Source organism: Cornus florida, unplaced genomic scaffold, assembly GCF_030987335.1.
Source record: "Cornus florida cultivar Cherokee Brave unplaced genomic scaffold, ASM3098733v1 CherokeeBrave_3.0.0_Hap2_Chr01, whole genome shotgun sequence".
NCBI lineage: Eukaryota > Viridiplantae > Streptophyta > Magnoliopsida > Cornales > Cornaceae > Cornus > Cornus florida.
Window position 1 is genome coordinate 68614781 of NW_026775571.1, and position 72089 is coordinate 68686869.

At 38.4% G+C, this 72089-nt stretch overlaps 1 protein-coding gene and 1 pseudogene across 1 annotated transcript; one reads left to right on the forward strand and one right to left on the reverse strand.

Moving 5' to 3' along the window:
• Positions 1–16865: 16865 nt before the first annotated feature.
• Positions 16866–16964, forward strand: LOC132282911 (small nucleolar RNA R71; annotated as a pseudogene).
• A 35442-nt stretch (positions 16965–52406) lies between these two features.
• On the reverse strand, positions 52407–58231 carry LOC132299437 (subtilisin-like protease SBT5.4). The gene is made up of 11 exons (XM_059796047.1): positions 58010–58231; positions 57762–57871; positions 57297–57394; positions 57014–57181; positions 56783–56891; positions 54413–54953; positions 54225–54322; positions 53843–54094; positions 53647–53758; positions 53350–53563; positions 52407–53241 (listed from the first exon to the last, which is right to left on the reverse strand). Exons 1-11 carry the CDS (start codon positions 58106–58108, stop codon positions 52580–52582), a joined length of 2463 nt encoding a protein of 820 aa, XP_059652030.1. The 5' UTR covers positions 58109–58231; the 3' UTR covers positions 52407–52579.
• Between the last annotated feature and the right edge of the window lie 13858 nt (positions 58232–72089).

The window sequence follows — 72089 nt, forward strand, 5'->3', positions numbered from 1 at the left end:
TGGACCCTCAAGTCAAGTAATTTTTAAATTTTAAGCAATATAGTCCTCAAAAGATTAAAATCATAGCTAGGTATGGACCAATCATAGAAATATCCCTCAAATACATGAGTCATGCTAAAAGTTTGAATTTAAAACTATCACTGTAGAGCACCATTTCCCCCAAACTTAAATTGCACAATGTCCTCAATGTGCAAAGAGAACAAAGGAAAGAGTATACCAGTGCAACTGAGCAAGAATGATCGGGACTGAAGTATCCGAAGTGGGTGGTGTGGCCCCCCTAAACTTGGGATGAACTGTGGTCCTGAAAATTGGTACTTGGATAAACTTATCAGATAACAAAATGGGATAATCAGTGCACAGTGAACATGCAAGTGTAAATGGGATAAACAGATAACGAAATGAGAGAGGTATATGGGTGGTCCTAGAAATTGGGTAGCACTCTCTCACTGAAGTCACTGTGATGCACCTGATGGAGTCAAACATATAGATATGATAATACAATCATATGACATCCATAGCAAAAATAGATATATAAAATAGAGAAAGTGCAGGTATAACAAAAATATCAAAGTAGACAGACCGGCTGTAAAAATAATACAGTGACAATAATAAAGTATCAAAAGGAGAGAGGGATCATAAGATAGAAAAGACTAGGAGCTCAGGAAGATGAGGTAGGACGGGCAGGTCTAGCTCTGCAGATGTCTCAGGATAGATCTCTGAACATAGCTGTGACATCCGTGTGGAAGGTAGCGAACTCCGCTCTATAGGCCGTGAGGTCAGCTCTGATGGCAACAACAGCGTCCTTGAGCATCTGCAGACGTACTCCAAAGCCGGGGGTCAAGTCTGGTATGGATGAATTAGAAGACAGCTCCGGGGTCTACTCCTGCTCGTGGATAGGTGACCCGGCTGGAGAATGCTGAGCTGCGTCATCCGCTGAATGCTTCAAGTCAATGTCTATAGCAATATCATCATGCTCGGCAGCTGGATCGACTGGTGCATCGTCCGCTGCAGGAGCTGCTGCTGTTGGCTCTGCTGGTGCCGGGGCTGCCTGTGCTGCCGCCTCCTCCTTGAACTCCAGCTCTACAGCCGCCAGTACGGCATGGATCTGTAGGCGAGTGATAATAGCTCTGTAGCTCTTGTCCCAGTTCTTTTTGAGGAAGTGGCAGGAACCTCTCTCGGGGTCCTCCTACGAGTGGATGGGATAACGCTGGTCAATAAGAATCTGGGTGATGAGGTGGCTGAATGGAAGAGACTTGGCTTGCTGACGTACTCATCATAGCGCTTCCTCATCACGCTCCAGATAAGCACAGGAATAGACACCCAGTGGCCGGTATAGAAGGCATACAGGGCTGCTAGATAGTCGCCCCGCCTCTGAATCTTGTGTCCTGCCATATATATGTTTCGGTAGAGCACCGAATCTGTAAACCACAGTTCATCCAGTAAGAATGTCCGGGTAGCGAAGGTCTCACCACTAGCATGGTGACCTGTGAGAAAAACTGCCATATCGGCGTAAGAAAGCCTGTGGAACCTGGGATATGTCTCATGTAGCTCGAGCGGGCACTGATGTGGACAGTGAGTCGAACGGGCCAGAGTATCCACTGTAATAGTGATCTCATAGCCATCGATAGAGGTGATGAGCTCGGCTGTAGTGCGCGGCGACGGTCAGAGGTTCTGGTAGAACAATCGTACCAGTCATGGGTAGATCGGCTCTGTGACAAAGGCAAGAATAACTGAGAGGCCCCGCTGAATGATGTCCTGATAGGCAGATCGAGTTAGCACCGATCTGGAGAAGAATGCAGTGTCGAATGCTGGCTCGTACTTGATAGTCATGTGTGCATATCTAGGCGCGAGCCTATCACGCTGTAGATGAGCTAGCTAAACAGGTAGAGCCGGCTGAGTTGGCTACTCAGCGCCTCTATACGGTGGAGATGGTGATGGAGTGAATGCTGGACGAGCCGGTGACTAGGGTGGAGTAAGGTGTAATAGCTCCTCTGTATGAGAGGGCTGCGCAGTCTCCCCAGTCCACTGTCGAACTCTCCTCTGTGTGTGGTCGGGAGTAGGGTCACGGACATGAGATAGACCAGCCCCATCGTCAAGTCTGCGGCCGGAGTCGTGACGGTGTCTAAGTGCTACCGTCTGGACGCGAGCCATAGTCTGCAAATAGAAATTCAAAAGTTAGTGCCAGCATATATGGAATATAAGGCACAGTATAGAAACATGTATGTCAAATAATATAGACAAAATAAAATATCACATGATTCTATGCAAGTGGCAGAATATGAAACATGCTAAACAATGTGAGTATGAAATGCATCCAATGTGGAATATCACAGGCAATGGTCATATATAAGGTAGCATGAACATAAGATAAGATGAATGAAGTGTGTATATGAGATCTGTGAAATTCGATCGATCAGAAAAAGAAATAAGATCGATCACAAAAGTTGGATCGATCGAAAGTTGAGTTGGATCACTCGTAAATATTCGATCAATCATAAATTTGTTCGATCGATCAAACAATGCGATGATGAAACCTAACAGTCATAGATCTGTGACTTTTGAAGCATGGGGCCCACACAAATGAGTTCGTGGGCTCTCCAACAACACGAATCAAGCCTAAATGCACTCCAAACGTTGCCCAAACACCCAAATCTAACAAAATCTTCAAAATCTATGCACACATATGAATATATATATATATATATATATATACATGGATGCTCAAGCTTTGAGAATATAAGATTCAACATGAAAGCAACTTGATTACAACATTTGAAACAAGTATTGATGCATGAGAGTTCAAATCTAGGGAAGGATGTCTCGGATCTTACCTCAAGAGAGCGAGAGAATAGAGAATAGACTGAGAAGATTTGAGATGAAGAAGATAGAGATGAACTGAGATTCGAGATGCTTGGATCTCGCCGGAGGAGTTGCCGGAGCATGGAGAGATGATTCACAGTGAAGAGGGACGAGAGGCTAGGGTTTGGTGAGTGAGATCGATCTGAATGATCGATCCTAAAACCCTTGGATCTATTTTTAAAAACATTTTCCGATTAGTTCGATCGATCAAAGATAAGTTATGATCGATCAAACTTTGATGAACTCCTTTCAAAGTATTTTTGGATTTTTTTTTTTTTTGAATAAATTAAAATATTTTTGAATTTTTGAAAACTTGTTGAAAATTAAAACAAAATAAAATGTGAGAGAAAATAGAATAAAATAAAAATGAAAATATTTTTGGATTTTTGAAAAGTTGAAAAGTCAAACTAAAGTTTAAACAATGAAATGAAGATTTGTGATCGTTCAAAACAAGAGTTCGATCGATCAGACAGAGAGCAAAAATATGCAGGCTTTTGGTTCAAAAATTTAGCTAAATGTTGGAACATGAGATCGATCGAACTGGAAAGTTGGATCGATCAAAGAACTTTCAGATTGATCTTGGAATATTTCGAACAATCAAACAGAGAGCTAAAAATATGCAGGTGGATGCAGGCTCAAAATTTTTCTAAGTGTTAAATCATGAGATCGATTGAACTTGGAAGTTGGATCGATCAAAGGTCTCTTGATTGATCTTGGAGTTAGTTTGAACGATGGGACAGAGAAGTAATTCGAATGCAGGTTTCTGCAAGTCGAAAAATTTTCTAAGTGTTGGATGCAGAGAAGAGTTCGATCGATTGAACTCAAGTTTAAGATCGATCGAACTTTGCCGAATGCTCAATAATGAAATGAAAGCTTATGCAATCCTCACCAAAGTTCCTTGAAATGCATATGAACCAAAAACAAGTATCTAGACTTCGCAAGAAATGAAAGATAGAATTGGGGGAGGAATAGGGTTTTGACACCCTACGAATGCTTTTGCTAGTCTTTAACATCTCTTGCAAGACATTGGGCTCTTTTAGCCCGGGTCAAAGATCTTGTGATGCATCCTCTCCTTGTTGAGGTGATAAATGCTTTGAACTCTACCCAACAAATGGTCCTTTGAAGAACTTGTTGGATCAAGCTCAAAAGAAGCTTTTGATCATTTGTCTATACAATTAAAACCTTTGGGATTCCATGCCCTTTCAAAGCAAGAATTTGAAACAACACTTTGAGAATGCAAGGTTGAAGATGATCCTTTGGAAGTTTTGATTTTACACAAAAGCTCATTTCCTTGGCAGTGAAGATCATGACATTTTTCTACAACCTTGACCTCTCCTTCATACTTGTCAAGTGAATTGGGTGTGGGATTAAAGATATTCAACTTTACCTTCATGTGGCCAAATGAAATCTTCATCACCCCTGTTCTACAATTGATGTTGGCATTGGCGGTTGCCAAGAAAGGACGGCCAAGGATAACGGGAATTTGGCTCTTAAGATTGGAAACCGGTTCCGTGTCAATGACAACGAAATCAACCGGGAAGAAGAATTTATCAATCTTGATCAAAACATCCTCAATGACACCCTTAGGTTTCTTAATGGATCGTTTGGCAAGTTGCAAAACTACCGACGTCGGTTTTAATTCACCTAGGCCCAATTTAACATAAACCGAATATGGAAGAAGGTTAACACTTGTTCCTAAGTTAAGAAATGCCCGATTAATGATATGATCACCAATGATGCATGATGTAGTGGGTGAACCGGGGTCCTTAAACTTTGGAAGAGTGTTATGTTGCAAAATTGAGCTTACTTGCTCGGTCAAAACCACTTTTCTTGGTGCTTGGCTCTTGTTCTTCTGCTTTTGGGTGCACAAGTCTTTCAAGAATTTGGCATAAGCCGGAATTTGCTTGGTTGCATCTAATAGTGGAAGGTTAACTTTCACTTGCCTAAACATTTCCATGATTTCATTGGTTTTTGCCTTTTGCTTGTCTTTTAAAATGGATCATTTTAAGGCATCCGGAAATGGAACCTTTGGTTCAAACACTTTTTCAGAATTTTCTTTTGAACTCTCTTTAACAAAAGAAGTTTTCAAATCATTTTTCAATAAAGCCTTTTCAACATCATTTTTCAAAACTTCTTTTTCAAACACGTTTTTCAAAACTTTCTCATTTGCAAGATCATGTGTATGTAATGAAGGAGGAATGGGATGTGAAACGGGATGGGTGACAACTTGAGGTTGCACCGGTTCACTCTCTTCATTGGATATTTCAACTTGATTGTCCACAACTCTACCACTCCACAAGGTAGTCACCGCATTAACGTGTTCAATGGTATGCCCCTCCGATGAGGAATGGGTTTCCACAACACATTGTTGCTTAGGTGGGGCATTTATAGGCATCTTTCCCTTCTCTCTTGCATTAAGAGTGCTTGCTATTTGTCCTACTTGGGTTTCTAGCTTAGCAATGGATTGAGAGTGAGAATGAAGTAATTGTGTGTTAGCCTCTAAAGTGCCCAAAGCATTTAAAACTTTTTCTTCAAAGGCGGGACTTCTAGTGTTTCCTTGGGAATAAGATTGGTTGGAAAAATGAGAATTAGCAAATTGATTCCCTTATGATTGATAAGGTCTATAACCTTGGGATCCTTGGTTTTGAAGTGGAGGTGGAATGTATTTCCCTTGGAAACCGCCTTGGGAAGGGTTTAAGCCTTCTCCTTGGTTTTTCCAAAAGAAATTCAGATGATTCCTCCAACTTGGATTATAATGAGTACTATAAGGATTGTTCCCTTGGTTTACAAAAGCCGCATTGCCTTATTCATTTGGTTCATTATGCACTTGTCCATGAGGACAATGAGAAGTAGAATGAAGAACACTAGAACAAGTCATACATTTTTCATTTGATGAACGATGAGAATGGTTAGGAAAGGAAGATACTTGGTTCATCGAGTTTTGGTTAATCAAAAATTGATCAAACCTTTGAGACAAAGACTTCATTTCGGCGGCTATTTCATTTGAATGTTCGACTTAATGTAAGCCAACACTCTTCCTACCTTGTGAATTTCTACCATTCTTGGATGATAGTATTCTATGCAAAGAATTTTCACTCATGCTTTCATAAAGACGTCACACGTCATCCTCATGCCTATCAATGTAAGAGCCACCCATAGAAGCATCAACCATACCCTGATTGATAAACGCCGAATATTGTATATTCAAGCGCCCTAAATTGCATTAGTAAAGTCCGTTGTATGTTAATTTTTGTAGATTATCTTCATTTCTATGTTTTTATGCATTTTCAGGTTCCTTGGCCCAAAAGGAGCAAAAATAAGGTGTTGTGGATTTTTGATCAACAATGTGCTCAAAAGCTGAATTTCAGGCAGCAGTGGAACTCGATTTTGATTGCCACTTTTGACTCAGAAACCTCGAGATCTGGACTTCCATTATAAAATGACATACTTAGAGCTATGAATTAGCTTTTTAAATCTTCAAACAGTTTGTCATTCGGAGCTTGGAGTAGAGAGTTATGGCCTTCTTACCAGAGGTGCGCAGAACTGCCTGGCAGCAATGAAATTCTGCCTTGATCTTCATTTTCGACCAATCATTCTTGAGAATTGGATCTCCACCAAAACATGAAGTATTTAAATCTCTGAATTAGCCTTCCAAATATTGAAACGGTTCATCATTCAGAATTCGGAGGGCAAAGTTATGGCCATTTCACCAAAGTAGGTCTGGGCGGAGCAAGTGAAACATGGAGCTTTTACACTAAATTCGAGTGCTCGAGGCCTTGCTTCGAGTGCTCGAATTTTGGGCAGATTGTTGTTCGGGAATAGCCCATTTCAGCCACTTGCACTCTACATTTACCAACTTTGGATTTCCCTATTGATGAGGTGGTTGAGGATGTCTTTTGGGGGAGAGAGAGAGGCCTTATCTATAAAAGAGAAGAGAAGGGAGGCCACAAAAAATTCATTATCTACATTTTTGCTAGATTCGTAGAGAGAGAACGAGGAGCAAGAGAAGGAGAGTTCTTGGAGTTCTTGAAGGCAACAATGGAGTCTTCTTCTTCTTCTTCCATTTTTGGATCCATGGATAACTAAACCTCCATCTAGGGAGGTGATGAAACTCCTTCTTGTAAGCATGTCTAGTTTTTGATTTATTTTGGGGAATGAAATGTGTATTTGACTAGTTCCATAATCTAGAGCATGTTACATAATGTAATAGATGTTTTAATGTTCTAAAGATCATGTTGCATTAAATACTCTTGTCTTAGATGATTTAATCTCATGGTTGTATGGCTTGTAGTTTTATAGTGACAATGGAGCTAAGACTATGGAATGGTTTTAATGGCATGATTTTGAGTAGCTTGTTAATTCATTGCTTAAGAATTTCTTTTGATGGATTAACCTTGTGACTTGTTATCATGTGCTCTCATCAATTGATTACTTGTTTGACAATCTCTAGCTTAGTGAGCATGTTGAGGATTGCACCATAGTTTAGGTAATTTAAGCATGTGGAGCTTTGATAGGTTGTTCTTACATTTTAATTAATTGAATTTCTTGAAGATGTTATACTAGTCATGAATTGCTATTCATCAATGTCATTTCTACATTAATTCCCCAAATCAATCATATAATTAGCTTGTGTAAAGGTTTGGAGTGGATTCACTTCCCTAGACTTCCTTCTCTAAATCTTTTCTTTTAATCTCCTTCAATTTATTGTTTTATGCATTCTGAATTTGTAGTTTAGTGACAAACAAAACAAACCCTCTATGAACACCCCTTATCACTCTAAAATGACTCTAGACACTTAGGTTGCCATAGATTAGCGCAGTCCCAGTGGTTCGACTTACCCGACCAATAGCCCTATTTTACAATGATTCGTGCTATTGTGAAGGTTGATGTTTAATTGACCAACCGATCAATTTTTGGCGCCGTTGCCGGGTACTTGCAAATGGTTTAGCAACCAAAGTTTAAGGTTAAATTTAGTTTGATTGTGCATATTGTGTTTTGTGCATATTTTTCGTGTGGATTAACCATTTTCGTGTTGTAAGATTCTAGGGACTCGAATCTCGCCGTGGGAACGCTAGCAAAGCGTAAGTCTAGTGGACCCCAGGTAAGTTTCTTGACCTTTTAGATTCACATTGTAAGATATCGTGCATGTCTTAAGCTTAGAAGTAGTTAATTTATTTGCAAGCCCTTGTTGAGGCTATATTATTGTTTTAATTCTGTGTATAAGCATCAGTCCTTGTCGTGGCCATTTATTTTCTGTCTTGATAATTGAGGAGAAAGGGAACATCGTATGTGGAGTTGTGGATAATGAATTGCTTTGTTGATTATATGTTGTGCTGTTGATGTTCGGTCGTAGGTCACTCTCTCTACCCACAATCGATTTGCCCATTGATATCAATTCTCTTGAAAGAACTCTTAGAAGAAACCTTAGGGAATCTACTCTTACAAGGGATCTTGAAACTGAATTTAATACAATGGGAGATAATATAGGAAATCCGGGGAATGAAAGGGCTGAAATTCCTAATATCGAGCCAATGACTCTTAGAGATCATTTCATCCCTACCACCTATGCTTCTCCTTCTTGCATAGTAATGCCAAACATCGATGCAGCTCAATATGAGATCAAATCAAGCACCATCCAAATGCTTCCATCATTTCATGGCTTTGATAATGAAGATCCATATAAGCATCTTAATGAGTTCCTTGAAATCTGTTCGACCATCCGGTTGAGAGGTTTTCCGGACAATGCACTCCATCTCCATCTTTTCCCATTCTCCCTAAAGGATAGGGCAAAATATTGGTTAAACTCCCTCGCTCCCAATTCCATTACTTCTTGGGCTCAATTGCAACAAGAATTCCTTAAGAAGTATTATCCGGTGAGTAAAACCAACCAAATGAGGCGTTCCATTCTAAGCTTTTCTCAAATTGATGGAGAACAACTCCATGAGACTTGGGAAAGGCTACAAGATCTTCTTCGGAAATGTCCTCATCATTTGATCCCAAAATGGCAATTAGTGCAAGCTTTCTATGCCGGCTTAACCAAAACCCATAGATTCATAGTTGATTCTTCTTGTGGTAGGATGTTCATGTCCAAGAATGCGGATGAGGCTTGGACCCTACTTGAGAATTTAAGCGAAAAATCACTTCAACATAATTCTCGTAGGGCTCCGGCCTCAACCAATGCAAAGAACACCAACCTTTCTCAACCAAAATCTATAAGGGAGGAATCATCTCAAGTGGATACCATAGCTCATAAATTCTACCAATTGATGGCACCACATCTTCCTCCTTCATTGTCTCAAAATTTGGCAAGTTCGGTATGTGCTTCATGTAATAGTCCATTTCATCTCTCGGAAGATTGCCCCACACCGGAGCAATTTCCCAATCCCAACCAAGAGCAAGCTAATGCCATGTTCTCAAGGCCCGGGCATAACCCGTATTCCAATACATATAATCCAGGTTGGAGGGACCATCCGAATTTTTTGTGGAGGCAACAAGCCCCACAAAATTCCCAACTTCAAAATCAAGGGCCTCAAAATCAGCCCTCTTCTCAATATCAAGGTAGGCCTTTCCAAGCCTCTTCAAGCTACCAACCTCCATACAATCCAAATGTCTCCACTCAACCTCCTGTGAATCCAATTGATGAGATAGTGGCTGCAAACAAGCAAATGATGGAAATATTAAATGTGCAAATGATGGAATCATTAAACAAGCAAATCATGGATTCCAACAAGCATCTCTTGACATCCTTGCAACCTACTCTCCAAATGGTTCACTCCCATACTCAATCCATAGCTAGGCTCGAAAATCAAATGGGACAAATAGCTAACCAAGTGAACTAACTTCTTAAAAAAGACAAGGGTAAGCTTCCCGCTCAACCATTTGAAAATCCTAGAGGAATGCATGTGATTGATGAAACCCCTCCTCCGAGTGGGCCAACTCATGAACAAGTTCAAGTTATCACCACCCTTCGGAGTGGTAGAGTGGTTGACAACAAGGTTGATGGAGACACAAGTGAGAAAAACCCTCCTTTGAAAAATCCAAATTCAAGCTCTTCAAGTCCAAATTCAAGCTCTTCTTGTCCAAATACCATTCACGGAAAGCCCACTCATGTCACCCCAAATGTGAAACTTCTTATGAGCCAAAAGCTCCGTTTCCTCAACGTCTCCAAGAGTCGACACATTTTGGGAATAAGAATTGCAAAATTCAAGACATATGGGAAGTTTTCAAGCAAGTAAAGATTAATCTTCCTCTCTTGGATGCTATCAAGCAAATTCCTCCCTATGCAAAATTCCTTAAGGATTTGTGCACTCAAAAGCGCACTTCCAGAAGTCATTTACCAAAGAAAGTGAGGTTAACCGAAAATGTTAGTGCGATCATTCAGCACAGCACTCCTCCGAAGTATAAGGATCCGGGTGCCCCCACAATCTCTTGTGTCATTGGTGACAACAAAATTGAGAGGGCCCTCATTGACGTAGGAGCTAGTGTGAATTTGATTCCATATTCGGTTTACCTACAACTTGGTTTGGGAGATCTTAAACCAACTCCGATAGTATTGCAACTTGCTGATAGATCTATTAAGCAACCACGGGGAATCATTGAAGATGTTATCATAAAGGTGGATAGGTTCTACTTCCCGGTAGACTTCGTGGTTCTTGATACGGAACCAGTCCACGACCCAAGAAAACACATTCCCATAATTCTCGGATGTCCTTTTCTAGCTACAGCTAATGCTTCTATTAACTGTAGAACCGGATTGATGGATATCTCTTTTAGGAATATGAATGTTAAGCTCAATATTTTCAATGCTGTGCATCTTTCTCTGGATGAGAGTGAGTGTTTTGCAATCACTATTGCTGATGAACTCATTGAAAATCCAATTCCACCTCCTTCAACGGAGGATCCCCTATAAGCTTGCTTGGTCCACTCTGATTTTGAGGATTTTAATGAGGAAAAATCCATTCGGGAAGTCAACTCCTTGCTTGATATTCTATCACCATTTTCCTCTCCTTTATGGGAAGCACCAAATCCATCTCTATCTTGGGATTGTCCATCTCCTTCCATTTCTTCACCGGAGTTACCTCAACATTTTGAAGGTGAACCACAGGACAAGGGTAAGGAGAATGTTGGCAAGTTGCTGGAAATTCTTCCAATCATTCCGGCCCAATCTAGAATCATTGTCCATGATACTCAACCTATGAACAAACCATTTGAGTACAATGAGGTATATGAATTAGAGATTGTAAATATGAAAGGTCATGATCCTCCCATTGTTAGTCAAGACAATGACATTCAACGAGCCTCCATAATCTCGAACAAGCAACACCTTTGCTTAAATCTGAAAATAAAAGAAGTAAGATTAAAAGCGATGCTCAAATCCTCTAAGGCCAGACTTGTTTCTCTTCGGAAGGATCAAATTCCCTCACCATTCATTGATCCAAGTTTGAGACCATATGAAAGAGGCAAGTTGCATACGGAGCGTTAAGGATCCATCTCTCCAATGGATCCCGATCCTGGTTCGTCTAGCTATCGACATTAAATTTAGCAAAGCAAGGGAAGAAATTCTTTCGATGTTCTAAGCTTCCCTACCTTCTCAAATTGCTCGTGCCTTGAAATTTTCTGGGAAATGGTTAAGAAAAGCCAAAAATTTAATTTTTCTGGAAATCTCTTCAGTCGTGTTCCAAAATTTTAGACTGGCTTCTTAGACCTTCTCAACTCTAATTTTCATTCCCGGAAGTTTCCATCGCTTTCTAGCAATTTCACCGCATCTTGGGAATGCTACTCATGTGCATAATGTCTCATTTTTAATGCATTTTTGAAAAAATTTCCCAAATTCCATCCATGCATTGAAATTCTTGCACCGTTTAAAATTTTTCCATGCATTTGCAATGTTTGAAAAATTTTCAATATTCTCCATGCATTAGAGAAAAATTACAAATTGTGAACAATTTTCAAAATTTTCCATGCATTGGATTAAAATGAAGTTGCAAAGTTTTTTTTTAAAAAAAAAAAATAAAAAAATAAAAAAAATAATAATAATAATTCCTTGCATTTGAGATGATGTGCAATTTCAATTTTTCCCTCCTTGCATTAGAATGGATTGAAGTTCAAAAGTTTAAGAATTTCCCATGCATTAGAAAGAAGTTGAAAAGTTTTCAAAATTTTTCTAAAAATCCATCCATGCATTGGATTGGAATAATGTGCAAAGTTTCAAATTTTCCATGCATGGCTTGAATTTAGGACTGACATGCAAATTTTCAAAAATTCTCTATGCATGAAAATTTCATTTTTGCAAATTCCATCCGGTTTGCATAAGGTTGCAATGTTTTGAAGCTTGAAAATTTCATTTTTGAGATTTCCATCCAATTTGAATAATGTTGCTATGTTGCATAATGTTCCTCACTTTACAACTTCCATCTCAATGTTGCATAAGTCCATTTCAATGCGTCAATGTAATATGTGGACTCAGTAGATTCCGACTCCAGTTCTGGAAGAAAAAGAAGACAATAGCCTGCTCACTGCCTCCAATTTGAGAGTTCTAGCACCCATTTAGAGTGCTCGAAAGTTCTAGCACCCATTCCGAGTGCTCAACATTTCATCCTACAATCCTCCTCATTTCCCCGAGCTTACTGATCCAATTTCGAGCACTCGAATTGGCATTTCGAGTGCTCGACATTCCTACCACATCTTGGCCAATCTCACTGCCCAGAGCTCGAGCACTCCAGCTCCCATTTAGAGTGCTCGAGCCTAACCAACATCTCACCAAACCAACCCTTACCTTCTCTCTCTCGGCAACTTCACTCTCACCACCCAACTTTCTTCCTCTCTCTCTCTTAACCCAAGCAACCACAATGCATGAATTACCATGCATCCAACCGAGTCACAAACCAACTTCCCTCTCCACCATGCAATCCTCATACAACCCAAGCAACCTAACCACACACCATGCATGCATACGACCATGCAGGTGCCACCACAAACCAATCTCGGCTACCACAAACTTCACTCTCTCGGCATCTTGCATGCACCATCAACTTCCACCACCTGAACCCACAAACTAACCTCTCAGCAACCCCTCATCATCCTCAACCAACCAGCCACCAACAAACCTCCACCAACTAACCAACCTCCCAACCTCACCACTCAACACTTCACATCTCAGCTTCCCAACATCCCACCACCCTTCACACTCAACCAACTCCACACCATCATCCTCACCATCCTAACCTCACCCCCTCATGCACACCATCACCTCTCGGCAACATCAACCCTCCAACCCCTCATCATCCTCAACCATGCATGCCTTCCACGGCCACCCTCCCAACACAATCCCAACCATTCACATCAACACCCTGCACACACCAACCAAACCGACCACCACCCCAACCTTCACCCCTCTCTCATTCACCAACCAACCCTCACATAAGCCTTCTCTCTCTCGACATCTACACACACCAACACCATGCAACCCCCATGCATGCCCCTCTCAGCATCCTCTATTTTCCCAACCATCCAACCAACCTCACCAAACTTCCTCATCTCACCCCACTATGCATGCCACCATCTCTCTCTCTCGACACCTTCACTCCCTAACCACCCACCACCCTTCACACTCAATCAACCCCATCCTTAATTCCTCCACAACACCCTCATGCATGCCATTCAAAAAAAAAAAAATGGCACACTTTTGGCATTCTTTTGCTATCCATTTTAAACTTGTGGCTAATGTCTGCATTTGTGTTTTGTTTGGATTTTTATCTTGCACTACAATTCAGGTTAGTGTTTTTAATTCTATTTTGATTTTTCTTAAGAGCCTATGCTTTTACATGTGTATATTAGTTGTGTTTTGCTAGGTCTTCATGTCCAAGTTTGGGGGAAGCACTTGCACATTCACATAGATGGAAACCTTTGCTTCCTCACTCCGCTTGGTATTATTGTTCTTTAACCCTCTCTGTTCTTATTTTCATTTACTTGTCTTCTCACATTGAGGACAATGTGACATTCAAGTTTGGGGGTGCATTTATGCATTTTTGGTTTTGCATTTTTGCTAAGTAATGATATTGTAATTTGAAACCTGTTGGAGATGAAGCATATGTTTAATACCTTGTGTATAGAAGCAATTGTGACATTTTTGAAAATAAAGAAAAATTTGAGTTGAAATGATCATGTAGATTCAAATTAGTCTGTATAAATGTCTCAATTAGATTCTCGCTGGATTTGACACTCTTTTAAGCTTCACAATGCACAGAAGCACATTGGAAACTTAACTGTGAGGCATGCAACTTGATTGACCTTGATCTTGGCCTAGTTAATCTGATTTGATGAACCTAATGGATGAATACTTTTGGCATGAATCTAAAAAAAAAAAAAAAAAAAAAAAAAAAAAAAAAAAAAAAAAAACCTGAGAAAGAAAGAAAATAATGACCAGTTGACGTTCGTAGCCTTTCTAACTCGAGCTATTAAGCCCTAGGAGTGTCTCTACACTTAACACCCTAAAGCCATCTGGTTTGGGAGATGTTGGCCTAACGCTTACTACAGGAGTTGGTTAGAAAGCTTAAAGGACTTAAACATTGCACGGTCATTCAAAAAAAAATTGTAATAAGCATGGTTCGTTGGAGTTCGTAGCCTTTCCAACTTAAGCTATTAAGCCCTAGGAGTGTCTCTACACTTAACACCCTAAAGCCATCTGGTTTGGGAGTTGTTGGCCTAACGCTTGCTACATAGGTTGGTTAGAAAGCTTAAGGGACTTCAGCATTGCACAACCATTCTATGTTTCGCTTCTGAGTTACAATAAATTGTCAGCTTTGTTCTGTAATAAAATCATGCCTTAGGGACCTCATTTAAAGGGGAATTCAATGATTTGAAAACTTGTGCTTGGAAATTGGAAAATAAAGTAAAAGCCGCATGTTGAGAATCCAAACCACTTTTACTGAAGTTAGAGTTGATTTCCATTTAAGAGATAACAATTGAGTTATTTATATGGACTATGATGTTGATACATGCATGCTGAAATGTGTTTAGTATCAATGCTTCATATATGCAAGGTAGTCTTCCCAATGACCCCATCTCCAGCTCTTTTTCTGTTTCAAGTTATTTTTGAGCTATGTATACATCTCATTTTACCATGGATGATATTTTTGTAGTAGCATGCCCATGGTTGTCTTTTTATTAAGTTTTTCATTGTAGTTTTGCTAAGGGACTAGCAAAATGTAAGTTTGGGGGTGTGATAAGCGCCGAATATTGTATATTCAAGCGCCCTAAATTGCATTAGTAAAGTCCGTTGTATATTAATTTATGTAGATTATCTTCATTTCTATGTTTTTATGCATTTTCAGGTTCCTTGGCCCAAAAGGAGCAAAAATAAGGTGTTGTGGATTTTTGATCAACAATGTGCTCAAAAGCTGAATTTCAGGCAGCAGTGGAACTCGATTTTGATTGCCACTTTTGACCCAGAAAGCTCGAGATCTAGACTTCCATTATAAAATGGAATATTTAGAAATCTGAATTATCTTTCTAAATCTTCAAACAGTTTGTCATTCGGAGCTTGGAGCAGAGAGTTATGGCCTTGTTACCAGAGGTGCACAGAACTGCCTGGCAGCAATGAAATTCTGCCTTGATCTTCATTTTCGACAAATCATTATTAAGAATTGGATCTCCACCAAAACATGAAGTATTTAAATCTCTGAATTAGCTTTCCAAATATTCAAACGGTTCATCATTCGGAGTTCGGAGAGCAAATTTATGGCCATTTCACCAAAGTAGGTCTGGGCGGAGCACGTGAAACATGGAGCATTTTACACTAAATTCGAGTGCTCGAGGCCTTGCTTCGAGTGCTCAAATTTTGGGCAGATTGTTGTTTGGGAATAGCCCATTTCAGCCACTTGCACTCTACATTTACCAACTTTGGATTTCCCTATTGATGAGGTGGTTGAGGATGTCTTTTGGGGGAGAGAAAGAGGCCTTATCTATAAAAGAGAAGAGAAGGGAGGCCACAAAAAATTCATTATCTACATTTTTGCTAGATTCATAGAGAGAGAAAGAGGAGCAAGAGAAGGAGAGTTCTTGGAGTTCTTGAAGGCAACAATGGAGTCTTCTTCTTCTTCTTCCATTTTTGGATCCATGGATAACTAAACCTCCATCTAGGGAGGTGATGAAACTCCTTCTTGTAAGCATGTCTAGTTTTTGATTTATTTTGGGGAATGAAATGTGTATTTGACTAGTTCCATAATCTAGAGCATGTTACATAATGTAATAGATGTTTTAATGTTCTAAAGATTATGTTGTATTAAATACTCTTGTCTTAGATGATTTAATCTCATGGTTGTATGGCTTGTAGTTTTATAGTGACAATGGAGCTAAGACTATGGAATGGTTTTAATGGCATGATTTTGAGTAGCTTGTTAATTCATTGCTTAAGAATTTCTTTTGATGGATTAACCTTGTGACTTGTTATCATGTGCTCTCATCAATTGATTACTTGTTTGACAATCTCTAGCTTAGTGAGCATGTTGAGGATTGCACCATAGTTTAGGTAATTTAAGCATGTGGAGCTTTGATAGGTTGTTCTTACATTTTAATTAATTAAATTTCTTGAAGATGTTATAGTAGTCATGAATTGCTATTCATCAATGTCATTTCTACATTAATTCCCCAAATCAATCATATAATTAGCTTGTGTAAAGGTTTGGAGTGGATTCACTTCCCTAGACTTCCTTCTCTAAATCTTTTCTTTTAATCTCCTTCAATTTATTGTTTTATGCATTCTGAATTTGTAGTTTAGTGACAAACAAAACAAACCCTCTATGAACACCCCTTATCACTCTAAAATGACTCTAGACACTTAGGTTGTCATAGATTGGCGCAGTCCCAGTGGTTCGACTTACCCGACCAATAGCCCTATTTTACAATGATTCGTGCTATTGCGAAGGTTGATGTTTAATTGACCAACCGATCACTTATAGTTGTCCGATAAGCTCTTAAAGAAATATTGAACTAATTGCCATTTGGGCATGTCATGATGTGGACATTTCCTAAGCAATTCATTGAAGCGTTCCCATGCCTCATGAAATGTTTCTCCATCCCCATGTGAAAATTCTCAAATTGAGGTCCTCATGGCATTGGTCTTAAAAACTGGATAGTACTTCTTTAAAAACTCTTGTTGCATTTCCGCCCAAGAAGTGATTGAAAAAGGCCTAAGATTGTTAAACCAATACTTTGCTTTGTCCTTTAAGGTGAATGGAAAAAGGCCAAATGCTTGTAAGGTTCTTCACTAGGAAGCATTTGAATAGTTTGTGCTTTAATTTCATAATGATGTGCTCTAAATGGTGGTAATTAAATGCATGTGGGTGCATTGTATTCATTAGGCACATAGTGATCTCTCAAAGCAAGAGGTGGATTAGTTACTTGATGTGCAACATGAACACCTTGGTTATGAATTCCTTGATTAATGATGGGAGGTTGTAGAGTATACATTGGCCTTGGCATTCCATACGGAACTTGGCCTTGTTGTTGTATTGGTTGGATGAATGGCCTTGGCATGCCTAATGGAACTTGCATGTTTTCATTGTGCACATTGGGATGAAGGATACCTTGTTGGTCTATGTGACCAATGTCCTCAATATGGTCATCATTATGGTCATCCATTGAAAGATTGGCTCTATTTGAACTTCCTCTTCCCCTAGGATTTCTAACGATAGATTCAAGATGCAAATCAAGAGGGGCAAGAGTTGGTCTCAATGAATGACGCCCATGCATGCACAATACAAAACACAACAAACACAAAGAATGAAAAATACTATGCCTTCACAACAATGCAATTAGACTTCTTCCACAAACATTAAACTCATACTCCCATACTTTAACTCAATGATACAAGACAATAAAAAAATAAGCCTCCACGCAGGCCGACGATTTAACCAAGGAATTGAGTAAAGAAAATCTCACAAAGGTCCTTTAGCACTTCAACTCCAAATTTTAAATTTTTTTTTTTAAAGTTTTTAGCATTTTTCCTTCCTTTGCTTGCTTAAATTGAATGCTCAATGACTTATTTGCTTGCTTCCTCTCTGACAATGCACCTAGTAAAGTAAGAACAACACAATAAGTAACCAAAAAGAAAAAGAAAAAATGAAATAAAAAACACGATCAAAAGAGTACTAATCCTAATCAATTTCACAAATCCGACGTTGCCAAATCTAATCAACAAATCCCCGGCAACGGTGCCAAAATTTAATGACAGCCGCTCGTGAACGCTAAAATTGATGTAGTGAATGTACGGTTCAAGAAAAGTCTTTTGGGTCAAGTTTAAATTTATAAAAAACACTATCAACACTACTACTAACGTAGTAAGGGTGAGTAGGGATCGTCCTAAGGGATTATGGGGATTGAGCAATGTCGGAGTTGATTGTGGAATCGCAATTAAGGCTAATAGGTCGAGTGATCAAACAATTGGTTGGTTGGTTCATTAAAGAGTAATTAAATTAGACTAAGTAATAGCAAAAGAGTGTAATTAAGAGTAAGTAAGATAGAGAAGAGTCTAGGGGTTTAGAGATCACCACCAAGCAATGCATTTCTATATAATTGACAAAAGATAAATGAGGGTAATTAGGGTGTTGCAATATTGGTGTGTGTGTATTTAGTTGATTCAACAAGCAAGGATGACTAGTTAAGCATGTATTGTCTAAACATCATATAAAAGGCACAATATATCTAAGCAATGAAGCATATATTGTCTAAACATCATGTGAAAGACACAATATATCAAACCAAGTCATTAATCCTTTCATTAGGCTCACAATCTAAATACAACACAAGATTAGAGACATATGCTAATTGCATTCAAAAGGTTGGATCATCAAACAACAAGCATAGATTGTCCTCCAATTTAACATTACACTACAACTACACTACATCTACACTACTCGTATATAAATAAACTAGGGGAGAGGCACAATCCATCAAGAGATAAGCATGAACCATCAAGAGAATCACAAAAGCATTCTTTTAAACACAATGTTTTGACAATCTCTAAATCTATGGCATCAATACACATGGACATGCATCAATAACACAAAATCTAGAGATAAGAACATGAACATCAATTCTAGCATACATAGACATATGAATAGAATGAAATAATCAATTGGAAGCATTAAACCACATAAATCATTGAATAAACAAGATCTATATATATCAAAGTGTCAAAACATCAATTATAACACTAATTCCTCAATAATACACAAGATTAAGATATAGAAAGCATGCTTGGGGCTAACTCTAGCCCCAAGATGATGTCTAGCCACTTATGGTGATGATGCTCCAACCCTCAAGGGCTAACTCACTGGAAGAGGTTTGCTCCTTGTTGATGAAGATCTCCAATGGTGTCTCTAGCCTCCTCCTTCTCTAAACTTCCTCTCCAAGAGATGATATGAAAAATAATAATAATCATGTTTTGAAAAAACAATCCTTATCCTTATATAGGTACGTCAAAATGACACCCAAAATGAGCTGGGGTCGTGCACACAATATTCCCTAATGATTGGATAAAGGACAACTTTCAATAAGATGAAATTTTAACTTTTTCGCACTGGAGGAAGTTCGATTGATCGAAAGTAAGTGAGATCGATCGAACTTAGGCTGGATCGATCCATCTGGCTGAGCTTTTTGGAAAAAGACAAATCCGAGATATTTATGGGAGATATTTATGGAAAAAGGACAAAAGTATTTAGTGGGTGGTACAGCTGTGGATAGGATCAATCATTTGGATAAGGACAAAGGTTTTCGATCGATTGAAGAATGATGTTGGATCGATCGAACTTTTGGACTTAAGTGCTTTGGGTCAAAGCTTGGATCTATCTTGAAGTGCTGAGATCGATCGATGTTTGATCGATCGAACCTTGGACTTCGATCGATCGAACTTACTGCTTTGCTTCTTTTTGCTTCTTTTTTTCTCCACTTTGCTCATTTCTTTGTTTAATCTCAGAATTGCTTCAATTAAGCTCTTATTTGGCTGAGTTAGCTTAATTTTGGGATAAGTGCCTGAAAATAGAAATAATACGAAATCAATCTAAAACGGTAAAGTAAGATAGATAAAAGTACTAGAATGCCTAAGCTTAAGGGGTTTAAATGCTCACTTTTCAGTGCTCACCACCTGTTTTATTTGATATTTCAGGTATTTATGCACGGGGATGCGTGCTTTGGTGTTTTGGAGGTTGTATGGATGTTTCTTGGGGTTTAGAATCCTTAAAAACTCATTTGAGTTTATTTTAGTTAGTTTCAGTTTTAGCACCTGATAAGCGCCGAATATTGCATATTCAAGCGCCCTTAATTGCATTATTTAAGTCCATTGTTTGTTTAATTATGTAGATTACCTTCATATGCACGTTTTTGCATATTTTCAGGTTCATTGGCCAAAAAGAAGCAAGAAGGATGCTTTGTAGAGTTTTGAACATCAAAGGTCACAATGTTGAATTTCTGGCAGCAGTGGAACCTGGACTTTGCTCGCCATTTTGACCTTGAAAACTCGAGAACTGGACTTCCCTCATAACATGACATATTTAGAGATCTGAATCAGGTTTCCAAATCTTTAAGCAGTTCATCATTTGGAGTTCGGAGCAGAGAGTTAAGATCTTCTTATCATAGGTGCTCAGAACTGCCTGGCAGCAATGAATTTCTGCCTTGCTCTTCAATTTCGACCAACCATCCTTGAGAATTGGATCTCCACCAAAACATGAAGTTTTTAGAGCTCTGAAATAGCTTTCCAAATCTTTAAACGGTTCATCATTTGGAATTCAAAGCGCAAAGTTATGGTCATTTTACCAAAGTAGGTCCGGGCGGAGCAAACCAAGCATAAGGCATTCTGGCCAATTTTGGAGTGCTCGAGGCCTTATTTCGAGTGCTCGAAATTAGGGCAGATTGCTTCACGAGATCAGCAGTGGAGTCAGGACTTTTCTCACCATTTTGACCCTGAAAGCTCGAGAACTGGACTTCCATCATAACATGAAAGATTTAGAGCTCTAAATTAGCTTTCTAAATCTTCAAACGCTTCATAATTCGGAGCTCGGAGCAGAGAGTTATGGCCTTGTTACCAGAGGTGCGCAGAACTGCCTGGTAGCACTGAAGTACTGCCTTTCTCCCCATTTTCGACCAACCAGACTTGAGATTTGGGTCTTCATCAAAACATGAAGTTTTTAAAGCTCTGAATTGGCTCTCCAAATCTTTAAACAGTTTGTCATTCAGAGTTCGGAGCGTAAAGTTATGGCCATTTCATCAAAGTAGGTCTGGGCGGAGCAAGTGAAGTATGGAGCTTTTTACACTAAATTCGAGTGCTCGAGGCACTATTTCGAGCACTCAAAATTTGGGCAGTTTGCTCCACGAGATAGCCCACTTGTGCTCTAAAATTTCCAACTTTGGATTTCCCTATTAATGAGGTGGTTGGGGATGTTTTTGGAGGAGAGAGAGAACCTAGTTTGGTAGTAGATAAGAGGGATAAGAGCCACACATTTCAGAAGCTTCATTCTACAAGATTAGAGGAGAGAGAAGAGAGCAAGAAAGGTGTTCTTGAAGCTCCAAGGAGGTTGCACGAAAATGGCCATGAAGATGGAGCTTCTGCCTTCTTCTAGCTTGGCAATGGGTAACTAACTCCCTTCTAGGGAGGTGATGAAACTCCTTCTTGTAAGCATGTCTTGTTTTTGATTTACATTTGGGGATGTAATGTATATATATGACCTTTCCATGAACTAGAGCTTTATTTGATGTGAAGAGCTTCAGTGTCTATTAATGATCATTTTGAGTTTAAGATCTTGTCTTAAGATTGTTTCCTCTTATGATTATTTTGCTTCCATTTTCATAGTGACAATGAAGATGAGTTTATGGAAATGTTTTTATTGGCATGATGCTTGGGAAATTTGATAGTCTATAGCTTAGGGTTCTCTTTTGATAGATTATTCTTGATTCCTAATGTCATGTGCTTCTACTATGTGATTAAGGGCTTGATAACTCTATGTTTAGTGAGTATGTCTAAGGTTACAACCTAGTTTAGGTAACCAAAACATGCAATACTTTGATAAGTTATTCTTGCCTATTGATTTCATAAAAATTCTTGAAAGTAATGTAGCAATTTTATGTTGTTCCATTTCATAGTTATGTGTATATATTATTCCCCAAGTAAATCATGTATTAGCATGCTTATGGATAGGTAATGGATTCACTTCCCTAGCCCTCTCTACCTAGATCTCCTTCCTTTACATTTACTAGCATTCTTGTTTTATGCACACTTCAATTACTAGCTTAGTGACAATCCAATCAACAACTCCTTATTACACCTTATCATTCTTAAATAACTCTAGATCTTAGGTTGCCTTAAGACTAGCGCAGTCCCAGTGGTTCGACTTACCCGACCAATAGCCCTATTTTACAATGATTCGTGCTATTGCGAAGGTTGATGTATAGTTGATCAACCGATCAATTTTTGGCGCCGTTGTCGGGGACTGCAAACGGTTTAGCAACCAAAGTTCTAGGGTTAATTTTAGTTTGATTATTAATATCGTGTTTTGTGAATATTCCTTGTGTGTTTTAATCATCTTTAAGTTGTAAGTGAGATCCTAGGGACTCGAAGCTCGCCATGGGAATGCTAGCAAATTGTGAGTCTAGAGGACCCCAGGTAAATCTCGTGACTTCTAGTTTCGAATTGTGGATATTGTGCATGTGTTAAGCTTAGAAGTAGTTAATTTATTTGTGAAACCTTTGTCGAGGCTATTTTTGTTTTACTATATTGCAAAGCATCGGTCCTTGTCGTAGCCATTTATTTCCTATCTTGTTGATAATTGAGGAGAAAGGGATCATTGTATGTGGAGTTGATGATAAAGAATTGTTGTGTTGATTATGTTGTGTGTTGTTGATGTTTAAGTCCTAGATGGAGGGTAGTTATCTTCCAACTCAATTCTACACACCACATGCGTTTTGTGCTTTTTGCTCTAGTAATACACATCATACAAGAAATTGTCTTCCAACGAGACAATTCTCAGATTTTTATCTAGAGCAACCAAATGCAAATTTCTCTGAACCGGGTAGTGATCCATACTTTAATGGTTATGACTCGGGTAGGAGAGATCACCAAAATTTCTTGTGGCATGACATGGAAAATTCAGCCCCACAATCTCATGGGCAACATTTTCAAGCCAATTTTCAACCCAATGATCATTCTTTCCCGCCCTCTTCTCCTTTTCCACCGTCTCCATTGGATAAGCTAATTGTTGCTAACAAACAAATGATGGAGTCTATGCACACGCAAATGATGGACTCCAACAATCAACTATTGGCTTCCCTTGCTAGCATGCAATCCACAGTAGAGTCTATCAATCAAGTCGTACCATATCACCAGTCCCAAGTTAATGCAATGATAGATGACCAAATATCTCAAATTCAACAAAGGATTAATGCTAAAAATCATGAAGAAGAGGAAACATTTTCATTTGAATTTATGGCCAATCCAAAAGAAAATTCTATGAATGATGAGATTACTCCTAGTAACTTTCATAATGAGAATGATCAAGTGGTTATTACATGTGAAAATGATGAAATGGTGGTGGAAGATCAAATTGTTGCCCCACATCAAAATGAAGCAATTGTGGCTCAAAATGGGAAAAATAATGATGTAGAGATTGTCTACCCTACTCCAAAACAGCCCCTACATAATCCTTTGCTTGATGCACCTCCTTCAATGGAGGATCCTCTAAAAGCTTGTTTGGCTCATTTCAATTGTGAGGATTTTAATGTTGGCAATTCCATTTCGGAGGTGAATTCTTTGCTTAATATTCATCCACCTATTCATTCTCTTCCTTGGTCAACATCAAATGTATCTCTTTCTTGGGAGCTTGCATCTCATCCCATTCTCTCACTTGAGTTGTCTCAAGTTGTTGAGCCCGAACCGCCGGATAAGTGTGAGGAGGATGTTGAAATTTTGAAGGATAAGTTGTCAAGCATTCCCGTGCTCAATATGACCCTTCAAAAGCCTTTGCTAGGTGCACTCTCACCTACTCCATCTTCCTATAATCCAAATCAGCCCCATAGTCCAAAGTACTTCATTGAGGATGAAGAGTGGATTGAGGTCTTTCCATTACCTCTTTCCAACTTTTGTCTTCAAGCTCTTTTTCTTCCGCTTCCAAACGAACTTTCTTACTTAGGGAAGCTTGAATCTCTAGAGAGACATGGTATAGGGTAAGGAGGACTAACCTGATCTCAGTGCGTCTAGCTATCGACGCTAAATTTAGCACTCATGGGAAGCAATTCTTTCAATTTCCAAGCTTCCCTCCTTTCAATTGCCTGAGCCTTGAAATTTTCTGGGAAATGGTTTCGAAAAGCCAAAAATTTGATTTTCCTGGAATGCTCTTCAGTTGTGTTCCACAATTTTAGACCGGCTTCTTAGACCTTCTCAACTCTTGTTTTCATTCCCGGAAGTTTCCGACTCTATCAGGCAATTTTCTCGGACTTTCGACATGGCACTCACATGCATAACCTCTCATCTTCAATACATTATTGAAATGTTCTTAATCTCATCCATGCATTGAAGAGATGTTCGAAAGTTTGAAAATTTTCTCAAAATCATCCATGCATTGTGTGAGGTTGCAAAAGTTGGGAAATCTTCTTGAAATCATCCATGCACTCATTGAAAAAAAATTTGCACGATTTGAAAAATTTTCTAAATTTTCCATGCATTGCAATGAAGTGTAAAGTTTGACAATTTTCCCTCCTTGCATTAAAATGGATTGAAGTTCAAAAGTTTGAAAATTGTCCATGTATTAGAACGAAGTTGAAAAATTTTCAAAAATTTTCATCCATGCTTTGGAATGGAATGAATTTGCAAGGTTTAAAAAATTTTCCTACATTCATCCATGCATTTGAAGAGACCAAATTCCACCCATGCATTGAAATGGACTGAATTTGAAATTTTAAAAAATTTTCCATGCTGTAAAAAATTTGCACAGTTTGAAGCATTTTCCAAATTTTCCATGCATTGCATGAAGTTGCCAAGTTCTTGATTTCCATCCATGCATTAGTTTGGAAAAATGCATGCAAGGTCTGAAAATCCATCTATGTATTGCTTGGCATCAGGTGCAGCAGTTGCAAAAAAAATGTCTTCACCATCAATTCGAATGCTACTGTCAAAATTTGGAGCAATCTAACTCTCATTTGGATTGCTCCAAACTTCCTCACCATCATTTCGAGGCTACTACTTGTATTTGGAACGCTCTAGCTTCCATTTGGATTGCTCCAATTGTGAACCAAACTTCCATGAGCCTACTGCTTGTATTTAGAGCACTCTAATTCCATTTTAGAGTGCTCTAAATGTGAACCAATCTCATCCCAAGCTACTGCCTTCATTTAGAGCACTCTAGCTCCCATTTGGAGTGCTCTAAATGTGAACCATCAATCATGCAAGCTCACGATGCATCCATGCAAGCTCAATACCTTCATATTGCAACCATTCAATTTCTATGGTGTGCAACTTCATTTCCGCACCTACTGATGCCAATTTCGTGCACTCCAAAGTCCAGTTGAGTGCTTGAAAATTCCAACCCAAAATTTTGAACCCTCTGCCTCAATTTCGAGCAATCTCAGCTCCATGTTGAGTGCTCGCAGCTGCCCTCTTCCAAGTGCTGCACCCACTACCGGATCTTCGAGCACTCGAAGATCCCATTCGAGTGCTCGAAAAGCCTTCAACCCACAAATCCCGAGCCCCCGAACTCACTCTCGGCATCAACCTCACAAACTCCACCCTCCTTCACCAAACCAAACTCTCGGCATCTACCAACTCATCCACCATACAAACCCCTGAGCCCTAGCAACCCTCACCACCATGCAATCTCCACTAACCCGTCCTCTTAACTCATCCCACACTCCAAGCCACACCTCTCGGCCACCCTCTCATCACCCACAAACGATCACCTACCCTCGGCACACCACCTTGCACACACTAAACTAACCCACCACCAAGCCACCACCCACAACTCCACATACCAACCCACCTCACAAACCATGCTCGAACTCCACCAACCTGCACACCTCTCACTCTCGGCATCCACCCATAAACCATGCCAACCCAATCCTCACAGCAAACAATCCCCTCTCAGCATCTTTGCATACCACCACATCAACCAAACCAACTCCCAAGCCCCATGCATGCATGCCCCTCACCATGCACCAACCATATCAACCTTTGGCCCTCTTCCTTTTTGTCTTGCACACCACGTGTTTGACGAATTGCCTAAGCCAACTTCATCTCTCTAAATGCACGGCTTTTGGTATTATTTTGTTTTCCATTTTCAACTTATGACTCATGTGTGCCAATTTGTATTTTGTATGGATTTTTACCTTGCAATAACATTCATCTTAGTGTTTTCATTTCTGTTTTGATTTTTCTTAAGAGACCTATGCTTTTACCTGTGTATATTCGTTGTATTTTGATAGGTCTTCATGTCCAAGTTTGGGGGACGCAGTTGCGCACTCACATAGCTGAACATCTTCGCCTTTGTCACTCCACTTGGTATTATTGTTCCTTTCCCCCATTTTTGCTCTTATTTTGATTTACTTGTCTTCTCACATTGAGGACAATGTGACATTCAAGTTTGGGGGTGCATTTATGCATTTTTGATTTTATAATTTTTGCTAAGCAATGATTGTATAACTTGACACTTGTCGGAGATGAAGCATATGTTTAATACCTTGTGTATAGAAGCAATTGACATTTTTGAAAATAAAGAAAAATTTGAGTTGAAATGATCATGTAGATTCAAATTAGTCCGTATAAATGTCTCAATTAGATTATTGCTGGATTTACACTCTTATAAGCTTCACAATGCACAGATGCACGTTGGAAACTTAACTGTGAGGCATGCAACTTGATTAACCTTGACCTTGGCCTAGTTAATCTGATTTGATGAACCTGATAGATGAATATCTTTGGCATGATTTAAGTTGAAAAAAAAAAAAAAAAAAAAAAAAAAAAAAAAAAAAAACTGAGAAAGAAAGAAAAAAATGACCAGTTGACATTCGTAGCCTTAACACCTCGAGTTCGTAGCCTTTCCAACTTGAGCTATTAAGCCCTTTGGAGTGTCTCTACACTTAACACCCTAAAGCCATCTGGTTTGGGAGTTGTTGGCCTAACGCTTGCTACATAGGTTGGTTAGAAAGCTTAAGGGACTTCAGCATTGCACAACCATTCTATGTTTCGCTTATGAGTTACAATAAATTGTCAACAGGCAACAAAAGTTGTCTTGAAAATAAAATCATGCCTTAGGGACCTCATTTAAAGGGGAATTCAATGATTTGAAAACTTGTGCTTGGAAATTGGAAAAGAAAGTAAAAGCCGCATGTTGAGAATCCAATCCACTTTCACTGAAGTTAGAGTTGATTTCCATTTAAGAGATGACAATTGAGTTATTTATATGGACTATGATGTTGATGCATGCATATTGAAATGTGTTTAGTATCAATGCTTCATATATGCAAGGTAGTCTTCCCAATGACCCCATCTCCAGTTCTTTGTTGTTTCAAATTGTATTTGAGCTTTGTTTGCACTTCATTTCACCATGGATGATATTTTTGTGGTAGCATGCCCATGGTTGTATTTCCATTGAAGTATTCATTTTGGTTTTGCTAAGAGACTAGCAAAATGTAAGTTTGGGGGTGTGATAAGCACCGAATATTACATATTCAAGCGCCCTTAATTGCATTATTTAAGTCCATTGTTTGTTTAATTATGTAGATTACCTTCATATGCATGTTTTTCCATATTTTCAGGTTCATTGGCCAAAAAGAAGCAAGAAGGATGCTTTGTGGAGTTTTGAACATCAAAGGTCACAATGCTGAATTTCTGGCAGCAGTGGAACCTGGACTTTGCTCACCATTTTGACCTTGAAAACTCAAGAACTGGACTTCCCTCATAACATGATATATTTAGAGCTCTGAATCAGCTTTCCAAATCTTCAAGCGGTTCATCATTCGGAGTTCGGAGCAGAGAGTTATGATCTTCTTATCATAGGTGCTCAGAACTGCCTGGCAGCAATGAATTTCTGCCTTGCTCTTCAATTTCAACCAATCATCCTTGAGAATTGGATCTCCACCAAAACAGGAAGTTTTTAGAGCGCTGAATTAGCTTTCCAAATCTTCAAACGGTTCATCATTTGGAGTTTAGAGCCCAAAGTTATGGCCATTTTACCAAAGTAGGTCCGGGCGGAGCAAACCAAGCATAAGGCATTCTGGCCAATTTTGGAGTGCTCGAGGCCTTATTTCGAGTGCTCGAAATTAGGGCAGATTGCTTCACGAGATCAGCAGTGGAGTCAGGACTTTGCTCGCCATTTTAACCTAGAAAGCTCGAGAACTAGACTTCCATCATAACATGAAAGATTTAGAGCTCTGAATTAGCTTTCTAAATCTTCAAACGGTTCATCATTCAGAGCTCGGAGCAGAGAGTTATGGCCTTGTTACCAGAGGTGCGCAGAACTGCCTGGTAGCACTGAAGTACTGCCTTTATCCCCATTTTCAACCAACTAGACTTGAGATTTGGGTCTTCATCAAAACATAAAGTTTTTAAAGCTCTGAATCAGCTCTCCAAATCTTTAAACGGTTTGTCATTCGGAGTTCAGAACGCAAAGTTATGGCCATTTCATTAAAGTAGGTCTGGGTGGAGCAAGTGAAGTATGGAGCTTTTTACACTAAATTCGAGTGCTTGAGGCTCTATTTCGAGCACTCGAAATTTGGGTAGTTTGCTCCACGAGACAGCCCACTTGTGCTCTGAAATTTCCAACTTTGGATTTCCCTATTAATGAGGTGGTTGGGGATGTTTTTGGAGGAGAGAGAGAGCCTAGTTTGGTGGTAGATAAGAGGGATAAGAGCCACACATTTCAGAAGCTTCATTCTACAAGATTAGAGGAGAGAGAAGAGAGCAAGAAAGGTGTTCTTGAAGCTCCAAGGAGGTTGCACGAAAATAGCCATGAAGATGGAGCTTCTTCCTTCTTCTAGCTTGGCAATGGGTAACTAACTCCCTTCTAGGGAGGTGATGAAACTCCTTCTTGTAAGCATGTCTTGTTTTTGATTTACATTTGGGGATGTAATGTATATATATGACCTTTCCATGAACTAGAGCTTTTTTTGATGTGAAGAGCTTCAGTGTCTATTAATGATCATTTTGAGTTTAAGATCTTGTCTTAAGATTGTTTCCTCTTATGATTATTTTGCTTCCATTTTCATAGTGACAATGAAGATGAGTTTATGGAAATATTTTTATTGGCATGATGCTTGGGAAATTTGATAGTCTATAGCTTAGGGTTCTCTTTTGATAGATTATTCTTGATTCCTAATGTCATGTGCTTCTACTATGTGATTAAGGGCTTGATAACTCTATGCTTAGTGAGTATGTCTAAGGTTGCAACCTAGTTTAGGTAACCAAAACATGCAATACTTTGATAAGTTTTTCTTGCCTATTGATTTCATAAAAATTCTTGAAGGTAATGTAGCAATTTTATATTGTTTCATTTCATGGTTATGTGTATATATTATTCCCCAAGTAAATCATGTATTAGCATGCTTATGGATAGGTAGTGGATTCACTTCCCTAGCCCTCTCTACCTAGATCTCCTTCCTTTACATTTACTAGCATTCTTGTTTTGTGCACACTTCAATTACTAGCTTAGTGACAATCCAATCAACAACTCCTTATTACACCTTATCATTCTTAAATAACTCTAGATACTTAGGTTGCCTTAAGACTAGCGCAGTCCCAGTGGTTCGACTTACCCGACCAATAGCCCTATTTTACAATTATTCGTGCTATTACGAAGGTTGATGTATAGTTGATCAACCGATCAGCACCCAGGTGGGTCCCAAGGTGAATTTTCGTGTTCTGAAATTCTTTGACGTCACTGTATTCTTCGTTTATGTCGTCACTATCCATTTAGCACTGTGTTGCATCGTTTGTGACTGTCTAAAGCTCGAACAGACTGTTTTTAACATTTCAGTGGAAGGCCGAACCCACGGCTTATCACCTACTATAGAAGGGAGACTTAGATATTTTTTAAGCCTCAATTTTCGTTTCTCTTTTATCTTAGACGTAGGAGCTCCCTCTCCCTTTTCCCTTTCTTTTTATTTTTCTTTTCTTTTTCATTTCTAAGCTCAAGCTTAGATCCGACCTAGCTCAGGTTGAAATTTGACGACGCCGTAGAAGGGAAACTTGACGAGCTCGATGAGAGCTACACGGCTATGGGCTCAAAATTTCATTAGGAACATTTTGAGGATTTAGGGTAAGGACGAAGCTCAAATTTTGGAGGTGCTGTTGAAGGACTTCTTGCTCTCCTTTGCTTCCTCTTTCATCCTACGGAGTCGAATTTGCTAGAGGAGCACTTTATTTTTCGTGGGATTAGGGTTTTCACCCTAATTTGAGGTAGGGGTGTCTAATTGATGGAGTCTTGGGCGGTTTGTGAGTCCTTATGTGTTTAACCTATGAAAATGCATGCTATTGTTACCATGTTTTTAAGGAATTGCTTAAGTATATAAAAATTTGAATATTGCCATGTATATTTGATGTTTAATTAAGTACCATATATGTACGTCATCTATGTGGAAAATTGCTAGCTAACATGCCTTATATGATGTAAATGTGTCAATTTAGTATGCTATAATGATATTTTATGGGAGCATTTTTAAAATATAGAAATTATAAACGCTTTAGGAGGAAATTGTTGAAATACGTGTATAACATGATTGGTTATACCCTTTTTGAGGTTTGACAAATAAATTTTGTGAAGTAATATGTTGAATTTTTGTGTTGCAAGGGCATTATTGAATATTGTGGCTCAAATTGGCAACTATTACATCACCACTTTCATCAACTATCACCACTTTCATCAGCAACTTGGCAACCTTGAATTAATTTTGTAGCTCGATTACATCACCACTTACATCATCACCTTGCCAGCCAAGTATGTGTGATCAGCAAGAATTCTTGGTCACCAAGTTGAAACAAGCCTCAATACTTTGATCAACACATTGTTTTGGTGACCCATTTTTTGTCTATAAATAACATTGCTCTCCATGGTGTTGAATCATTCGAAATCAATTGAGTGAGTGTATCAATATCATTTGAAGTGAGGGGCCTTGGGTGTATTTGGGTTTTTGGGTGTGAGTCACTTTGCCTTGTATCTCTTTATTTTCATAGTAAAATATTATTCTGTCTTCTCCCCATGGATGGAGGCATAGCCGAACCACGTAAATTCTTGTCTCATTTGTGTGTGTGCTATTTTATTTTCTTGTCATTTATTTTTCTATTGTTCTCATAAACTCCTATTCGATCCTTATTTCATAACAAATTGGTATCTGAGCTCGGGTTCGTGTATTTTGTACAGATACTGTTCACGTGTACGGTACTATTCATTGTTACTATTCATACATATGGTACTATTTACAGATACTTTTCGAATATTGTTCACAAATACGGTACTATTCACAGATACTTTTCGAATATTGTTCACAAATACGGTACTATTCACCGAGATATATTTTAGGGAATTTTTTTAGATGTCTACCAGATACAAGATTGAGAAATTTGACGGCAAGATTTGTTTCAGTCTTTGGCACATTAAGATGCAAGCCCTTCTGACTCAGCAAGGTCTAAAGAATGTGTTATTCGGGAAGGACAAGTTGCCAACAACTATATCAAATGAAGACAAGGATGAGGTTGATGAAAAAACATGCAGTGCGATTCTTTTGAATCTAGCTGATGAGGTGCTGCGTGAAGTTATTGATAAAAACACGGCGGCAAAATTATAGCAGAAATTGGAGAGTCTGTATATGATGAAGTCTCTCACCAATAGACTCTACCTGAAACAGAGACTCTACACCCTTCATATGAAGGAAGGTATGTCTCTAAAAGAGCATATTGATAATTTCAATTCTATAATTATGGATTTGAAAAATACTGATATTAAAATTGATGATGAGGATTAAACCCTTATTTTGTTATGTTTTTTGCCACCTTCCTATAAGCAATTTGTTATCACTTTGCTCTATCGAAAAGACACTATTAATATGGAGGATATTAAATCCTCATTGAACTCTCAGGAGTTGAGGGAAAAGGTGTTTGGGAATATTAGAGATGAACAGGCTGAGGGTCTATTTGTAAGAGGCAAAAGTGAAACAAAGAGTTCTGGTAGTAGGGGCAAATCTAGATCTCATAAAAATGTGGAATGCTACTACTGTCACGAGATAGGGCACATCATCAAGCACTGTCCCAAACTAAAGGCAAAGAATGGGAATGGAAAAGAGAAGGTTCAGGAAGCAACTTCTGTGGCAACTGCTACAACGAGTGATTCAGAAAATGACGAATATCTTCTCATGACAACCTTGTGTTCAGGTATGTCATTTAATGACAGTTGCATTTTGATTCTGGTTGTTCTGTTCATATGTGTCTCAGTCGGGATTCTTTTTCTTCCTATAAAAAGGTGAAAGGTGGTTCGATTTTAATGGCGGATAGGAAAACTTTCAAAATTTTAGGAATAGGAACAGTCAAGATCAAGACGCACAATGGGTTAGTGAGAACATTGTCAGATGTGCGACATGTACAGGATCTGAAGATGAATCTTATTTCAGTAGGTATGGTAGACTCTAAAAGTTACAAGGTTGTAACAGAAGGTGGAGTAATGATGGTCGTAATGGATTCTCTTGTGGTGCTATAGGGTACCAAGGTGAAAATTTTGTATCTTCTCTAAGGGAATACAGTAACAGGTGGAGCTATTACATGATTTTCAATAGTTCACAGAAATCTGCATTCAGGTCTTGGCAAAGGAAGAGTTAGAAAGAGGAGTTACGATCCTAGTTCTCAAAAGGGTTATAAGGGGACTACACAACGTGGTGGGAGAATGAAATTCATTTTCAGATGGAAACCGAAATTACAGCAATCCTTATAGGGAGGCAAACCTATGAGGACAGGTGTGATATTAACTTGCAATAATCTTGATGGCAATGAGATAGTCCATTCGAGTGCTATTAAGATGTATGGGAGGCAAGTAGTTGGTCACAATAAAGATGCAAGTAAAAGTCAAGGACGTCCTATTCTCCACAAGGGTGAGAAAATGACTTTTCATTACCAACCGGTGGTTTGTGGGCAGCTGGAGAAGGTTGCTGAAGGAGATGTCAAACTTGGAATCTCTTAGGGTGTTTTTGATAAGCACTTAGAGTTTGACAGAAGTACTGGATGTATGTTTGTAGCTACGCAAGGCATACATGGGTTGAAGAATGAGAGCCCGAGGGTTAAGTTTGAGGATGACTCAAACTTAACTAAAATTCTTAATTAATTTGTTTTATTGAGAAGACAAGTTGTTTAACAGAGATACAGTGGCTCACTTGAATTTTCGCTAAGGTGGAGATTTATTGAATATTGTGGCTCAAATTGGCAAGTACTACATCACCACTTTCATCAACAACTTGGCAGCCTTGAATTTTGTGGCTCAATTACATCACCACTTACATCATCACCTTGCCAGCCAAGCATGTGTGACCAGCAAGAATTCTTGGTCACCAAGAATGTGTGGTCACCAAGTTGAAGCAAGCCTCAGTACTTTGATCAACACATTGTTTTGGTGGCCCATTTTTTTGCTATAAATAGCCTTGCTCTCCATGGTGTTGAATCATCTGAAATCAATTGAATTAGTGTATCAGTATCATTTGAAATGAGGGGCCTTGGGTGTATTTAGGTTTTTGGGTGTGAGCCACTTTGCCTTATATCTCTTTATTTTCATAGTGAAATATTGTTTTGTCTTCTCCCTGTGGACGCAGGCATAGCCGAACCACGTAAATCCTTGTCTCGTTTGGTGTGTGTGCTACTTTATTTTCTTGTCATTTATTTTTCTCTTGTTCTCATAAACTCCTATTCTATCTTTATTTCATAGCAAGCATGTTTGTATAATCCAGTTTTGATGTTGTTGGATGGTGTATGCATTTCATGATGCAAGCTAGGGGCTAGACTTTTTAAGTTGGTAAGTGAGCATTCTTGTTTAGGCATTTTAGCTCCTGCATCGGGTAGAAAATGTGTGGGTGATAAGAGTGATGTGAGAAAAATGAGAATCAAGTTGAGGAAAAGTTTGTGGTGGACAGAAGACAAGCGGTAGTCTTGTTTCCGAGATTTCGGTAGCTAGGCCATAAATGGTTGGATAAAGGGTGGTCTCACACCAGGGATAGCTAGTCAGTATTCCAAATAGTGGACAAGCGGTAGACTTATGCCATTTGGAGTTGGAGGACTCTAGTCTGGTTTTGTGTTGTGAGTTGGTTTGGTTGAGAAAGTGCAATTGTGTGTAGGGTGAGATCATAGGGTTGGTTCGAGGTGGATTCATGACATAAACATTGATTGCATTTGTTGGTTTCGTGATGAACTTGTGTGTGTGTGTGTGAATATGATCAAGTTGATACATTTATATTGTCGTTAATTCAATGTATAGTGATTTCATTATTTCCTCAGGAATAGCATGACACTCTTATTTTGATTTCCAGTTCTATATATGTTTATTCACAGGGCTTTAAGAGCTATATCTTAGGCATACTCTACTGAGCGTTGGTGCTCACCTTTTATTTTCTACATTTTCAAGGCTTGGGAGTGAAGTGGTGGATGGTGTAGCATTACATGCTTAGGCACAGTTATAGAATCCATTTTTGTTATCTTTTATAACTGATGTTATGTATGTAAAGTTTTGGGCATGAACATGTATTATTTTGTAATCTTTTCGAAAGGAAATGTAAAACTATTATTTTGATGTTGTGATTTATCAATTCGTGGTCACTTTGAACACTTATAACTGTGGATATTTTCGAATGGCTTTCAAAAAGAATGTATGATCACTTTATTATCATTGTATATGGGTTTTATGATTGTTTTTAGATGGGTTTGAGGTGTATGGGATCATTATGTAACTTAAAGAATATGTCGGGACCAAGCCAATGCCAAAATATAGCCTTAAAGCCTTTGTTTTAGGGCTAGAGCTCGAGCAGAAGACGTTTGGCCGAGAGTTAGTTTTTTGCAAGGTGGTTTGTGCTTTAGCACTTAGGTTTGTTGTAATATCCCGGATTTTTCTGATTTTTTTTAATTTTTAAATTTAATTATTTTTCGTACCTCGTTTTGCGTGCCATATGAGTCCTAATGGCCGTTTTAGTCATTTTCCTTAGTCGAGAATTTTAGAATTTTAATTTTAATTATTTTCAAGTCATTTATAAGTGACGGGTTGGATTTTAAATTTTTTGGGACTCGGGACGATTTTCGGGTTTGGGAACTTTTCTTGATTTTCTCATTTAAGTGAAGGGCATTATGGAAATTTCACACACATATATACATATAATGTAAGCATACATTGAGATATTTTATGGGATTTAAATGGAAAGAATTGTTTAAATGAGGGACAAATTGGTAAACTGACCAAAAGAGGGTTTCACTCAAAACTTGACAAGTGGCACTCTTGGGGCCATGGATTCAATTGCAAAAAAATCAACCCAACCCCTCTCCCTCTTCACTCTGCCGAAACTCCCCTCTCTCTAGTCTTCATTTTCTCTCTCTATATCTATATGTATTTACACTACACAAATCCTTCCAAGCCATTTTTGGGAGGTTTAAGCTTTAATTTTGGTAATGATCAATAAGGGAAGGTTGGAGAGCATGAAGAGGACTTTCATTTGACACCAATGGTGTAGGGGTTTGGAGGTTTTCGGATTTGGGCTAGGCTTAATGCCTTCTTTGGCTAGCTTATTTGAGGTAAGGGTCTCTAAAACTCAATTCCTTTGGTTTTACTAAATTATATCTCTTATAATTGCTATACGGCATACTAAATTGTGAGGTTTGCTTATGGTTATTAAGATTCTAAATATGTAAAGCATGGTAGTGTAATTTTTTGTGTGACAATGTGTTGACATGCTTGCTAAATGAATTATTGCAAGATAAATGTTTGAATTGAAGTATTAAATCATCTACATATTTATGATGCTATGGTTGGGTAGTTGATGATATACATGTTCTATATGCCTTCAATGTGTTATAATGTATGCCTATACGAGTTATTGTGGAATAGTTAGTTAAATTGACATTGCAGACTATATACATAAATTACCTTGTTTGATGGTTTAAAGGCATGATACATGATGTGTTAGTTATTTTCCCCAAGTAAGAAATGTGATGGTAGTTTAAATGTATGAGATTTCATAGCACTGAAAAGCATACAACATTCATGTAATGTTTATATATATATATATATATATATATATATATATATATATATATAAGTTAAAAAAAAAAATTCAAAAGTTGGTTGGCCCCACCAATAAATTAAAACATAACAAAGGCCATAAGGCCATTTCTCAGACTCGTGGATTTTCTATCTCTCTGCTGCATCACTGCTCTCGGCAGTTTTCTTTTTTTTTTTCTCTCTCTCTCTTTTTGCAATTGCAAGCTTGATCTAGCTCAATCCCTTTGAAATTTGGTAGAACCTTGTGCAGCAAAGTCGGAGAGCTCGTCGAGGCCTTCAATTTGATAGGAGCCAATCATCATTTGGTGCACTCTAAGGAGTTCAAAATTCTAGGGTTCTTGGGCTCAAAATTGGGGGTTTTGAATCTAAGTGAGGTAGGGGTGTTCTAATGCATGAATTCTTGTATTTTTGTGAGTTTCTAGCTTAAAGTAATGCCTAACATGTTCAATTAGTGCTAATTCTTGCAAAGATTTGTTTAGAATAATAAGCATGGAATGTATGTGACTATTTGTTAATTGTTCTGAGGTGATTTCGCATGCTTACATGTTTGTATGAAATTGAGTTTATATTTTACATGTTAGTTATGCAAAGTTAATATTAAATGAGAGCTCCATCATGTATTTTATAAATTTGTCTTGTATAGTATGTGTGAAAGTTATATGGTTGGGTTGATAAATTAAAGCACAAGCATTCATCCATTCATTGGGAAAGAGAATGGGTTAAAAAAAATTTTAGAACAAACGAAATTATTTTTGGAAAAATATTTTCTAAAAGTGTTGCAAAAACCGGACGCCTAGGAGGCGCCTAGTGGTCCGTGAAATTAGTGTAGTCTAGAAAGGAATGTAGTTGAGTTAACTAGGCCGGATGCGACGCCTTGGAAGTGCCTTGTGGTCGTGGATAGTTAACCAACCTTCCTTTCGTGACGCCTTGGAGGTGCCTTGGGTCGGATTACATTAACGGTTTGGTTGTTGAAACGGAATTGTTTCGGAAATAGGGAGTGGCATAGGCATGACATTGCACTTCATGGTACATGTGGGAAATTTGTAATTGGATGTTATTTATACTATACTTGTCATTGTGATTGAGATTATGTTTTCCCCATGGTATGACCCCGTTCCTTTTTATCCATTCTTTGTGTGGATTCATGGGGTCATAAGAAGTGTGTCTTAGACACTTCCTACTGAGCTTATGCTCACCCCATTATTTTTTTTAACATTTTTCAGGATATGGGAAAGAGGTGGTGGACGACGATCCACTACAGGTTTAGACGAGCTTGAAGACCCATTTTATTTTGCTATCTTTTGTATTAGAACTTTAATATTTTGTAATGTAATCTTAACTATTTTGTGAAACTCTAGTTTAATGGGTACAATGTTGTAAGTTATGGACTTTTAAATTCTAGCTACATTTTATGGACTGTAACTTGATGTAACTAAGGTGTATTTTTTTTTTTTTTTTTGATGAGATGGAGGAAGGGGACATTTCATATGTATGTAAACATCTTGGGAAAGTGATATGATATTTGTATTGTGTGCGTTGGGACAGGACAGGTTATTTTTAAAGCCCAGTGAGGCTATTGCATCTATTTATGTAATTTAACAGGTTGTAGAGGGACATTTTCTGCGAAGGTTATGCCGAAATTTTTATAGATTTTATTATTATTTTGGTATCTTTTCGGGTCATTACAAATTTTGGTATCAGAGCGATAGTTCGAATACCATTAGGACTACGGGTAGAGGCCTACCTAGGATTGCATGGGGAGTTGAGTTATTTGCTTACTTGCTTAATTGCTTACGTGATTGCATGCTTATATGCTTATGTGTTAAGGTATTGAATTATTGAAAGGCACCCTTAATTGTTTAATTGCTTAGATGAGTACATGCTAAGTGCTTAGTATTGTTGCATATTATTAGCATGATCATATTTCTCATTAGTTGGGTATCTTGGGAGCAAGGAAGGTGTTTATGTGTTTCCATTTTTGTCAAGTCATTCATGTGAGGATTCCGTTCTCATGCGTATTTTAGTGTCATCATTATTGATCCGTTTCCTTTTTCTTATAGCGTCATGCCTCCATGAAGGGATCCCGGGGAAAGTTCTAGCTCCAATCCCGTGGAAAGGGATCAGGAGCAAGTTGAGGAAGATATCTTATTGCGTGATTTGGTCCCACCAAGAGATGAACAAGCGATGGGGGCCGTTGATCCACCCTTTCAGATAAATAGGGAGCAGTTGAGGTTAGCAGTTCAGGCGGCTATTTTTGATGCATATCGACCGACAGGTGCGTCATCGTCACAGTTTGTGCCACCACCAGCACCACCACCACCACTTCCAAAGAAAAATGAGTTAGATGATACTCTTTACCACATTGCTAAGTTTGTGAAGTTAATGCCAACTCTGTTTGAGGGCAGTCAAGATCCACTTGCTGCGGATAGTTTCATGGATAGGGTGGAGAAGCATATTAATGCCATGAATTTGGCAACGGACAAGTTGACGATTACATTGGTGACTTACAATTTTGTGGGTGATGCTGAGATTTGGTGGAAAACCATTTCTCACACCCATAATCTGGACACAATGACTTATGATATATTCAAGAAGTTGTACTATGAGAAGTACTTTCCGGCGCCTAAGCAGAGGGAACTAAAGAAGGAGTTTGATGGGTTGAAGCATGACAGTTACAGAGTATGAGAATAAGTTTACATCGCTTTTGAGGTTTGCACCGGGGATTGCTAATGATGAAGAAGGAAAGATAGAGAAGTTTGTTGATGGTCTTAATCTCACCATCGGGCCAATTATAGCTGCCTCAGAACCAACAGAGTATGCAAAAGTAGTGCGAAAGGCCTTAGTAGTTGAGGCTGAAAGCAGGGACAATAAGGTTATCAAGGAATCCTACAAGCACAACCGGGGTATGAGTGTGTTCTCCGAGGGACAATCAAGTAAGAAGCAGAAATATGAGTAGTCAGGGTTCAGGGGACAACAGCCAGTCAGATTCGCACCCACAACTTTAGTGTCCATGGGGTCTTCTAGACCGAATGTTACTTGTTTTAGATGCGGACAGCCGGGACATTACAAGTCCCAATGCACTCAGGCTCAGGTAGCTCATGTGATTTGTTTCAAGTGTGGGCAGTCAGGGCATTACAAGTCCCAATGTACTCAGATTCAGGTGGCATCTGGTGGATGTTTCGAGTGTGACCAGCAGGGCCATAGGGTGAAAGATTGTTCGCAGCGGGGCAGTGTTTTAGACAGCTGTGGAGGTTCACAGCAGAGACAGATGCAGTCTACAATAGTTCATTCAGGGTTTCGACCGCCACCACCACCTCAGCCATCTCAGCCGGCCCTGTCAACCCAGAATTCACGACCAGGTAGGGGAGCTTCTTCGAGTGCACCCACTCAACAGTCTGGTTATTAGGTAGGCGGTTCTCAGGGCAGAGGACCCAGGGTCGAGTGTTTGCACTCACTCCAACCGAGCCATTATCCAGTCCTTTAGTTGTCAGGGGTATGTTTCTTGTGTCCCATTCTTGGGCTCATGTATTGTTTGATTCTGGTGCTTCCTATTCATTCATTGCTTCATCATTTGTATAGGCATTGGGATTGGAGGTCAGTCAGTTAGACAGACCACTTTGTGTTGACACGCCTATTGGGGGTTCAGTCACTCTTACTAGAGTTTGTTGGGGTTATTCCATTACTATTGCCGGACGTGTTCTTAAGTTTGATCTCATCCTTCTCGAGATGACAGGATTTGACGTCATTCTTGGGATGGACTGGTTATCGTCCTTCAGAGCTGTCATTTGATTGTTTTAGGGGCAGAGTTTTAGTGTGTACCTCGGATGGGGATTGTTTCTGTTTTGTGGGAGATCGGTGTGATCCTCTCACTCATTCATTCTATGGTGTTAGGGGTCGGGACCGGCAGACGTTCTTCTTGGCTAGCCTTTTCACCGATGATGATGTTGAGTTTTGTGGGGTTGATTATCCAGTGGTTGTGTGTGATTTTCTGGATGTTTTTTCGGAGGACTTGACTGAGTTGCCTCCACATAGAGAGGTAAAGTTTGCTATTGATTTGATGCCTGGTACAGCGCCAATTTTTATTGCACCGTTTCGTATGGCACCAATTGAATTAGAAGAATTAAAGAAGTAGCTTGATGAATTGAGGATGAAAGGCTTCATCCGACCGACTGTGTCACTGTGGGGTGCACCGGTCTTGTTCGCTAAGAAGAAAGATGGTTCTCTGAGGTTGTGCATTGATTACCGGAAGTTGAATCATGCCACCATCAAGAACAAGTATACTTTGCCAAGGATAGATGATTTATTTGATCAGTTGAGGGGAGCCAGTTGTTTTTCGAAGATTGACTTGAGGTCAGGCTATTATCAGTTACGGGTTAGAGAGGAGGATATTCCAAAGACCGCGTTCTGTACGCGATAGGGACATTATGAGTTTCTTGTTATGCCCTTTGGATTGACTAATGCACCAGCGGCGTTTATGGACTTAATGAACCGCGTTTTCCACGATTACCTGGATCAGTTTGTGGTAGTTTTTGTGGATGACATTCTTGTGTATTCACGGACTCGGGGGGAGCACGAGGGCCATTTGAGTATAGTGTTACAAATTCTACGGGAACACCGTTTGTACGCCAAATATAAAAAGTATGAGTTTTGGCTACAAGAGGTGAAAATTTTGGGACATGTTATCTTAGAAGGTGGGGTTTCAGTTGATCCTTCAAAGATAGAGGCAATTTTGAATTAGGAGCAACCCAAGAATGTCTTTGAGATCCGGAGTTTCCTTGGCCTAACGGGTTATTATCAGAGATTTGTGAAGGATTTTTCCCGTTTGGCAGCTCCTATGACCAAATTGACCCAAAAAGGGATCAAATTTGCATGGAATGAGGCATGTGAGTCACCCTTTCAAGAGTTGAAAACAAGGTTGACTACGGCTCCGGTGTTAGTGATACCTGAGCATGGCTTGGGTTATGTGGTCTATTGTGACGCCTCACGTGATGGTTTGGGTTGTGTACTGATGCAAGATGATAGAGTGGTGGCTTATGGGTCTCGACAGTTGAAGACTCACGAGCTTAACTACCCTACTCATGACTTAGAGTTAGCGGCAGTTGTATTTGCTTTGAAGTGTTAGAGACACTATTTGTATAGTGAGAGATTTGAGGTATTCTCGGACCACAAGAGTTTCAAGTACCTTTTCTCCCAAAAGGACTTGAACAACAGACAGAGGCGATGGGTTGAATTCTTAGAACACTATAACTTTGATTTGCAGTATCATCCTGGCAAGGAAAATGTGGTAGCTAATGCTTTAAGCTGGAAATCTCGTGGGACTTTGGCTAGTTTAGCCATTCGAAAATGGAAGATGCTGGAAGATTTAGCTGAAATGGGATTGTATTGCTTTGATGATGATGATGATGGCAGTGAGTCAGTATTCTTGTTTAGTCTCGTGGCTCAACCCACTCTTGTTAGACGAGTGATTGAGTCATAGAGACAGGATTCGGATTTAGATACCATTCACACCTTGATCTCCAGTGGCGAGACCGTGAAGGATTGGACCTTACATGCAGATGGAGGTCTACGGTTCAAGAGTTTATTGGTTGTTCCCACAATTTTTCATGAGGACGTCTTACGAGAGTTTCACACTTCTCGCTTTGCAGTTCATCCAGGTGGTACCAAAATGTATTACAATCTGATACGTCAGTATTGGTGAAATGGAATGAAGAAGGACGTTGCACAGTTTGTGGCTAAGTGCCTTACCTGTCAGCAGGTGGAGGCCAAGCACCAAAGACCAGCTGGTTTATTGCAGCCATTGCCGGTAGTGCAGTGGAAATGGGAGGAGATTGCAATGGATTTTGTGACAGGTCTTCCTAGGTCACGGAGGGGAAATGAAGCCGCATGGGTCATTATTGATAGATTGACTAAGACGGCTCACTTCTTGCCTATTAAGGCAACAGATGACGCAAAGGCACTTGGTGTACTTTATGTGAAAAAGATTGTGAGATTGTACGGAGTTCCAATGGCTATTGTGTCGGATATGGATGCCAAGTTCACCTCGAAGTTCTGGAAAGGACTTCAAGAAGCATTTGGTTCAGCGTTGCACCTTAGTACGGCATTCCACCCACAGACGGATGGCCAGTCGGAGCGTACCATCCAGATCTTAGAGGATATGCTTCAGGCCTGTGTACTTAACTTGGGTGGTAGTTGGGAGGATCACCTTCCACTTATTGAGTTTACCTACAACAACAGTTATCAGACGAGTATTCAGATGGCTCCATTTGAGGCGTTGTATGGTAGACCTTGTAGGTCTCCTGTCTGTTGGACTGAGGTGGGCGAGACAGCCGCCTTAGGACCCAATATTGTACTTCAGACTACCGAGATGATTAAGCTGATCAGGCAGAGATTGCTTACAGCTCAAAGCCGACAGAAGAGTTATGCAGATAGGCAGAGACGACCGCTATCCTTTGAGGTGGGAGACCATATTTTTCTTCGGGTTTCTCCACGGAAAGGGTTGATGAGGTTCGGGAAGAGTGGCAAGTTATCGCCACGATTCATTGGACCTTTTGAAATCTTGGACCGTGTAGGAGAGGTTGCCTACAGGCTTGCATTGCCACCGCAGATGGACAGGGTTTATAATGTTTTCCATGTATCGATGCTACGGAAGTACGAGCCGAATCCGTCTCACATTTTAAGTTGGGTTGATTTGGACATTGATGAGGATGTTTCCTACGAAGAGGGACCAATTCAGATCCTTGACACACAACAGAAGGTGTTGACGAAAAAGACGATACAGTTGGTAAATGTTCTTTGGAGGCATCATGGAGTTGAGGAAGCTACTTGGGAGCTCGAACAGGAGGTTCGCTCCGAGTATACAGAGTTCTTTTCTCCCTCAGGTATGGCCTGATTTCGGGGATGAAATCTTTTAAAGTTGGGGAGAATGTAATGTTTATATATATATTTATATATTAAAGTTAAAAGATTTTTTTTCAAAAGTTGGTAGGCCCCACCAATAAATTGAAACATAACAAAGGCCATAAGGCCATTTCTCAGACTCATGGGTTTTCTATCTCTCTGCTGCATCACTGCTCTCGGCAGTTTTCTTTGTTTTTTTTTTTTTTTCTCTCTTTTTGCAATTGCAAGCTTGATCTAGCTCTATCCCTTTGAAATTTGGTAGAACCTTGTGAAGCAAAGTCGGAGAGCTCGTTGAGGCCTTTAATTTGATAGGAGCCAATCATCATTTGGTGCACTCTAGGGAGTTCAAAATTCTAGGGTTCTTGGGCTCAAAATTGGGAGTTTTGCATCTAAGTGAGGTAGGGGTGTTCTAATGCATGAATTCTTGTATTTTTGTGAGTTTCTAGCTTAAAGAGATGCTTAACATGTTCAATTAGTGCTAATTCTTGCAAAGATTTGTTTAGAATAATAAGCATAGAATGTACGTGACTATTTGTTAATTGTTTTGAGGTGATTTCGCATGCTTACATGTTTGTATGAAATTGAGTTTATATTTTACATGCTAGTTATGCAAAGTTAATATTAAATGAGAGCTCCATCATGTATTTTATAAATTTGTCTTGTATAGTATGTGTGAAAGTTATATGGTTGGGTTGATAAATTAAAGCACAAGCATTCATGCATTCATTGGGAAAGAGAAGGGGAAAAAAATATTTTTAGAACAAACGAAATTATTTTTGGGAAAATATTTTCTAAAAGTGTTGCGAAAACCGGACGCCTAGGAGGTGCCTAGTGGTCCGTGATGTTAGTGTAGTCTAGAAAGGAATGTAGTTGAGTTAACTAGGCCGGATGCGACGCCTTAGAAGTGCCTTGTGGTCGTGGATAGTTAACCAACCTTCCTTTCATGACGCCTTGAAGGTGCCTTGGGTCGGATTACATTAACGGTTTGGTTGTTGAAGCGGAATTGTTTCAGAAACGGAGAGTGGCATAGGCATGACATTGCACTTCATGGTACATGTGGGAAATTTGTGATTGGATGTTATTTATACTATACTTGTCATTGTAATTGAGATTATGTTTTCCCCATGATATGACCCCGTCCCTTTTTATCCATTCTTTGTGTGGATTCATGGGGTCATAAGAAGTGTGTCTTAGACACTTCCTACTGAGCTTATGCTCACCCCATTATTTTTTTAAATATTTTTTAGGATATGGGAAAGAGGTGGTGGACGACGATCCGCCACAAGTTTAGACGAGCTTGAAGACCCATTTTATTTTGCTATCTTTTGTATTAGAACTTTAATATTTTGTAATGTAATCTTAACTATTTTGTAAAACTCTAGTTTAATGGGTACAATGTTGTAAGTTATAGACTTTTAAATTCTAGCTACATTTTATGGACTGTAACTTGATGTAACTAAGGTGTATTTTTTTTTTTTTTTTTTTTTTTATGAGATGGGGGAAGGGGACATTTCATATGTATGTAAACATTTTGGGAATGTGATATGATATTTGTATTGTGTGCGTTGGGACAGGACAGGTTATTTTTAAGGCCCAGTGAGGCTATTGCATCTATTTATGTAATTTAACAGGTTGTAGAGGGACATTTTGAGATACTCCTCGGATCCGAGACACGGGTTGATCAGGCCCAGGCCCAAACCCGAGGGAATATCAAACAATTAATATTTTATAATGAACACGGAATACAAAATAAATTAAGAAATGAAATTAAAGCAGGAAGGAACTAAAAATAGAATCCGCAAAATATTATAATTATTAAAATCCATCAAACCCAAACTCCAAAACTCCATCAGTTTACAACTTGGGAATCCATCTCTAGTGGACCCCTATTAAACATCCAAATGGAAGATAGAACAACTGTAATAAACGTCCAGAAATAAAACTATAGAGAGAGCCCTACATCGTCGGAAGAGTGAATAGAGACCTCTGCTTAGCACGAACACATCTAAGCCTGGAACTGTCGTGTACCGGAAAAATAAAAATGGGTCAGGCCCAATCGCAAGTTCTATACTACTACAATCTAAACAGAGGCCCGATACGCATGTACATCCTAAACAATTCAACAATAGCTAATAGTCCGTAAATATATATATATAGTCACACTAAAGGACTCTCACTGGACTACAAGCCGGTCTCAACCAGAATAGAGGTAACATGCTAAAACGCACACGAAGTGGGCATATGTACCTATACCTAAACAGGGTACACCTCCAACCATCGTAGCCAGCTACACATCCCGATGCATATATGCTCCCTAGCCATCGGTCCTGAGGCTCAAGCTCATACCGAGGCACCATAACAGTACATATATATAATCCATCCAAAATCCCTGGTATTGCCGCTCAACAAGTAGTTGCCATGACAATACAAATCCACGGGACTTAACTTTTAGTTAATCCCATCCTTATTCCAAGTAGGTGGGTAATGGTATTGTTTTAAAAACCAAACCCATCCTTAGTATGCCACCGTCCCATACCGGTGCCTACTTTCCAATCCTCCAGTAGTCAATAATACCAATAAATCAAGTATATATCAACTAAATTCCAACATCCAACATTCAATGTTAGCAGTGATAAAATAAGCATTGATAAACAGGGTCACAACAACAACATATACATGCCCAATTTAAGTTGTTCCCTTTAGTCTGATATAAAGACAGAATTAATTAAAACTTCCATTTAACACCTTACAAATGACATACAGATATGTAGGGTATGTATCACAAAATCCTAACCTCCACAGTTGATACTAACTGTGATAATGTAAGCATCAAAACAATATTCACAGTATGTATGAAGACATGCTCAAATTATAGTGTTCCACAAAACCGATCTAGTGTTAAACTCAAATCCTCTTAGTATTTAAGTTCCAACAGTTGCTATTACAGAAGTTAAGATAGCTATCATCTAGACCCATCCTTCCAATAATTTATACTAGCAGTGGTAAGGAAAAACGTGAACCACAGAACCACAATGCATCCACAAACATGCTTAGTCTAGGTTAAACAAGCATACAACACTACTGTAACTACCAGTTTCATAGTAAAACAGATATCATTTTAGTTTGGTTTAATCTTCATTAATCCTGGAATCATTTGAGAGTGCAAAGAGTATGAAGCCTAAGGGAAAGAGTAAGGATAGAATCTTGCCATAGAAACTTTTGTTCAAAGTTTCAACGTCGTCTTCTTAAAAAAATCCCGGCGAGTTCCAAAACCCGGTTACTGTTCACGGGTACGAAATACTATTCCCAAACTCAAAATCTGATCTCCACTGTTCAGATTGTGCAACACGGAGTCATGAACCTATCCACCAAATTTCAGCTCGATCGGACCACGGACGAAGCGCGATCGGATGTTTGATGAAATCTGGGCAGAATGGAAAAAAAAAAACCTATGCAACCCAGTTACTGTTCACGAGTACGAATCACTATTCCTGAGGTCAAACTCTGATCTCCACCGTTCAGATTGTGCGTCACTGAGTCGTGAACCTCTCCGCCAAAATTCAGCTCCATCGGACCACGGACGAAGCGGAATCGAATGTTTGATGAAATCTGGGCAGAATGGGAAAAAACCTGTGCGACCCAATTACTGTTCACGAGTACGAATCACTGTTCCTGAGGTCAAACTCTAATCTTCACCGTTCAGATTGTGCGTCACTGAGTCGTAAACCTCTCCTCCAAAATTCAGCTCGATCGGATCACGGACGAAGCGGGATCAGAGCTTTGATCAAACCTTGGCAGAATGTGAAAAACTGCATTTTTCCTTCTCCACTTCCACAAAACGTGTGCTTTGTTTAAAAAAACCCTACACAGATGTCTACTTTATACTTATAGAGTTTTCCTAAACCCTAGGTTCATTTAAGTCCAACTCACAATCCTAACCGGCCCATCCAATTAACGTAGAAACCTACGACGGTTATAATATAAAACCCTAATTTATACTGTAATTAAAACCCTAGTTAGATGTATTTACCTAATTACCCTATTCACCATTAAATACTTAACAAATAATCTAATTGAACAAAATAATAATTAGTAAACCCAATTAAACCAAATAAGACACACATAAAATAAGACACACATAGAATAATTAAACCAATTACACTTAAACCATTAATGCCAATTAAATAATTAAAACACTAACAAGTAATTCTAATCAAATAATTAAACCAATTACACTTAAACCATTAATGCCAATTAAATAATTAAAACGCTAACAAGTAATTCCAATCAAATAACTAAAAATAAATATCATTTAAATAAATTAAATCACCACAAAAGAAAACAATTAAGCACCTAATAAAAATAATAATAACACATAATCAAATAAAATGCACTTAAATAATAAATTAAATACCATTAAATACCAGGAATATCCTTTTTAAAATTAGGGGTATTACACATTTTCTGCGGAGGTTATGCCGAAATTTTTATAGATTTTATTATTATTTTGGTATCTTTTCGGGTCATTACAATTCATGCATGGCATTGGGAAGGAAAAAGGGTCAAAGGTTTTGAAAAGAAAAAGTTTTGGGAAAAATGGTTTTGAAAGGAAATAATTTGGAAAGTTATTTATGAAAACCGGTCACCTAGGAGTTGCCTAGGGTCCGTGGTGTTAATGAGACCTAAAGGAAACTAGGGAGACTGCCCTAGCATGGTGAGCTACCTAAGCCCTAGATGATGCCATGGAGTTGCTATGGGTCAGGGATAGTTAGTCAATCCTTCTCTCGTGACGCCATGGAGTTATCATGGGCCAGGTTGTATTAATGGTTTGGAAATGGTTGTTATTGGAAATGATTTTGGAAATGGGGAGCAACATTCCATTTCATTGGCATTGCATTGCATGGCATTGCATTTGAGGATTTTGTTGGAATTGTTCTGATAATTTGATATTTCCCCTAGTGAGCATGATCCCCTTCTTTATTTCCTATGCTTTGTGTGGGTTCGCAGGATCATTAAGGAGTGCACTTTAGGCACCTCCTACTAAGCTTTATGCTTACCCCTTATCTTTAATATTTTCAGGACACAGAAAAGAAACAGTGGGCGACAACCCACCACTAGCTTAGTTGGGTTGCAAGGGACTTGATTATTTGTTTGAGATCAATGTGTATAATACCGTTTGTTGTAACTTATATTTAGTGACATTGTGTATCTAGTTCATCGTTGGAAATGGTTATGAGACCATCCTCATGTATCTTGTGGTTTCATTATGATTTTGATATCCATGCAAGGCCTTAAGGCCATATTTTGATGTATTACAAACTTGTTTAACTTCAAATGATGTAATGGACTCATTTACAATTTTATTTGACTATAAAGATACTTAGTTGTGTTGTTTTCACGGTCAAATGCATGATTTGGGATAGGTTTGAGCTTGGAATAAGGTCACCAAGGGACTAAGGGCCCATGTACACATGTACTTAGTTTTAGGACTTTTTTGGACATTTTTCAAGGTTATTGTCTTCTGGAACATGTTTGACTTTCATGGAACTGGTTCAAGGGTGTAATAGGTTCACATTTGGGCATTCTACCCATGTGGAACTGGTTCAAGAAATCTACAACCAGTTCAAGTCCTCCAATGCACTTTTTGGTTTTCACAGTTTGTCAGCTTGGGTCACCTAAATTCGTGTTGTCATAACTTCTTCGTTCTAAATCTAAATAAGGTCATTCTTAAGTCCAATTTCAAGTGTTTTGAGTTAGCTTTCCAATGAGACTAACCTCATCTTCAAATTCTATTCAGGTTGAGAGCTATGGTTGTTTTAGTGGGACAGTATCGGAATTTCCCTTAAACTAGGTAAGGGCACTTTTGGGAAATCATGACCAATGACCATAAAGCCTCTTTGAAATGTCATGGAATGATTAGAATGTTTGTTTTAAACTTAATTTGATTAGTTTAAGGACAAATTATCCTCTCATATTGTAAAATGACCATTTTGCCCTAGAGTGTCCTCAGGTTCGATTAAAAACCCGGTTAGCGATTCGGACACCCGAGTTCGGGTCATTACATTTGTGCTTGAGTGATGCTTGGTTTGGTGTGTGCACAAAAATATTTTAATTTTTAGAGCATTAAAGAAATGTGCAAAGTGGGCATTAACTTTTATAATTCATAAAAGCCATTAAACATGTATACTATGAAATATAGTGAGAAGGGATCATCCTTAGGGATTATGGGATGGAATTTAATTTGAAATTAATGGACATGAGATTGAGAAAGAGTTTGACTGGTGATTAAACTAAAAAGAACTTAATAACATGCAATTCAAATTAAAGCAAGTAAAGTAGGGTTCAAGAAATGGATGAGAGGTCTTAGGGCATAGGAATCACCTCTAAGATTATTCACTAAACAACATGCTTTCAACTAAGGGGGAAAAACAATATTGTAATCAGAATGTGGTTAATACAAAATGCTATAATAAGCATAGACTATCAAATTCAAGCATTAATTGTCTACCTAACTACAATTACTCTAAGGTGTAGAACAACCCAACAAGTCTAAGCATAATCCATCAAATGAGTTGACAAGTGTAGCACACATTAATCAAGAGAATAATACAATTTGCAACAACAACAACAACATCAACAACAACAACAACAACAACCATACCACAAGCAAAGCCAAGTCATACCAATGGAATGCAATGTTATGCAATGCCGCTCCCTATTTTCAAAATAACTTTTCATTTCCTTCCAAAAATGAATTTCCCTTTTTATTATTTTTTTTTCAAAACCAATTTCCCATTTTTTTCAAACCATAATACCCATTTCTTTTCCAATGAAGTGCATAAATGCTTCATACTTTACAATGTCATGCCAATGAAGAGTTTCTTTCTTGCAATTTCAAACATTCACAATATGCACACTTTAGAGGAAATATCTCAAATTCCACATCATGCTTCTAAGTCACAAATTTCAACTCATATAACGCAATTAGCATAAAATATAAACATTTTATCATGTTTTCTAATACAATATAACCAATACACATAATCATATACTTCACATATAACAATTTAGCCACTTTAAGGGAAATCAACACAATTAAAGCATACTAGGCAACAATTATACAAAAATAACTCACAAAATCTAAGAAATTGTGAATTAAACACCCCTACCTCACAAAAATGCAAAAATCCCCAAATGGGTCCAAAATTTCATAATCCCTAGAGTTGGCTAAACAAGGAATTGTTTACACCCACGCGTAGATCTCGTCGTGCTCTTCAATTTGTCGCAAACGCCACCCAAAAATTTCAAGCAATGAAAAAGAAATAAAAGATTGAAATTTGTTTGCAAAGAAAAAGAAAAATGAACCAAAAGAGGGAGAGAGAGAATTTTGAGGCCAAAATGGCCTTACGGCACTAATAATATTAGTGGTGGGTCCCACCAAAAATATCTTTTTGAATTTTCTTTTCCTTTTTATTCATTTACCACCACATACATATATATATACACACACACACTATACCACACCCACGTAAAACACAATAAATAAAAATAAATGAGATGCCAATGGGCCCAACCAAAGTCCTATACTCAACAATTCCGGTAGCGAGTCCTACCCGGGACCATCCGACCAGAAAAACGAAAAAATACAGAAATGACAACCGATGCATTTCCAAGAGTCCTGAACTCAATGGAATGCCTCGACCAACTCTACGACACACCCGGCATACCCCACGATGTCTGGTACGCCAAACGAGAAAAGATGAAAATACCTTCAAAAAATTGAAAAATTTCAAAAAATAGAAAATGGTGAAAAACAGAAACATTGCGTTTGTGTTAGTTGTTGTTTGTAATGGTCTTTATGACCTAGTGTTATTTTGTTGGTGCTTTTGGATATTGTCCCTATGGCATTCTATGTTCACTTATGCACAATGTACCCATTTTTCTTCTATTTATACAAGCTTACTAATTTAACTATAAAAAAAAAAAAGCCGGTGTCGGAACACAAAATGACGTACCATACCAAAAAACGGCGTTAGTATGCGAAACGACACAATATCATTAGCATTGAAACCATGCATTTCAATCTACCAAAAAAGGGCGGCACTAATGACTCGTCACGTTGCTCTGCCCCCCAAAATCCAAAAACCCAAAAACAAGCAAGATATTCGGTTACACCCCTCTAGATGAAATGCCACACGCGCAACGAGACCAAATGTAGGTGCCAATTAGTATTTACCCATACAGCACGTTAAACATCGCGACAACCCACGAAGCAACTACTTGGCACGATGAAATGTAAAAAGGAAACTCTAACAATACAAGTCATCAAATATCAAGCCAAGTCTTCAAGCCTCAAAATACCAGCTTTCTCGAGCATAACCAAAACCCTGACACAATATTAGGTCATCAAATATTGAAAAAATACAATTCTAGGGCTAAAAACCCAACCCTAGGACTATACTAGGTCATTAAGACTCGGAAACACAATTTTCTAGACTAATCAAAAAAACCTGACACAATAGCAAGTCATCAATTTTTTAGAAGATACTCGAGCTCAAAAACAAACACTGGCACTATTCTAGATCATCAAACCTCGAAATCACAAATTTTGAGCCTAATCAAAACCTCAAAGAAAATATGAGTTCATTGAATCTCGAGATGACAAAATTTCAAACTTATACAGAACCCTGGTATTATTATTATTTTTTTCATAAGCTGATTGGTGTCATTTCATTAAATAGGAAAACTTAGTACAATGGGAAATGAGGGTATACCCCCCATAGAACGAGAAATTATTGGATGGTATAATTTCCAAATGAAACGACCCCAGTGACAGTACTAGGTGATTGAAATTTGTAGTATTTTTCTTGAGCTCAAGTTCTTCAGTACAGAACGAGATGCAGGTAGGATCTCCTCGTGAGTACAGAACGAGAAGGGGAGAACAGGGATATTGCATTTGATTTAGCCTTTCTAAGATGCCCTTTTCGCACATTAACTCTATTTTTGTATATACGTCACCTTCCGGGAATTCTGCTTTGACATCCCAGCAATTTAAGTCTATAGGTGGCTACAACACTTCTTTAATTTATTTATTATTTTCGTAATAATTCTTTTTTTTCTTTTTTTTTTTTTTTTGTCATTCTGTTCCACAAAATAGGAGCCAAAAGCATGGGTTTCTCTGGCTTGATTTTCCCATAAAAACACTGTTATGTTATTGGAGTTGATAATATGGAAACAGATCAATTGCTAGTTGTTTTCCAAAATTTTCTTCTCTCAAACTGGTTTGAGAATTGAATTTCTTCTCACTCAGATTGAGACTCAATTATGTGATGCTGGTAGGCAATTACTTCCACATGGCCAAATTTACATCTCTTGATGTGAAAGTTAGACAAACAAGTAATTTTAATCAAGTTAAATATACATATTATAACAGTTTTTGAAACCCATCCACAAATATATTTCTATCCTATGTCCCAATCCAATAAATATTATCCCTGTACAAAACATGACAACTAAGTTGAAACCTCACAACAAGAGTATAAATAGTGATCGTTCCTTCAAATGCTATTGAATGTGTTTTTCTTTGGAGGTGGTGTGGTGGGAGCGTCACCGTTATTTGGACACATGTTTTCCTCCTCTTTTGGGCTTTTCTCTAGTAGAGGTCTGGCATCGGTAGCAACTGAGATTGGACTCCTGACATTATGTACACCATCTGACCATAATAATTCTCCAAATGCATAGCCTTTTGAAACACCAATTCTTTTATTTTTCAGAGTCACGTAAAAGGTTTTCTTTTCACCAGTCTTCTTAAATTTCAGAAGTTTGGGTTGAACAGTAACTGAAAATCCCGGTGGTGGACGAACACGAGCTGTGTAACTGCTGGTTGAACCAACATTCTTCACTGTTCGGCTCACTGTGATTGAGCTGGAGAGCTTAGGGACAGTTATTGAAGGGTAATTAAAGTTCAAGATACTGAGAGGATTGGTCGAATTGGGACATACGTGACTCTTAGAAAAGAGCTCCATAACAGTTTTATTATAGCCAAGTGCACAGAGGAAGTCTTTGTAATCCTTCACTGTTAAGTCATAGACCAAGCCAGGATCAGCTGCAAGATTTGGCCGTATATGCCCAGCACCGTAACTGAACGGTGTTGCCTTAGAAAATGATCCATTCTTTGATCGAATTAGCATTGGATGGCCGGTGTTATCTCTTGTTCTTGCTGAACACAGAATTATCACAAACAGAACAAGTTTTAAGACAAATGCGCTCCAAGTATACACTAACTGATATTAGTAGAACAATTTTATTAGTAACACTGAAGTATTACCAGTTGTCATGATTGCAGATCTAATGGCTGCAGGACTCCAATCTGGGTGAATTGCCTTGAGAAGACCCACAATTCCGGCTACGTGAGGACAAGACATGGATGTTCCACTCATAAGAGTAAAGGGTGTCCTGCGCTGATCGAAATTATTTTCTGTAGGGCCGCCTCCTTGCGTGTAGGCAGCTATGACATGTACTCCCGGTGCAGTAATATCAGGCTGAGTATATATATAAATCGGATCAAAAATGGTAAAACAAAAAAGACAGACTAGTAAAATGGTAATATGTTCCTTGGCCAAACCTTGAGGATTTCTGGTGTAACAGCGTTCGGACCCCTAGAGGAGAAATAAGCCATGAACGGAGCAGGCTTTGTGTGCAGTTCTTCCATTGGCTTAATCATAGCCTGTGGATTACTGATGAAATTTTGGTAATGAGTATAAGAAAAAAGATATAATAGATGTATACACAATATGAAAGATGACGGAAGAGAAAGATACTTGGTAGAGTTGATGTAGGCAAAAACAGTGAGACTATCTGTGTGATTGATATGTGATGCTGGCAAAACATTAACGCCGCCGTAAAATTCACCACTACCAGCAGTCATATTGTCCCAAAAAATCATCCCCACGGCACCAGCCAAAGCACCCAAATGTCCTTTTTCAATTTTATCAGCACCCGCTGGAGAAAGACAAACCAAGATCTTACCCTTTACCTTCTGGGGGTCGAGAGTTCCATTCCAGCAGGATATACTACATAAAACACAAGCAAATTAGGCATAGCACATTGCACGCAGCAACACTTTAAAAAATCATAACATCACTTCATTAGTAGCACTCAAGAGTGGAGAATATCGATTTGAATAAGATTAATTGTTCTTACGCTTCTTCAGCAGATACATTGGCAACTTTAGCTTGTTCACCGGTAATAAGTGGGTAGAATCTATCTTCTGGAAATTGTTTGGAGCTAATATCTCTTCCCTAGTATCATATACTAAATAATTATTAGAATCTCAAACATATATAAGAAATACAATCAGGCAAAAGTCAATGAAAGAATTTGAATTGAACCTTGAGGCGCATTCCATTACTAAGGTGAACGTAAGAACCAAGTTCACGGTCCATGGTGCTCGCTGCAACGGTTAGAAGCCATGGAGAAGCATTGGTGACGCTATGAGGCCACAGTCCGTCATTCCCGGCTGAGGTCACCACGACAATGCCATGCTTAGCAGCATGGAACGACCCGATTGCAATGGAATCTTCGAAGTAGTCAGTGGGATCACCACCAAGAGATACTGAAAGCACATCGACGCCATCATGTATGGCTTGATCGAAGGCTTTGAGGATGTCAGCATCGAAGCATCCTCCACCCCTAGTATATTTTGTTGGCCAGCATACCTTATAAGCAGCCACTCTAGCTCTAGGTGCACCACCTTTTGCAGTTCCATTGCCAATTCCAAACACACTTGCTCTTGGCACAAAGTTCCCACCTGCCGTTGATAGTGTGTGACTTCCATGACCATGAGTGTCTCGGGCAGAGAAATTTGAATGGTCTTTGAGGCCACATTTGGCAGCACGTCCTTTGTAGAAGTACCTAACTCCAATAAGTTTCCTGAAAATTTTAATTGTTATTAGACGATAGAAATAAGTTGTTCAAAAGTAATTTTTTTTTATCAAAATAAATAACCTGCCATATACTGTTCCTACCAGAAGAAGTATGTGTTTCTTCATATTAAAAGTCCTTTCTCAACCGTTAAAAAATTTAGTCCTTATGTTAGGATAGTGGAGAATAGATCTTGGATTTTGAAGGAGGAAAAGTTATATACGTTCGGACAAATTTGATATATTATTGATAGTTGAATTATTTCTAAATTATGCTCTTATTATAATAAAGAAAATCAACAATCTAAGAAACTTAATAGAATAAGAAAACCTAACAATATAAGAAAACTGAATTATAATGAAACTATCTAAAAATTACGGATTAGTAAAAATATATATAATATGAAACCTAATTGCTAAAAATTACTACTAAATATGAAATGAAACTTAACCAATCATCCCTACTTATTTTTGGGACGGAGGGAGTACTAAAGAGTCTAATAAAAAAATTGTGTTGTTGGAAACCTTTTTAAGTAGGTGTATCTGTTGCGGCTAAAGTATAGGCAACTTCATCATCTTTAATACAAGAGGTGAAATAACAGAATTTTGCTCATGATCAATCTCAATAAAATCACTCATTGCGTGAACAACATTATTATTAGACTCTTTTGTGTAATTGTTGACAAACAAACCCTCTTTCCTGCAATCTTGATACATTGATGGTACAACATCTGCATATTATCTGGTGGTGGAATACCATCAATCTACTTTTCATCCTGGGCCACGACAGGCTTTCCTTGCCTCCGGCCTCTAGTTAGTCTTTATCTTCTCCAAGCTGAAGTGTCTCTCTTATGGATGAATGCTACAAGCAAGACTTACTTGTGTTCGTGTATGTCAAAATACTCGAGCAAGACATCCTCAACACAGTAGCAAGTAAATCAAGTTTTCTCTAAAACTCACGATAGTCCAAATAAATGCGGTTTCACATCAATCCATTTCAACTCTTTAAATCTTTAATTATCATCATTGAAAGAATCCGCATAGGATAGAGTCCTACACCAATGGTTAGAAACAAAGGCCATGTTCCATTAGTTGCGAGACACATCAGCATGATCCCGAATTGAACTATGAACTTGGTTGCCACCAATTCCAACTTGATCAAATCATCGGACCTTAATATGCATAGCTGCCCAAGGGGCGGCACACTCCAATTATCTTAGCCAAAGTGTGCAATCAAATTGACCAATTGTCGCTAAATCAGGGTCAAATAAGGCTCTGATACAAACTATCAAAGTGGAAGTTATGAACGAATAAACAAGAACCACTTTGAATCCACAAAATTAAGATAAAATTATAGAGAAATATTATAGGCTATATAATAGAATTAATTCCAAATTCTGCTATGGTTTATAATAAAGAAAACCTAACATTACAAGAAAACTAATAGCATAAGTAAACCTAATAATATATCCAAACTAAAAACATAGGAAAACTACCCAAAAATAAACTCTCTCTAAAAATTACTAAAAAATATAATATGAAACCTAATTGCTAAATATTACTCCATACGAAATGAAAAATAATAATAATAAATAAATAAATATTTATTCACAAACTTATATTTTTGAAGCAAAACTGCCATTATTGGTAACTAAACAAAACTGCCATTAATGGCAACTGATCATTCTTGGCATAAACTGGTAAAGTTGACAGTTCAAGCACTGTTTTGGGCATAATGGGTGTTTGCTTTGAGTTATTTGTGTGCGTCGAACTTCGTATTACTCAAGATATATTTATTAATCTGGCCACATAGTGATTTAAATGAAACAGAGAACATACTTATTGCAAGGGAATCCATTCTTGGTATTATTCTGACATATTCCATTCCACCTTGATGGAACAGGTCCATATCCTATATCGCTAAAGCTCTCTGATTCAGGCCAAACACCTAGCAAAAGCAAAGGCATCAGAAATTATGAATTTCAAATTTGAAATTCTGGAATTACTAGGATAAGAGAGAGCTAATTTGAAAGCAAGCTGTAGATGAAGATTGTCAAAATTGTCTCTTACCATTATCAATATTTCCTATGATGATATCTTCTCCATACCTAGCCTTCTTCCACAAGGAATTCGAGTCAACACCACCATTGTTATCTTCTAGCGAAAGAAAATTCCACGAATGGGTTGTGTGCAATTTTTTCCAACCATTTAAGAAAACGGACACAACATTTGGATCCTCTGGGTCGATGTAATTTGTGAAACATTTTTCATTTTAGTACACCAAAAAATAATGATTGAACATAAAGGAGACAAAGGATTAAGGAGAAGTATTTATGTACACAAGAAGTTGTACTTGAAATCTTTGCTGCTTGATCCTCATCAAGAATTGCAGCGAAGCCGTTGATGTATCTTTTGTACGAGTAAAATATGGCGTCTTTGGCCTCCTTTGTACTGCATGAAACAATACTATGAGCAAAAGAGAGTTCAACAATGTGCTACAACACTAATGTTTGCCATCCAGGATTTTTGAAACAGAAAGAATGAATATAGATTTAATACCTAACATTAATTACATAAGTAATTGTCATCTCACTCAAATCTGTTTCTTAGTTCATTTGACACAACATATATAAAAGTGGAGAAATTTGGGAATTCTCAAATCTGAGACACCATGAGTTATTTTCTTTTTTCGTTCTTTTCTATGAAAAGATAATTATCTAGCCAACTCCATATATAGATTTAAATAGTAGTAAGAGAATGATGATAATAATGGAAAAGTAAAAAAATTATGAATAAAATTACTTGTCAAATTTCATACCTTCCCAGGAATGATCCAAGGAACTCGTAATGAGATCCTGAGACCTCCTTGAGAGCTGCGTTTGTCATTTTACTTCCATGTGAATGACCTCCCATGTACACAATATATGGCTATTAAAGACACCACAGAAAACAAATAGTTAAATAAAAATCAAAACACATCTATGACTGGAGGGAGATATCCATAGGAGTAAATCGCAACTTTCTGAAAGGGAAATGTCAATCAGATATGGAGGGAAAATTTTGTACCTTTTTGGCGGCCAAAGCTGGTGTTTGGGACAGAGAGAAAAGAAAGAAAAATGCAAGGAAAATTGTATGTTTTGAAATCAACATTTTGCTTTCTATCATGGCCAAATGCTGCAATCGACAGTGATATATATTTTCTTAAGTATTGTGCTTAAAACTATATATCAACTGCGTGTTTGCAGAGCCATCTTTTGTCCCACGGACGAGGACGAGGAGGAGGAGGAGTAGGAGTTATTTCTTTATACCCATATTGATGTGTGTGTGTGTATATATACAAGAGAATTGAATCTCAAAATGAAAGTGACTGAAAAGTATTCATTTACTAATTATATTAGAAAGAAACTAGTGGACATTAGGATGGATAGATATGTATATATATGGACATGTGAATTTATAGACACTAGCAACCAACTCGAAACTCCCAACCATAATTTCTTTGACCCATCGGAGAAAAATCTCATTCATTTACCACCCTAATTTTTCCAGTGATCTTCCAGGTAGTTTAGTTGGATGCTTTTCATACGGTGGGCCTATTTGTGGGCTTTGACTCGATTTTAATTTATGTTCTTTTGATGGGCTTCTTGGCGGCCTATTGTAATGTTTATGTTTTATTTATTTATATATATGTAATTATGTGGGTGAGTGGTGTAAAATGTACCAAAAGAAAAAGGAAAATTATAAAAGAATTGATGGGACCCACCACCATCACCTTAAGGCCTTAAGACCACATTTGGTCTCTATCCTCTCTTCTCCCACTGGTTCTCTCTCACGCCCTTTTCTGTTTTTTTTCTTTTATTTTTCATTTTAGGGAGTTCGAAAATTGAGACCCATTTTGAGGGTTTGATGTGGAAATTGAGAGTTTTGGCTTAAATTGAGGTAGGGGTGTTTAATCCACAATCTCTTAAATTTTGGTGAATTATTTTTCATAATTTGTGTTTAATTTGTATTATTTTTCATATTTATTATGTGTTGTATATGAGATATGTATATATACATGTTAGTTGTTATGTGATAAAGAACCATATTAAATTGATGTTAAATTTCATGCCTATATGCTGAATTTTATGATTTTGAAACATGATGTAAATTCCTATAATATTTCTATGAGGCATGTATATTGTAAATATTTGACTTGTAAGAAAGAAAAAGTTTATTTATCGGTACATCATTGAAATGCATAAGACATATATGCATTCATTGGGAAAGAATGGGAAAATGTGATTTGAAAGAAATGAAATGGATTTTGGTAAAGAATTTTGAAAATGATTTATATGAAAAATCCAGCCGCCTAGGAATTGCCTAGGGACCGCGGCGTTAGTGAGGCCAAGAGGAGACTAGGGAGACCGCCCTAGTGTGGTTGAGTTACTTGGGCCCCAAATAACGCCATGGAGTTGCCATGGGTCAGGGACAGTGGCCAATCCTCCTCTCGTGCCGCCATGGAGTTGCCATGGGACGGGTTCACTAACGGTTTGGAAATGTTAATGGAAATGGTTTTGGGAAAATGGGGAGTGACATTGTATGGCACGGCATCTCAGTGCATGGCATATTTATTTGTGGTATTGGATTAATGATGTGATATCGTAGTTATACTTTTACTCCCGGCATGGTATGATCCTAATTTCCTTATTCCTATTCATTGTGTGGATTCACGGGGTCTCAAAAGATGTGCCTTAGGCACTACCTACTAAGCAATTTTGCTCACCCCTTTATTTAACATTTTTCAGGGCTCGAAAAAAAAGTAGCGGATGAAAATCCCCCGTAAGTTTAAAGAAGATTAGGAGTTGTATTTTGTTATCTTTTGTATCTTAGCCCATTTTTTTTGTATTGTCTCAAACTATGTAAAAGAGTATTTATTTTTGCAAATCATGGCCCTGTAACATAACTAAGATACTTGATTATTTTTGTTGTAAATTGAGACCATGTAAATGCTTAGGTTGAAGGGGATGACGATGATGGGCTAATTTGGGAAGGTTGTTGATGTTATGGTATTGGGGAATGTATTATATTTCTTTTGTATTGTGTGTTGGGGCAGGTTGGATAGGTCTTGAAAGGCCGTTGTTTTTTTTCATTTGAACAGATTGTTGAAGGACCATTTTTAGCGGAGGTCATGCCGAAATTGTTTTTAAATTTTTTTATTATTTTTGGTATTCAGTTTAGGGTCATTACAAATTTGGTATCAGAGCGAAGGTTTGAAAACCATTAGGACGACGGGTAGAGGCCTACCTAGGGTTGTTTGGGAAGTTATTGGCATTGTTATTTCCTTATTTGCAAAAATGTTTTGCTATGTGAAAAAACATGCTTACCTGTTTACTTGTTTACGTATTTATGTGCTTATATGCTTATATTAATGTGTTCATTGCATAGTATTGCATGCTAAGTGTTAGTATAGCATCCTTTTATATTGAGTTGTTCACGGTTGGACCTTAATGTTATCGTTGTTGAACTGTTTTCCTTGTTTTATAGAACGATGTCACGGCATGAAGAACTAAGGGAAGATGGCCCTAGACCAACAAGGGGTGATGTTGGCGAGAGCTCTAGCTCCAATCCGGTAGAGCCAGTTGATGAAGACACACTTCTTAGCGATTTGATTGCCCCAAGAGTTGTTCCTACAAGGAGAGATAATGTTGAAGCACCCGTTGACGAGGGTGAAGGTTCGGCGAAACTTACATTGAACCGTTTATTACAGAGAGCCTTAAGGGCTACAATTGTTACACATCCGCAGCCGGTACCTCAACCAGTACCACAACCTGTAGCTCAAGTTGAAGAGACGCCAGCACAGAAACGTCTCAAGATTATTAAGGGGTTTTCTCAGTTGATGCCGGTAATGTTCGAAGGTAGTGCGGATCTAATGGAAGCGGATGACTATATGGATCAAGTTGAAACTCAATTGACTTCTATGGATGTGACGGATGATCACTTGAAAATCATCCTAGCCATTTACAAGTTTTCAAAGGATGCCAAGTTTTGGTGGAAGTCGGTCACAAATCAGTATAAAATTGAAGAGATGAGTTGGAATAAGTTCAAGGAGCTATTCTATGAGAAGTATTTCACTGCTTCCAAGAGGTGGGAGTTAAAGGATCAGTTTATTGGCCTTATCCAAGGCAATATATCGGTGACGGAGTACGAGAACAAGTTCACCTCACTCTCTCGCTTTGCTACAGAGATGGTGAGTAATGAAGTTGATAAGGTTTGGAAGTTTATCTCCAGACTTGACTACAAGATAAAGTCGTTGTTAATAGCAAAGGGCACCAAGGTTTATTCTGAGGCAGTGGAAAGGGCATTAATGCTAGAGGCGGAGGCTAAAGATAAAGATGCAAGAAGGAAATAGTAGAAACAAAAGAGGAATGCAGGACCATCTTCAGAGGGACCTTCAGGGAAAAGGAACAGGGGTGGTTTATCTCAGTTTTAGGGGCAGCAATCAGCACGATCTGCTCCTACCACTCCTATGCCAGCAGGGTCTACCAGGAGTGGTGTCATTTGTTATCGTTGTAATCATTCGGGTCACTACAAGTTAGAGTGTCCACAGACATCGGTTAATTCTGGGGTTTGTTTTGGTTGTGGCCAATAGGGCCATAAGGTTAAGAATTGTCCTAATCAGGGAGCAGGCACCAGTAGTGGTAGAGGGTCACAGCAGAGGCTGTCATAGTCGGCTACGGTTCAGTCAGGTTTCAGACTACCATCATCACAGCCTGCCATATCCTCTCAGGGTTCACGGCCAGTTAGGAGGGATACTCCTACTATGTCAGTGCAGTAGTCAGGTGTTCAGGTTGGCAGTTCTCAGGCACAGGCACCACAGGGACATGTTTTTGCACTTGCACAAGCCAATACATCTTCTTTTCCACCAGTTCTCCAAGGTATATTTCCAGTGTTTGGTTCTTGGGCCCGTGTTTTGTTTGACTCTGGTGCATCTCATTCCTTCATATCATCATCATTTGCACTTGCATCGGTGTTAGAGGTCAGTTTCATGGATCAGGCATTGTGTGTTGATACGCCAGTTTGGGTTTTAGTGTTTTAAAGTCGAGTTGTGCGGGATTGTTCCATTGTGATAGCCGGGCGGACCTTTGTGTTTGATCTTATCCTCTTGGAGATAACTAGCTTTGAAGTCATTCTTGGGATGGATTGGTTAGGTTCCTTTCATGCCACGATCAACTGTTTTAGAGGTAGAGTCACAGTTTGCACCCCCGAGGGAGACTGTTTCTTTTTCGTGGGAGATCGGAGTGATTCCCACACTTCATCGTTTTATAGAATTCGTGGACGGAGTCGTGATGATTACTTCTTGGCTAGTCTTCTAGCCGAAGAAGATGATGCTGTGGAAGAAGATTATCCTACAGTTGTTCGTGATTTTCTGGATGTGTTTATGGAGGATTTGACAGAGTTGCCTCCACACCGAGAAGTGGAGTTCACTATTGGTTTAATGCCAAGTACCGCACCGATTTTTAGGGCATCGTATCGTATAACACCAGTTGAATTGGAAGAATTAAAGAGGTAGCTTGATGATTTAAGGATGAAAGGTTTCATCCTACTGAGTGTGTCACCGTAGGGCGCACCGGTCTTGTTTGCTAAGAAAAAAAATGGTTCTCTGAGGTTGTGCATTGATTACCGGAAGTTGAATCATGCTATCATCAAGAATAAGTATCCTTTGCCAAGGATAGATTATTTGTTTGATCAGTTAAGAGGAGCCAGTTGTTTTTCGAAGATTGACTTAAGGTCAAGCTACTATCAGTTACGGGTTAGGGATGAGGATATCCCAAAGACAGCGTTCCGTACATGGTATGGATACTATGAGTTCCTTGTTATGCTTTTTGGCTTGACTAATACGCCAGCGACATTTATAGACTTGATGAACCATATCTTTCACGATTACTTAGACCAGTTTGTGGTAGTTTTATGGATGACATTCTTGTGTATTTACGATCTCGGGAGGAGCACGAGATCCATTTGAGTATTGTATTGCAGATTTTACGGGAGCACCGATTGTATGCCAAATATGAGAAGTGTGAGTTTTGGCTATAAGAGGTGAAGTTTTTGGGGCATGTTGTTTCAGAAGGTGGAGTGTCAGTGGATCCATCAAACTTGAAGTAGTTTTGAATTGGGAGCAACACAAGAATGTTTTTGAGATCCAGAGTTTCCTTGGCCTAGCGGGTTACTATCGGAGATTTGTGAAGGATTTCTCTCGTTTGGCAGCTCCTATGACCCGTTTGACCCGGAAAGGGATCAAGTTTACGTGAAATGAAGCTTGTGAGTCATCCTTTCAAGAGTTGAAGACAAGATTGACTACAGCTCCAGTGTTGGTGATACCTGAGCGTGGCTTGGGGTATGTAATTTATTGTGATGCTTCACGTGATGATTTGGGATGTGTGTTGATGCAGGATGGTAGAGTAGTGGCTTATGGGTCTCGATAGTTGAAGACTCACGAGCTTAACTACCCTACTCATGATTTAGAGTTAGCGACAGTTGTATTTGCCTTGAAGTGTAGGAAACATTACTTGTATGGTGAGAGATTCGAGGTGTACTTGGATCAAAAAAGTCTCAAGTACGTTTTCTCCCAATAAGAAATCCAGGCAACACCTGAGTACTCTTACGTCCCTTGTAGCTGAACAAATAACTATGACTGATGAGCTTAAAAAGCTTTGCATCCGAATCTGTCTCACTATTGACTGGGAAAAAGATTTTTCTTTATCACAAATAAATTATTTTCTGAAACTTGCCCAGTTAGTTGGAGAATTAGATTTTCCACAAAATACGTTTGCCAAAATCAATCGTATATGTCTTCTTGAAAAAGCAAGAAACATTTTTCCTACTAAACTATTCCGAATCATCCTCTCCAAAGCATTGGATCATTCTGTTACAATAAAAAACTTTTATTTCTCAAATCATGAAGACATCAATACCTTTGATGTGATTTATAACAGGAAAACAATCCCAAAACTTACTCTTTTCATTGTTCCCAGATTTCCCTGGTCAATGGAACCTGTCGATTGGGGCGTAATTAACAAAATTACTTTTTCGTCTTATGACTCTTGGAAGGATTTTCCTACAATGATCAAAGCAATGACCTACAAAGTTACTGCTAAATGGCAATACAGTCGAAATCTCACTTTCTGGATTTCTAGTACTATTAGATGGCGAGAAAAAACTCGGTTCTTCTAGCCATATCAGATTTGGTTTCTCAAACTCACTGAAGCAGATGAGTATGAGCATAAACAGATTTTAAACTCTGAAGAAATTGTCAACGGCATCCAACCTTATGGACTTGCAATGCACAGTCTTCTTCACCTACAAGACAAAGCCCGCAGAATCCTAAACGGATCCTTTAATAACTATGACCAAGTTAGTTATTGTTGTGACGGACGTAGACTTTTCGTCGCCTCTCTGAATATGTATTATCCAAAATATTCAAAGAATCATGTTTTAACAGCCAAAGAATTTTTAAAAGAAATCGTGGCTAATGCAATTGATGTTCCTGAAGTCATCCGTAGTGGTGCCAACGACATTAATCTTGATTGGGACATTACCGACGCCCAATCTCCCGTCAGCACTCCTCCACTTGATGAAAATTAGCTCCATAATCTCATTAATGCAATGGAAGGATAATCTGTCACTCTTAGTCTGCTCGACTACAGTTCATCCAGCACACGACAAGAAGAGATGTCACATCTACTATTCATCAACATTGAAAGTAGCCAGTAGTAGCCGACAAACTATTCATCAACAGTGAAAGTTGCCGACATCCACTTTAAGGAACTGTAAAAAGAAAGATTCATTCTTATCTTCTCAAGAACAGTTACCTTTTCTAATGTTATTTAAATAGAGACTCCACTAAGGTTTCGGTATCTGAAGTTTTCATAGTTTCTCTTGTACTCTCTCTCTCCCTTGTAAAACATTCTCAGTTTTTATAATTTTTCTGCATTGTCTGTCTGCTTCAGTGAGTTTGAGAAACCAAATCTTTGAACAATAGATAGAGAAGATGGGTTGAGTTCTTGGAGGACTACAATTTTGACTTGTAGTATCATCCGGGCAAGGCAAATTTTGTAGCAGATGTCTTAAGCCGAAAATCTAGTGGGACTCTGGCCTATTTGGCTATTCGGAAGTGGAAGATGCTTAAGGATTTGGCAGAGATTGGATTGTATTGTTTTGATGACGATGTTCACAATGAGCCAGCATTCTTGTTTAGTCTTGTGGCTCAGCCTACTCTTATTGTACGAGTGATTGAGTCACAGAGACAGGACCCGGATTTAGATGCCATGCATACTTTGATCTCCAGTGGTGAGACAGTGAAATATTGGACCTTGCATGCAGATTGGGGTCTACGGTTCAAGGGTATGTTGGTGGTTCCCACGGTTTGTCGTGAGGACGTCTTATGGGAGTTTCACACTTCTCGCTTTGCAGTTCATCCAGGTGGTACCAAGATGTATCACAATTTGAGACATCAGTATTGGTGGAACGGGATGAAGAAAGATGTTGCTCAGTTTATGGCTAAGTGCCTTACCTGTCAGCAAGTGAAGGCCGAACATCAGAGACCAGCTAGTTTGTTGCAACCATTGCCTATAGCATAGTGGAAATGGGAATATATTGACAGGTCTTCCAAGGTCACGGAGAGGCAATGAAGCCATATTGGTCATCATTGACAGGTTGACCAAGACGGCTCACTTTTTGCCTATTAAGGCAACAGATGATGCAGATAAGCTTGGTGTACTTTATGTGAAGGAGATTGTAAGGTTGCATGGAGTTCCAATAACCATTATCTTAGATTGGGATGCCAAGTTCACTTTGAAGTTCTAGGAAGGACTTCAAGCAGCGTTTGGTTCAGCGTTGCATCTTAGTATGACATTCCATCCACAGATAGATGGCCAGTCGGAATGTACTATCCAGATCTTGGAGGATATGCTTCGGGCATGTGTGCTTGACTTGGGTGGTAGTTGGGAAGATCATCTACTGCTTATTGAGTTTGCCTATAACAACAGTTATCAGGCGAGTATCCAGATGGCTCCATTTGAGGCGTTGTATGGTAGACCTTGTAAGTCTCCTATTTGTTGGACTGGGGTGGGTGAGACTGTAATGACCCGGGTTTTTGTTTAACCCGGTACGTCAGTGATGAACTGAAGATTGAACCGATAGCGGATCCAGATGCGGAAGCAAGAAACAAGACAATGGTCTCCCAAGGCATAACACACCTCTAAGACCCAAAGATGATCTTCCATAAAGTCAATGAACTCAAAGGAAACAAAAACACGGGAGCAAAGGATAAACCTAGGCCTCTAGAGATACGAACCATCCCTAGGACACCAAAGTGACTTTCCATGAAGTCGCGGAACTCGAGGAAATAACCGGAAGCGGAGACTAGGATAAAAGGGTTCAATGATACCTTATGGCACCAATGACACCCAAAAGGACAAATCTAGTTCAAACTAGATCACGTACACCATTAAACGGCTTGAACAAGATCAACAAGGTCAAGTGGGAACGAATGAAACAAGGATAACCTGTTTAGACAACAAACCAAGCAAGACCCACAAGACACCTTCATTTCGGTCGACCGAAATGAAGTTTCGGTCTGCCGAAATGAGCCAAGAAAAGAAGGGGAAAAGAGCCTTCTGTTCGGTCGACCGAAATAACAAACCGGTCGACCAGTTTGAGGCTCGAGATGAAAAATGGTGCTTCAGTTGACCGAAGTAAAGAACCGGTCAACTGAAATAAGCCTCTATAGTGAAAAAGGCTACTGGAATGGAACTTTTACTTTTCAAATGAAACCACAAAGGGAATCGGCCAACCGAACTGGCATTTCGGTCAACTGGAATGGCTCGAAAATGTGCATATGAACCTATTGTGCACCAAAAATGCAGAAAGGATCCTAAGTCTTAATTGAAACCCCCACGGCATGATCAATTTACGTTATATGCAAATGTGCGATGATGTGAACATACACACAAGTGTAATATGACATTTTAAACATACTACAATGGCTTACAGCCTCATTAGATTATCGATGCAATTAACATGATTAGGATATTTCAATTGACAAGACGAGAGAAATGCGTGAAATCAAGATCATGGCATAATATCTATGCAGGTAAACAAGATTGGAACATTCCAATTAGCAAGACAAGAGTAATACATGAAATCAAGAATAATGCATAATACCTATGCAAGTTAACATGATTGGAGCATTCCAATTTCACAAGACAAGAGCTATACATGGACATGAGTTAACTAGAATTACAATATCGATGCAATTAACATGATTGGAGCATTCCAATTCACACGATAGGTGTAACACACGAAATCAAGAACAAGGCATAATATCTATGCAATTAAACAAGATTGGAGCATTTCACATACGCAACAAGTTTAAATCTTCAAGGAATGGTAACTTGAAATTTAAAGAGTGAAATCAACTAAATGTGGAAAACTCGGATATCGCCCGGATTAAAACCGTACTCTTGAGATCACTTTAGGATTACTAACCCATGGGCACCTTTCCCCTAGTGCGCACTATAGGGTAGGAGGACATTCCCCCATACTAGAACCAAGTCCTAGCCGTGTCAATTCTTGATTGATATCCTAAGTCCCAAAATCAACAAGTTGTGCAACCAAGATTGTATTAAAATACAAGAAATGCATTAACCACGTTTCATACACAACCAAGATTTTGGAACACACAAGTAGTGCCCTAAGTTCTCAACTATGATAGCATGTGAAATGTCAAGAATTTGTAGTATGCATCTATATAGATTAGAGCCAAGATATATATAGCACATGGAATCCATTAAAATAAATATACCACAAGTATAAGATACGTGATTTAATTACCTACTAAGCAACACATGAGTAATTAAATCATTCCAAGACAAATGTGCAAGTTCATTAAGTACATTAATGAAACCTAGATACAAGGAGTCACGATGCTTGATAAAAAGATGAAAGTACATGAAATACAAATCCAATTCATAAGTTTAACACGAGTTCAATATTAAAGCATGATTAACGCGATGGAAGCATATAAGGTAAATTTAATCTACTTAAGGGGTTAAATCATCAAGATTACAAGGCAAGTCTAAAGTAAAGTCACAAGCTCATTCTATGCAAGATACAACTATGTGAATTAAATTCTATATAAGGAAAATAATTAAATATTAGTTTCAAAACTTATCCGATTATTCTTAATTTCATACACGTGAAGAAACTTGTCAAGGAAAGCATGAATACCAAGTTAGAAACTAAATCTAGACCAAGGAGCCATTGAATTGATTTTAATTAACCCTTTTAATTAAAATCTCTAAGTTTTGAAATTCATTCAAATGATCTCAATTTAATATATGTTATGCAACATGTCAACACTTGATTTAAAAACATGATACAAGTGAATTCTAAGCAATGTACGGCCATCAGTATTAAACTTTAATACTAGAAATAATAATAAATGAAAAGTTTCAAAACTTAATCAAATATTCTAAATTTAATATATGTGAGACTATATGACATTTATATCAAGAATATCAAGTCAGAATTCAAATGGAGTGAATAGTACACTCGGAATAAATTAATTAATCAAATTAATTAAATATTACTATATTTCAAAACAATTCCGATTACTCTCAAATTTATCTATGAAAAGCATGCCAGGGCCTAATATAATATGCTAATACATATTGATTTCAAGCGAGTTAAGGCCACATGATTTAATATTTTATTCAAGATAAATATTAAATAAAATCTTCGTTACTTTTCCAAATGATCTAGATTTAATATATGTCAATCAACATATCAATATGTAATATTCTATTATACCACATGTTTAAACAAAGCTATGAGCAACCAGGAAAATCAAATCTCATACTAGAAAATAAATAATCAAAAGTTATAGATTTAATATCCTAGCATGTAAACAAGTTGTATATGCATCACAAGCATGCAATATAACATGAAAATAAATTATAACACCCCCTACTTCAATTTGAGATGAAAATCTCAAAAGCCCACCAAAACAAAAGTGCTCTGAATCCGACGATACCGTAGGGTTTTATCGGGGACAACATGATGAACAAGAATCCGAAGGAAGCCCCATGAAAATCACTACTTGATTTCAAACCCAAACTCAAGAAATGGTCAAAAATCGGTCTAATAAGGGTGAAAGATGTGCGTCGTCAAGACAAGCATTAAACGTTAAGGCACTACAATGTTTCACTCGAGGGAAGTGGCTAGAAAAAGAAGAAGAAGCATGGCAACCCCTTGGCAGCCATGGTTGCTAGCCAAGAGAGAGGCGAGAGAGAAGAAAATCTGAATTTTTCTCCTTAAGTCCCCTATTTATAGAAAATCTAAAAAAGTGCCCCGAAATGGCCCCGCCAGGTCCAAAAAAGTGGAATTTGAGCAAACGCGCGCAAACGGTAAAACTTCGTGAACAAAAAAGATTCAAAATGAGAAAATATGAATAACGAAAGAAACGGTGTCAAAAACTGAGTCCCGAACAGAGAGATATGCCCCAAACAAGTTCGGCAACAATCGGGTTCAGAAACTCTAAAATTGGACAAAAACAATCAGAAAGAAATTCTATAAATCTACGAGTCGACGAAATGTGAAAATGAATCCCGTACGAGGATCCAGGCTCCAAAATAGATATTTTTGTAATAACTTTCGTTAATTGCACAATGACCCCTCCAAAAAGTAAAAACTGCACTAATGCCCTATAATGAAAATATCTTCCAAAAATATTTTCTTAGATACTGTAACGACCCAAATCCTCACTGATCCGGATCATTAAACGGGTCCTTACCCGACCCAGAATTGTCCAAGGGTAATACGGTCCTTTCATGTTAAATTCAATTATCAAGGTTCAAAAAGACAAGATGTTAATTTACTACAATTCAAGTAGTTTGGGACTTAAAGGGAATAATAGTCATTTATTTGTATCACATAATAAATAAAATAAGGTCCGAGACAATATTGTCTTTTCGGTGGTCAAAATAAAATTAATGCATTTTATTGGGTCATAAAATAATTATTCGCAACATTAATTGGGTGCCAAAGTGTAAATAGGAAAGCTAAATAAATAAAATTATATGTGGAACAGGAACCGGTCGACGTATATACATCATACATCAGCTGGTTTGGGTTATGAACAGTGGAGAAACCCACTACCGAGATACCAATTGACGTGTGGGAAGCTACACGTCGATTGGTTTGGAACGTGTACAAAGATAACACACTGTCAAGATACCGGTCGACATATGGGGAGCCACACGTTGACTGGTTCACGTCATCCGATCGACGTATGGGATTTTTGCATCGACTGGTTCTGGGTCATCCACTCTAATTTAACCACTGCTCAAGGGAAACGAAGATACACTAAACCACCCACGCCACTACAATTACGTACATCCTTAAATACATTTCAACATCAACAATAACAACAACCACGTTGTTAACATAATTTGCCACACGTTACTAAAATACACTAAAGGATTTAGGGTTGATAACACTTAATTACATTATCCCACTGGCAATACACATGATAAATCCAAATATTTTACATGTTGCAAAAATAATACATTTTAAATCAACATCTTTACAAAATAAGTTCAAGCTCTAAAAAAATACATCCAAAATGCTCCCTAAGTGCTCTCAAGCATGAGGTGGATTATCATTCGCCAATTCCTTTCCATGACCCGAAAAATGATAAGTATAGTGGGGTGAGCAAAAGCTCAGCAGGTGGCACTTAAGACATATCTCTTGTGTCCCTGTGAATCCAAACATTGAATAGGACAATGGAAAGCGGGATCATACTATGTCGGGAAAATACAACATCATATCCAATCTCAACATAAACAATACGGTGCAATGTAATGCAATGCATGCCTATGTCGCTTCCCGTTTTCAACATTCAAATCTATCACTTTTCAAACCGTTAATGTAACCCCTTTTGGTAACCCCTCAGCACCGAGAGAAGGATTAGCTACTGTCTCTGACCGTTGGTACCTCTGCAGCGTCATTATGGGGCCAGATAGCTCAACCACACTAGGGGAATCTCCCTAGTTCCCTCTAGGTTACATTAACCTACCGGCCCTTTGGTGACTCCACAACGACCGGGTTTTCATAAAACCGTTTCATCAAAACACTTCCCAAAATTCCCCTTTTTCGTATCAAAACAATTCTTCCCTTTTTCATGCCCAATGTCAATGCATGAATGTATCAATATCATGTCTATGCCCATCACTCTACAATCATTCAAAATTTAATTGGCAAAGCATAATTCATAAGAATTTTTAATGAACTACAACATGTTTTCATACAATAAAATCTAGCATGTTAACAACATAATAGACATAGGAACTCCACATATAAGCATGTTTTTCATACAACCTATTTAATACACATCATCTTATGTTCACATATCTCAATCAAGTCAATTTAAACTAAAATCAACACAATTAAGCATTCTAAAACATAATTCAAGTAGATTAACTCACTAAAGCACAAGACTTCATGGATTAAGGACCCCTACCTCAAGTTGATGCAAAAACCCTTAAAATGGGTCCAAATTTCAAAATTCCTAAGGAGGCCCGAAGCTGGAATTGTTGGTACTTCCGCGTAGAGCTCGTCGTGCTCTCCGTTTTGCCTCAAACGTCACTCCAAAATTCCAAGAAATGAAATTGGAATCAAGACTTGAAGTCTTGAAACTAAAAGAAAAGAAAAATAAAGAAGAAATGAGGGAGAGGGAGAAGCTTACGGGAGAGAGAGTGAGGGAATGAGGATGTGGTCTCTAGACCACTTAAGTGGTAGTGGTGTGTCCCACTACCAACATTTATTTTCTCTTTTTTTCTTTTTGCTTTTAATTTTACACCACAACTTTTGCATATAATGCACCACTACACAAATACTATATGAATCACATAAATTAAAATATATGAAATGCAAATGGACTCAACCAAGATCCTGTACGAAAAACGTGAAAGGACATAAATGCCCTCGCGGCGACGAAATTCCAGAAAAATGAAAAATGAATGAAAAATGCCGAATATTGGAAACATCACAATCTACCCTCCTTAAAGGGATTTCGTCCTCAAAATCTACTCTCCTTATGAGGAAG

Excerpts from the sequence above, each read along its gene's own strand:
- LOC132299437 (XM_059796047.1), bottom strand. The coding sequence starts at position 58,108 with ATGATAGAAAGCAAAATGTTGATTTCAAAACATACAATTTTCCTTGCA. Across the intron at positions 54,095-54,224 it reads AATGTATCTGCTGAAGAAGC|TATATCCTGCTGGAATGGAA; the intron begins GTAAGAACAATT and ends TGTTTTATGTAG. Across the intron at positions 53,564-53,646 it reads TTACACCAGAAATCCTCAAG|CCTGATATTACTGCACCGGG; the intron begins GTTTGGCCAAGG and ends ATATATACTCAG.